This window comes from Nicotiana attenuata, unplaced genomic scaffold, assembly GCF_001879085.1.
Source record: "Nicotiana attenuata strain UT unplaced genomic scaffold, NIATTr2, whole genome shotgun sequence".
NCBI lineage: Eukaryota > Viridiplantae > Streptophyta > Magnoliopsida > Solanales > Solanaceae > Nicotiana > Nicotiana attenuata.
In genome coordinates, this window is record NW_017670764.1 from 64,700 (window position 1) to 136,788 (window position 72,089).

The window sequence follows — 72,089 nt, forward strand, 5'->3', positions numbered from 1 at the left end:
GGGAATGTAAATTCGTGTCCTAATTTGAGAGCCTCATTGTGCTCGAGGTAGGCTTAGCGACAAATATATTTGGAGAATTTCAATGCCAATAATTGCCTCATTTCATTAATGTAAAAATAGACGACCCAAAACGACACTAAATAAGATAAGTCATTAATGGCACTTGGCCTTATTAAATTTGAAAAACAAGTAACCTAATCTACTTGGTCCCAGAAAAACCTTCTCCAGGCTGGATGCTCTTGTCGATCAGATCCCCCAGTTCGTGCAGGTTCAGCAGTAAGAATGCCTTTGCTAAATGTCCTCCTTCGGCATACTGGCAATCGGTGACTCTCTTCCTCATTTTCCCTTCCATTCCATCAGACTGTACTCCAGATATTCCAACCTTTTGCTGGAATATTTAACAGCCCTCTCTTTCCACTTACTGGTCATTTCCATATCGGCCTTGTGTTGCTCCATATGCTCGGCTTCAGACTCGCGAACTCTTTTGCGCATTTTTTTATATTTCACTTGTGCTTCGGCAACTTCGTCTATGACCCTGTTTCCCGGACCAACTCTTGGCTCGAATATTCCCCCTATGTTATCATCCAACCATGAGGGGTAGAAGTATGCATGACCAGCATGATATCGATTTGGCTCGATGGTATCCTTTTCCACGATAATCTTCAAGTGCCACATGTGTTGTGCTTCACTTTTGTATGGAATGGCGTCACCCTGAAAATCGGCTATGAAATGACTCATTTTAGCAACTCGCGGTATGGCCTGCTTCCTACCTGTCTGTCTCACAACCCTGAGGGGAGCATAAGGGTATATGCCCCTTAACCCAATCAGTACCAAGCGTGAAACATCCCTGGGTCTGATGATGAACTCGTCGGTAGGGAACCACTCAAACATCCATTGAACCTGGTCCTCGGTCAAATTGTTGAAAAACTGCACCCATCCTATAGCATACTCTGGTTGAGCAAACCTGTCTAGGATATAGGTCATTTTCTTGGGATGATGGAAGGCTATATAATCATTCCACGGCCTTCGTGGAAACTCTTGACGGTATTGACCTTTTTGGAGATGCTCTAACAACCAAACTTGTAACAGCAAATTGCAACCCTCGAAGTATTTGTACCCCTTATGACAACGCTCCAAGGCCCGGTACATATCTGCAATGATCATAGGGACAATGGTATATGTCTGCCCTTCGATCCCTTCCATCAAGGTTTTGGTTACCATAGCTAGTCTGGTGTGGATTTTATCCCCTTGGATCGGGAATACTAACATTCCCANGGACTGTCCCAAGGCAACCCAGCGAATCCCCCTATTTCTTCCAAGAGAGGGGTCATTTCTATGTCTCCAAAGTGGAACACAGCCCTTTCTTTGTCCCAGAACATTGTAGCAGCTTCGATTAACATGTTGTTTGGCTGAAGGTTCAATAAAGAAGGCAAATTTCCCAAGACCCTTTTCACGTGATTCTTATCACTTGACGGAAGATCCTCCCACTAATCTAACAACAATGGTGGTATGTTACGAACCATGCCGAACCTGGGGACCTCGTGCCTCATTTTCTGCAAAACAAATATGGTTAGGCCCTTTCCCCCTCCAGATTTGACTATTTATACAGCAATGATTAGCATATTGGCACTTATTTCTCCAAAATTAATGCACACAATCATGGTTGCGTCCGTTGGGACTATGGAAAACCCGATGGACTTTTGGACGAGGCTTGTCTTAAAGGGTTATTATGTGGACAACATATTAACCCGGCTAGGTTTGACCATGATACATGTACAATTAACCAGAGTAAGGTTTCTATAGAGGTCTAGACTGGTACCCTCAAGTGGACAACTTGAGAGGGAAAGGCACGGAACTGTCGACTGCACCACTAATCGACTAGTTTTACCACAAATACGCCTTTCCGAATTTAAAGGGTGATATATAGGAAGAGCGCAAACACTCATCAAGTGTTGCTATAGGATTGATTATGCACTAGTGGAATATGATGTTGAGCATGATTTATGGAACAATAAATAGCATGTTGTCACGTATTTGCACGTTAAAAATGATAAATGCGGTATTTAAATAATTGAAGACGTTAAGAAAGAAAACAAGGAGACAAGTCAGTTTTAGGAAATAAAGGAAATCATGAATGCTTGAGAAATAGGCAACTAAATCCAAATAAGGGGGAAGGGCAAAGGGTGCACATGTATTAACAGAATAAAGCATGCTTAAGACTAATTCACAAAAACAAGTTCGTTATGGTAAGAGCCTAAAATATCCCCAGCAGAGTCGCCATGCTGTCGTGCCCCCTTATTGCTCGCGGAGTCCGGGTTTCGACGTTCTTTGGGACAACTCATTTCCTTTCGGGAATTGGGTGTGGAATTTGAAGAGTCACCACCTAACGAATTTAAGGTGCGTTAGGGCACCTAGAGCAAGTAACTCATAAACCGGTTTGAATAACCAGAGATTGGGTAAGGGCTCGAAATAACCTTGAGGGAAAGGTGTTAGGCACCCCTCGAGGTCCACAACGGTGGGTCCCGGCCAAACTCGAATTAGGTGAATTAGTCTTATAAGCAAACAAAGCAATTTAGACAAATAGATATTACGTTTAAAACAAGGAGTAAAAGGGGTCCTAGGTTTTTAGCCTATAGGATCACTTCTGTGCAATACTTGGTAATCGTCCCCAAGTTGGGGTGCTAGACATAGCATTAGTACACAGGTCATCATATCCTTTACTACCGGATTACCCTCCCCTTAATTATTGTTACCAAAGCACTCTAATAGTATCCAGTACGTGGCTTATGCGTGCATTACCCGTCCCTTGCCTGTGGCCCTGGAGGTGTTTAGGACCTCTATTTAAGGAAGTTCTAGACTCGCCTATGTTGTTTAAAAAGGAGAAAACTAAGCGATAAACAAAAGTCAGATAGGACTATCACATAAAGATGAAATTAAAGGCTCATATTTACCTCCACAAATAGACAAACAATTGCACGCCTCAAACAAACAGTTTTTAAACGATTTAAAAGTCCTATAGCAGGATATCTAGATGAGCACAACATATGCAGCAGCTTTATTAAAGCGGGGCAGTAAATACCTAATCAGTTTGCCTACTGATTTTGTTACATCCTGAATCTGGGCAGTTTCAAGCAGCAGGAAAATAGCAGTTTTAAAACCCAGAACTCAATCAACCTACAAGATTGCCTAAATGATAGCCAGACAGGATTTTTATAAATCGGGTGTCTAAGCTGTAAACTGATTACTGATTTTAGCGGCTGATTTTATCTTAAGCCCTGTAGGCATAATTTCTAAGTGCAGAAGCTGATTCAAAAACCTTATAGGCATGGCATCTAAATGCATAAATGATTTCAATCTTATTGCCATGGTTTCTAGAATGCAGAAATGATTTTACAACCTTTAGACACGGTATCAAAATGCAGAAACTGATTTAAAACCTTATAGGCATGGTATCTAAATGCAGGAACTGATTTAAAACCTTATATGCATGGTATCTAAATGCAGGGACTAACACTTATTTGCTTGAATGACTAAGTGTCAAGACTGATTTCTATATGTGTTTCCTATAGGAATGATTTCTAGTAAAGCATCAATCAATTGCCAAGCGGACTTAACAAGGAAAATTCCTAGAAACATGATTTCTAATGCACACACAAAGGTTTTGAAGACATGATTATTGATGCAAAATTGAGAAATGACTTAGAAGCAGGTTTTCTAATGATGTGAAGGATGAAAATTCTGGATTTAAAGAATTAGATGAGTCCTATAGGCATGGTTTCTGATGCACATAAGTAAACAAACATCGCAGCAACCTATAGGCATGATTTCTACCTGTTCCCAACAAAATATATATATATAAGAATCCCTCCCAGTTTTACTAATAACCCCAATATCTATTTTACAAGGAATTATTATTACAAACCAAATATAAATAAATTACAGAATGAAATCACTATACTATAGGGAGCCTGGATAAGACCAAAAGTAAACCTGGAAGCCAGGCCTTCAACCAAGTCTGAAACATGCCAATATTGTCATAGTACACCCAATGGTCTTCTGGTGTGTCAAAGTTCCCAAGGGCCTCAAGGATCCCAGGCAATGCTCACACTAGAAAAACTTTTAAAGAAACATTTTGTAAGCAAGTTTTGGAAAGCCAGCCCCAGTGTGTCGGAGTTTAGAGGAGTCTCATGGACTCCTAGGCAGTGCTCACACTGGAGGGGCAGGACCCTATATTTTCTAAGAGTAGGAGTTGAAAATAGGAGGTAGTTTTAAGAGAACAGTTTGGATTTTCTGGGGTAAATAGGAATCAAACAGAGTCATTTCAACACTTAGGATTCAAACAAAGATTCCAGCAATCAAACAATAGACAGAAACAGGATCACAATCACTTGAATCAAAGTTTCAAATTGCCTAGATTCAACTTAGTTCATTAATTACTACTACATGGGCATGTAGACATGTATTAAACAAAGAACACAAGGCTGAGATCAGATTATCATTCAGACAGACATGCAGAAAGGTAGCAGAAGTTGGAGGCAGAGAAATCATGAACAAATCAGGAGCCTGCTAGGGGGTGAACACTTAAAACTGAATAGAAAAGCATGCTAGTTGAGAAACAAGTAGACATACGTCTAATTTACATGGGAGTAAACATGTAGACATGCTGAAAACAAGAAACACATAGGTCTAATTGAACAGAAATAGACATGCTGATTAGAATCAATAAACATGAAGCATATGGATCTAATTAGATAGAAGTAGGCATGTTGATAACAGGGAGCACACAGATTTAATCACATAGAAGTAGACATGCTGAAAACAGGGAGCATACAGAGTTAATTACATAGGAGTAGTCATGCTGAAAACAGAAAACACACAGGTTTAATCACATAAGAGTGGACATACTGGAAAAAAAACAAGAAGCACACAGGTTTAACTACATAGAAGTTTGAATGATAGCAGAAGTGGAGACATACCAGTTAAGAGATAGCAAACAGGAAGTTGAAAAGTATACAGGATCCAATGGTCTAGCATTGGCTTTCAGTCGGCTAGACAATGTAGCAAACACAAGTAACAGAAATGTTTGAATGAAAGCAAGAGATTGTGTATGTGTGTGTGTTTTTTTCCGAGTGTTCGTGTAAGTGTTTGTCTGTTGAAAATCAGAACAAGAAGGTTTTTATAGCATGCAATAGGGTAGGTCACACAAGGTAATGAATCAATCACATATACATAGGGTATGCAAATCAATTAGCAATTAGTCAGGGATCAATTAAGATGACAGAATCAAATAAGTACCACTTAATTTAAGGGAAAATCTCATCCAGAATCAATCCGTAATTAAGAGCAAGGTTAATAAGGTAAGAAACAATTTCCGGAATCAATTAAGAATCAGGACACACAATCAAGCCAATTATACGGATACATAAGTAGGGTAAGGACAAGTAAAGCTTAAATAAGGAAATATGGGTACTAAATTCAAACCCTAATTTAGCTAAGTAAATCAATTAACAACTTAATTGCCAGAGTTAAAGGCAACGGGCAAAAGGCAAAAGGATAAATAGTCAGAGAATCAGAACCCTAGAATATGTCAAAGGCATAGAGATGAAACTCAAAAGAATCGGTCGAAATAGTAAAGAGGAAAACCATTGTTGAAAGCATTTAAATGTCTAAGCATTTTTACAGAAAACCCGTTAGAGATCAAAACCCTAGGGTGACGAACATAGTCATGAGAATCAGTCGAACAAACAAAGAAATTAGGGTTAAACACTTGAAAAAATTAGTATTTTTCAGAAACTTAAAGGGGTGAAACCCTAGTTTTAGAGAAGACAAAAAAATTGGTTAATAATAAGAAACACAGAAAGTTTTTACGAGAAATAACAAAATAAGCTTAAAACTATCTCGGATCTACAAGGATCTGAACGGATTCGAGCAGCAAGAGACTAGGGTTTTAAGAGAATGATCGAGATGAAAGAAAATTTGGTTTGGAACCAGAGATTTGAGCCATAAGCACGAAGATAATAGTTCTCACAAACGGAGATGACCGTAGGTAGATTCACAAACGATTTCAAACAAATCTGAGTTGAATCTCTTCGAGATTCTTTCATAAATCAACGTAATCGAACAACCAGAAGAGGTGAGAGGCTAGATAAGGCAGTGAATCAATAGATGACCCCATATTTGGTCAAGAATCGAAGGGGTTTGGGGAAGTTTGGAGTGACAGCGCCCTTAGGGTTTGAGAGTGCCTCAGAGAGAAGAGAGGAAGAGTAGGGTTGTTCAAAACCGAACCGTAACCGTTAACCGAACCGAAAAAATGGCTTATTGGCTTATTGGTATCGGGGTATCGGGGTAACAGTTGGTGAAAGGATTGAGATTTTATAATTAACGGCCTAACGGTTTGGGGGCGGATTACTCAATTTCCTTATCGGATAAACCGTTAACCCGTTAAGAATTTTTATATTTATACTTTTACACATATTTATATAAAGTAATTTAACCCTAAGCCTAAAATAGTAAAATCTAAATCCTTAATTTATCAAATCTAAATCCCTCCTTCACTTACAGTGAGTCATCTCTCTGTTTAGTAATGCACTTTATGTGTATAATTCTTTTGTGGTGAAGAACAAAAGAATGTGTACTAAACTTGGCATTCTCAGAGAGTGGCCGTGGACATGGATTGGGAATTCAAGAAAGAGGCTAAGCAACCAGAAGAACTAGGGTTCAAAAAATTTCTATTTTATTTAGCCGATAAACCGTCCGATAACCGTCTGATAATCGTTAATCCGATACCAATCCGCCCGTTATCTTATTAGATGGCTAGCGGATTACTACATTTATAATCCGATAACCGATAAGCCAAATCGTTAAGCGTAATAATCCGCCAAATTCGCCCGATAAGCACCCCTAAGGAAGAGGGATTCAAGGGCGGTGGGGTCGGAGAAATGACTAGGGTTTCGGGGGGTTAGGGGTAATTAAAAAAGGTAATAACATCCTGGACTGTTGATCTCTGAGATCAACGGTGAGGATTTGATTTGGGTCGGGCGGGTTTAAAGAAACGGGTTATAGGTTAGTTTAATTGGGCTGGGGCGGATTGTTTAATTTGAATTGGGCTGGGGGGATTGTTTAATTTGAATTAGGCTGGGGATCCGAATTTAGGCATAATTAAAGGGGCTATTTGTTAAATACCCAATTTATTAATAAAATAATTTGTAAAAATAGCTAATTAAATGATAAAAATGATTTTTATGCATGAAGGTGATTTAAAATAATTACTTAACATTATGAAAACATAAAAAGTAATTTTCTGTATAGATAATGTAGTTATGCATATGTATGGGCTATTATTGCAAAATATACAATTATAGTCTTAAAAATACAAATGTAATTGTAAAAATGCAATTAAAATATTTGAACACTTATACGAACATAAAATGATGAATTTATTGTAAAGTAATATGAGGGATAATTATTTAATATTTATACAATTAAAAATGCAGAAATAAATTGATATGGTCTTTAAAAATTATAGAAAAATTGTAAAAATACTTGTGCATGTTTGACAATGCATGTACAATATTTTAAAAGTATGTATGCACATTTTAAAATATATGAGGAAAAAATTGGGTATCAACAGGTGTGTCACAAGATGCAGTTTAATTAAGGGCATTCCCCTTCACTCTCAAAGATGATGCAAAACACTGGCTTCGAAGCTTGCCCTAGGGATCAATTAGAATATGGGAGGAGATGAACAGATTTCTTGCTAAATATTTCTCCTCAACTAAAATGGGCAAGTTTAGAAGAGAAATCCATAACTTCTGCCAGAACGAGACTGAAACTGTGTTTGAAGCTTGGGAGAGGTTTAAGGAGATTGTCAGAAAGTGTCAGCACAGCGGAATTGAACTCTGGATGCAACTCCAGGACTTTTGGGATGGATTGACACGGCCTCACACAGAACATTGAGCAATGCAGCTAGAGGTCTATTGATGAAAAAGACTCCAGAGGAGATAGTCACAATTCTAGATGAGTTATATGAAGATGCAAATCAGTGGCCCTCGGAGATTGCTGAAAGAAGAAGATCAACCAGTGTTCACCAAGTTGATACTAACACATTTGTGCAGGTACAGCTTGATGCAATGGCCAAAGAAATAAGGATGCTAACCTTAGCCTCGATACATAATGAGCCTCATGCAGCATGTGATATATGTGGTAGAGGACACCCTACTCATGAGTGTCAAGCTACCATTGAGGAAGTGAATCATGTGGGTAATTATAACTTCAATGCAATGGGTCAAAATCACCCTATTTTTCATGGAGTTCACCTGGGGGTACAGCAAATGCATGGAAACAAAATAACTCTAGATTTCAAGGAGCTCCTGGTTTTGTGAATCAGCCGAGGCTGCAGTTTCAGCCTCAACAATCAAATCAGTCTGGGTTAGAAGATCTTATGGAGTCCTTTATTGTCAAGATAGATGAGAGGCTAGATGCTCATGGTGCAGCTATCAAAGAACTTAGGACAGGTTTGCGTAACTTGGGAGACAAGTGGGACAAATTGCAAATATATTATCTGAGAGAATCCCAAGTACTCTGCCAGCTGATACTGACAAGAATCCCAAAGAAACGGTAAATGTTGTGACCTTGAGAAGCGAACAAGTGATGAAAGATTCCATTCCAATTCATAAAGAAGTTGCGCTTGGAAAAGAAAGTGGGAAGGAGCTGAAAATTGAATATGACAAAAAGACTGAGAAGAAGAAAGGTAAGAAGGGAGTAGAGAAAAAGAGAAGGAGGAAACTTCAAGAGGTGAGGAATTTTATGATGTGAGCAAGCACATGACTGCTCTATCTTTTCCCAAAATCTCTATAGAGAAAAGGTGGACAAGCAATTTGAGAGATTTCTAAATATGTTGAGATAGGTTAATGTAAACCTGCCATTCACTGAACTTCTCTCACAAATGCCAGCTTATGCAAAGTTCTTGAAGGAGATCCTTACAAAGAAGAGGAAGATAGAAGATACCAAGGTGTTCAAGCTCACAGAGCATTGGAGCGCGATCTTACAAAATAAACTCCCACAAAAATATGGAGATCCAGGGAGTTTTACTATACCTTTCTCTTTAGGCATTCTAAATTTTGATAAGTCTTTATGTGATTGTGGTGCCTCAGTTAATCTAATGCCATTGTCTATTTACAGGAAACGGGAGAAGGAGATTGGAGAGATAAGGTCGGTGCCAATATCTTTACAATTGGTAGACCAAGCAGCTATAACACCCGAGGAGATAGTAGAAGATGTTTTGTTGCGGGTGGATAAGTTTGTATTTCCTGTAGATTTCATAGTGGTGAATATGGAGGAGAACAAGGAGGTCCCCCTCATCCTAGGAAGACCATTTGTAGCAATGGGTAGAGATATACTGGATATACATGATAGAAAACTCATGCTTAGAGTGGGTGAGGAGATGGTGACTTTTGAGATGAATGTAGCACATGGAGTGAAAAAGGAGAAGCCAGCTGCAAATGTTGAGTGGACGGTGAAGGGTGTGAAGGAAGAGTCCCTAGTGATAGAAAAAGACAAGTGAAAGACTGAGAAGAAGCTGTCTGCATGGATGTGTGCACTAGTTCGGGCGCGTGGAATGGATCCCGACTTCGATTCAGACCCTGACTAGATATTCAAGGAAGTTTCCTTTACCTTATACTTTTTAATTGTGTGTCATGGGGACATTCCACAACATAAAGTGTGGGATGGGGGATATTTGTATGTTGTATATACTGTAGTCTTAGTTTTTGTTTTAGTTAGTTTGATTGATTTTGCTTTTGTTAGTTTGAGTAGTAGAAAAAAAATTGAAAAAGCATAAAAGTTTTAAAATTTTTGACTTTTCCCAACGATGGATATCATTCAACGGGTTTCTTGAGGTATTAAAGTTGGAAAAAAAAGAATTTTTTTTGTAGGTAGTGTAATAATTTCCTCTTGGTTTTTCTTTGTGTTGCAGTTCTTTTCCAAGGGTTTTATTTGAACCGGGTGTTGTTAGTTTTATTTTGTAGGAGTAGGAGTAGAGAACCTTGTGCTATGATTTGAATTGAAGCGATATCTTTTGACTTTATTATGCCTTGAGAATAGTGAGTGTTCTAGTTGTGACGCTTAGGCTCATTTTTTGACTCTTGCATAATTACCTTAAATTGTATGATCTTAACTTTGCTTAACTGCTTTGATTATAGTATCTTGATGATTCCAATCCTGAGTGAGTCATGTGCCATGTGTGTGCGAGATTTTTGTTGTATTCTGTGCATTGCATTTGATGTCTAGAACTTGCCCCATGTGTTTGCAAAGCGAAATAGTAGTCTTATTCAGTCTTGGAAGTGATATAGGCATTTCTTTGTCGAGCCACATATGTGCTATTAACCACCTAATTGTGATGTATCTTAGTTAACCCTTTTGAGCCTGTAATCTTGTTTCTTTGGCAACCACATTAGAAGTCTTACCCATTTGTTTGAACTGACCATTTATTTGAACCTTTTTCACCTCTCTTGTGAGCACTTGAATTTATTATGAACTTAGTAAAATTTAAAGTATGGGGTGGTTGGTTTGGCTTTTGAGTGGAACTAATAAAATAAGGAGAAAGGTGCACTGTTTTGAAAAAGTAAGAGACACTTGAATTGAAAAAGAAAGAAAAAATAGTGGTATTGTTGTGAAAAATATTCATTGATAAGTGGTAACTCTTGATGTAATTGTGCTTAAATAATTTGGGAGTTGATGTATATTGATGTGAAGGTAGAGTTTTGGTTTGATATATGTGTGGGGTTTTAAATGTTAAAGTGTATGTATTAAAGTGCTTAAGGAGGTGTAGTCACTCATATATCTAAATATATTCTACCCGTTCTGCAGCCTACATTACAACCAGTTAAAGTCCTACTTGATCCTTGACTGAATGAACTCGATTAGTAGAGTAGTACACTACGAGAAAACCTATGGTTCATCTTTTGTTGCATATGAATGTTGTTTCTGAGAGTGACTGAATTCCTAATTGTTCTTAAATTTTATTATGTGTGGAACTACTCTCTTTTGTTGTGTGTGGCACTTAATTCATGAAGGAAAGGTAATGCTTGACCTCTATGTTAGAGCAAGTGAGTGAGTTATAAATAATGTGTGGTACTTGTGAGTCAAATCTTGAGGTGAGGATGTTACACCGTTGTGCTTAGCCTATTTTAAATATTCTTGGTGTGATGAGTTAGGAGAGTTGTTTAAAACGGTCGTGTCTATATAAAGTGTAGTTTGATTGCTCAAGGATGAGCAATGATTTAAGTGTGGGGTGTTGATGGTAGGCTATAATACCGTATTTTAGTCGCTTATTACACTCCAATTTACTGCACTTTTATAAAGCTTGAGCTTTAATCGCTAGTGTTTTTCACTTATTGGTATTTTATGCCTTGTAGGAGTGATTCCGGGCTATGTAGATGTTATGGAATGAATCCGAGTGATTTGGAGCTTTGAAGTCTGAGTAAAATCCCAAGGGATTAAGCCAGAATCGTGTTCGGGGTTCTAGAACCACGTCACTTCAAAAATCAAAGAAAAAAGCTGGCTTTGAGAAAAGTCCACAGCCACAGCGCGTGGTGCGTCGTGGCTGTAAAAAAAGGTTGCCTATTGATTTTGCTTGCTCTCTGAAGTCTCCCACTAATGCCCCTCATGGCGCGTCGCCCCATGCGGGGGCGCCCCATGCGTCCCCCTTAGTGGTTTTACATGCCATATTAAATCCGTTCAAAACTCGGACTGCAGGCACAATTTGATCTTGTAGACTAAGCTGTTCTACGACTCTCGACCGTATGATGTTGGCCGAGCTACCTGGATCAACTAATACGCACTTAACTTGAGATTTATTTATGATTACAGATATTACCAGTGCATCGTTGTGGGGCTGCACGATCCCTTCTACGTCCTCGTCTTTGAAAGACAAAGTTCCTTCTGGTATGTAATCTCGAGTTCGTTTTTTCCTTGTGATGGATACTTTGGTGCGTTTCAACATCGGCCCTTGAGGAACATCGAGCCCACCGATGATCATGTTAATGACGTGTTGAGTTTCTTATTGTTCGGTCTATTTATTAGAATCCCTGTTTCTGAAATGATTCTTGGCTCGGTCGCTCAAGAATTCTCGAAGGTGCCCGTTGTTGAATAACCGGGCTACCTCCTCCCTCAACTGTCGGCAATCCTCTATTCTGTGGTCGTGAGTGCCATGATATATGCACATCTGGTTAGGATCCCTTTGGGATGGGTCGGATTGTAGAGGTCGAGGCCATTTGGTGTCCTTGATGCGTCTGATAGCTGATACGATGGCAGCAACATGAACATTAAAGTTATATTCCAATAACCTTGGTGCTTCTTTAGGCCCGATAGGGTCAAAACCGTTCTTGCTCATGAGTTCCCGGCTGCTCTAGCCTCGATCATTTCTCCTTTCATTTCGCATAGAATTATGTCCGGACCCGCTGCTTCTTCGATCTCCATTGTACAGCTGGTATCGATCCCTGTTTGACCTCGATTCACGATCTTTATCTCCTTGACTCTATCGATGGGTCTAACAGGATAAGCGGACCCGGAAGGAGCTCCAAGTTGATCATTTTCGACTCTGATTTTCGATTGATATCAGTTATGCACATCAGCCCAAGTAATAGCCGGATACTCTATCAGGTTCTGCTTCAACTGCTGTGAAGCTAGCGAGCTTCGAATATTGAGTCCTTGGGTGAAAGCTTGAACGGCCCAATCATCGCCGACCGGCGGCATATCCATCCGTTCCATTTGAAACCGGGACACGAAATCCCTGAGCATCTCATTATCCTTCGGTCTTACTTTGAAAAGGTTTGACTTCCTAGTTTCGACCATGATAGCCCCGGCATGTGCTTTCACGAAAGAGTCTGAAAGCATAGCAAATGAGTCAATAGAATTAGGAGGTACGTTGTGATACCATATCATAGCTCCCTTTGACAGGGTCTCTCCGAATTTCTTCAGCAAGACAGACTCGATTTCATTATTCTCCAAGTTGTTCCCTTTGATGGCGCATGTGTAGGAGGTAACATGCTCGTTTTGGTCGGTCTTCACGTTGAACTTAGGAATCTCGGGCATGCGAAATTTTTTAGGGATCGGCTTTGGAGCCGCACTCCGATGGAAAGGTTTTTGTACGAACTTCTTGGAATCCAGGCCGTTCAGTATCGACGACGCTCCCGGGATCTGGTCGACCCAAGAATAGTAGGTTTTTACCTTTTTGTCATTTGCTTCGATTTTCTTCTCTCCTGATTCTATCCGTTTTGTCAGCTCCTCGAGCATTTTTATGATCTCGGGGTTAGTCCCCGACTTGTTTTCGTTCAACCTCTCTGCGACCGGTTCTTCCCTGCAGTTGATTTCCGGGACGGATCGGGTTTAATTCTGCTCGGTGCGCGGCTTTGGTTCTGTAACTGAGCTATCACCTCTTGTTGAGCCTGTAACATTTCGAAGATCATCCATAGATTGATCCTGTCTCCTCCATTGTTTTGAGTATTCTGCGCTGTCGATCGGGATCCACCATGGATGCTATACTCGGGGTCGGTAGGCAGGTTTGCGTCAATAGCCACATGTGAGTTAGCGTCCAACGGGTCTGCGACTGGAATTCTGATGGGATCAACGGGCGGTACCTCGTTACCGGGCGCTATGTTGTTATTTTCACCGTGGTGACCGGGCTCATTGTCAACATGTAGGGTTCCAATTGTGAGTTTGACATTTTGAGCTTTAACCTGAAATCAGAGGCACTTCAAAGAACAAGTGTAAAGTAGTATGTGTTATAGAAAATTTGTATCGAATAACCACTATTATCCTTCGCCCCACGGTGGGCGCCAAATTGTTTACCCTCAAAATCGAATACCAATTGACTTTGTAAGTAGTTTTAAGGATACGTGGATTAAATTGATACAAAGCGATAAATTAAATTACAATTGAAATAGAATACGATAAAGTAAATTCAAACCACACGAATTGAACAGTTATAGCCTTGGGGGTGAGGCACACTTGAATTGGATACAATTTGATCAGTGTCAAGATATAGAAGAACAAGAGCTTAAAAAAAGAAATTAACAATATACTGCTTTGGGATGTGTGTTACAATGTAATTGACAAGTAATTAGACCCCCTTTATATAGTAGGGTAGTCCTACTTTAGGTACAATTCTATAAAAGGTAAAAATCTCCTGGTTTGCCGGTTCCTTATTGATACGTGCCGAGATTCCCGCCATAATATCCGACCGGTCACGGATATTTCATCCTTCTGTTATTTCGGTCTTCTGTTGGTTACACTGACAATGTTTCCTCGAGCTCGTTCGGGGTCAGGGTCGATTCCGGGGTCACGGACTCAATGCTCTTGAGGGCGGACATTCTGATCTCGGGTTTTGGCTCGGTGGGACCGGAGGTCGATCTTTAGTCTCTCATGTTTCGAGCTCGATCTACCATGTCGTAGAAGATCCCGATATATATATATATATATATATATATATATATATATATATATATATATATATATATATATATATATATATATATTGCATTTTTTATTGTATAGTTCAACTATGCTATATTGCTAAGATTACTATTGCATGATTGATGCTTTAGTTGAGTAGTAGAACATGGTTTGCTTATCCACCCGATTTGATCATGATATTTACAATTCAAGTTCAATTACCATTAGCAACATTGTATTATTTGAAAAAAAAATTCTTTTTGGCGAAGTCGTTAGTTGTTCGTTAGCTAAAGTAATCCTCATTTTCAGGAAGAGCGCGTATTTTGGTCATACGGTCCGTTTTGAACTACTACGTAGTAATTAATAATAACCAACGTGTTAAAGAAATGTAGCCCAAAGTAACAATATAAAACAAGAAGATAAGTAGAATAAGAGAAGAAGATATAATTTTCTTATTTCATCAAGTATTCAAGTATCTTACAAAATGAGTTCTCATCCTCTATTTATAGTACAACATTGAGGTATACCAAAAGAATTCCGTAAATATGCTATTAAGCATCTGATCATGGAGGAAGATCATGGGTAGGTTATGGAGGTGTGGGAGTTACAACAATAATGGTGAGAAGTAATGGGGGTTATCTACATAATGGAGAAGAGTAGTGGGAGTTATATTTGATTAGTGGACATCCATATAAATATATATTTCATAACACTCCCCCTTGGATGTCCATAGATAATGTGCCTCGTTAAAACCTTACCAAGAAAAAAACCCCGTGGGAAAAAATCTTAGTCAAGGAAAAGAGTACACATATCTTGTAATACGCATTACTTGCTGCCTCGTTAAAAATCTTGCCAGGAAAACCCAGTGGGATAAAATCTGTGGAAGGGAAAAAGAGTGCAGCGCGTGCTATACTCCCCCTGACAAAAATATCACTTGATATCTCAAAGACGATAAATTCCAATCAAGTATAACAACTTCTCAATTGCTGAAGTTGGCAATGCCTTGTGAAGAAGTTTGCCAAATTATCACTTGAACAAATTTGTTGAACATAAATCATGTCTGAAATAGAACTTTAGTGAAATACGTTTTATTTTGTCTCCTTCGATAGTCCTTCTTTCAATTGAGCTATGCATGCAGAATCATCTTCAATGTAATTGAAATCTTGTTGAATATCATAATTTGGCATTACGCTCGCAGCCAAATAGATTATCTGAACAACGAACCATGCCCTGCATTTGTGTAACCAACATAACCTTGACAATATTTGTTAGAATAAACAAATCTATATCAAGGACTTCTTTTGCAATATAATCATAATTGTATTCCAGTATCTTTATATAGGAATTAAAGTATATCTCGCTAGCATATTGTTATACTCGTGGTTCTAGCAAGATACATAGTGCACCAATAGATCATGTACGCCATGATTGCTCTAATCCACATAAGGATTTGCTGAAGCTTTATTTAGTGAATTTCTTGGGAACGTTAATATGCTTTAGAACAGTTTAAATCCTTCAATGATTTTTATATACGCATATCAAATTTATCAGGTATTGCCAGACTCAAATCTGAAAGCAATTGTACCCACCACAAGGGAACATGTTTCCATATAATCAATGCTAGGATATTTACGTAAAATCTTGTGTCACCCTACTGACTTTATACTTTCAGGTGTTGGGACTATTAGTCCAAAACTTCACGTTTTCCAAGTAAAGTCAATCTTAATTGCGTATTTTTCATTGACCAATCATTTATCTGTCCAAATTTCATGACAGATTTGAGCTCAAGGTCCTCGTCAATATTAAAAATATTGAGCGCTACATTATATCAACAATATCATCGATGATTATTTTACATCGGTTCCATCATCGCACAATAAAGACATAACTTATCGAGATCTCATTATTTTCAGGTACCTGAGCCTCTCCCATGAGGTCTTATAAAGTGTTATGTCATGGTGCTCTTATAAAGCACTTGCCTCTTTATTATGACCATCTTGAACATTTGCTCCCTCCTTCTTCAAGGAGTTTTATCTTTGGAACCGATTTGTCTATTACGCTTCATGCGTGCCATAAACTCTGTCCATCATGGACGTTATTCTATTTGGAGCATTAGCAGCTGGAATATGATACTTAGCTTTGGGTCAGCAAGTGTGCATGGCATTATTTTGCAAATGACTTATCACTTGAACTTCAAGTTCACATTTTCTTGAACGAGGATCTAGGTGAACTCATAATAATTCATTCCATGTATTACTTTTTCAGCTGCCCATTTTCTCCCCCTAATGTTGGGATCACCAACATCTATCCCCAACCTTCTTTGAGGACCCATCTTTGTGCATTGTGGTGTCACAATTAAATCATATAGCACATCCATATTTCAAGATGGAAATTATTTGGTTCCTGACCCTGAACCAATTGTGACGGGGAGAATTTATCATAACTTGGCTAGATGCGTACAAGTGCTGCTCTATATTAAATAATACATCTCATACCAATTTTTTTTGTTGGTAATTTTGTTCTCATAACCAATGGTTTAGCTATAATTGGAGGCATACAATCTCTGCTAAACCAACTTGGATTTAAACCAGCATTATCGAGATAAATTTATATTTTGGACTCTGCTCTAATAATTTGAGCAATCAATCTTGCAAAATCCAAACTGCAAGTTGAAAACACACATGCGACCATACAATAGATGCATCTATTAAAAATCATATAATAGTAAATGGTCCACATGCCAGGTGACTGGGCCCATATATATATCACCTTCTATTCGTTCCAGAAATCAAGGGATTCAATCCCGACCTTAACTGGTATATCATGAGAATAAGCAGCACAAGAGAATTCTTGAAGAATCTTATATTTTTTCAACATATGCCAACGTGAATTCTCAATCAATTTTCACATCATAATTGAACCGGGATGGCCAACCGGTCATGCCAACTGTTGTTTATTTCAGTAAATATTTAATTTACTATGGCATGTGATTCCATCATCATGCTTATACATCTGTAGTACAGATAGAAGAAAAGTCGGGAAACCTTTCATATTTACCCGGTATGTTATAGTTATATGAAGATAATCAATCTTTCTTTCATTTATAGTCTCAATATGCCAACCATTTTGGCTAATACATTTGAAACTCAAAAAGTTTTGTCACGACCCAATTTCCAAACCCGGTCGTGTTGGCACGTCTCGTGAAGACAAGGCCAACCAACTAACCCAAATCGTCTCTTTAACATTTATTAAACATAAACGAATAGGTGAATATAGCTTAACAACAATAATAACCAGTATCAACACAACCCGACCGGGGTGTCACAAGTCACGAGCATCTAAAGAAACCTGAACACAACTACAGGGCCAATAATAATATATAAGGAAAAATCCTGGAAATCAAAGACAACATCCGGTGCCGCGAACGCTGGCGGTCACCTTACTCAGCTACAATAGCCATACCTTCAATCAGCTAATAACCCGCTACCGGGTGAACAATACCTGCAACTGCATGCGAGGTGCAGGGAGTAAAGTGAGTACTTCCAACTCAGTGAGTAATAAGAGTAAATAATAACTGAGAGGCAAGAAATCACGTAAGAGCACTCCATCATGCTATATAGGACAGTACCACTCTTTGAGAAAACAGTAAAACCGTGAAAATCCTTTAGAAAATATCTGGCTCAGTTTAAAACCTCTTTTGAAAACATCCTTTTCCAACAATCAAACAAATGAATGCGTAATCAGATGGTGCAAGTTCGCACATAAGTCAGCCCCTCGGGCACAGCACTCCACAAACAATTAACACCAGGGCGTCTGGTAAGCAGTACAAGAAGTAGCATGGATGCCAATGATATGAGAGTGCTGAATGTCATGACACGTAGTACAAACAGGAACCAATGCATGAATGCAATGCAATGCATATTACCGCACGGCGTGCAGCCCGATCCATCTGGGTACCCGCGCTCACTGTGGGGGTTCAGACTCCGGAGGGGCTCCTACAGCCCAAGCGCAATATCAATATCACACCGCTGCGGCACGCAACCCGATCCATCCTTAGTCCAGAAATGCACATAAGCCCCTTGGGCAATAGTAAAATAACAGTCTCAACTCAAAATGTCAGTAAAATATCATTTAGGTTTTCAAGTCTTAGAAAGATAGCTGAGTTTGCGAAACAGTATTTTAAACCTTGGACTGTGATAAAATAATATGCAAAGTAATGCAAAAACAGTGATATCAATCCCTGAGGGATTCAAACAATTGGCATGAAGCCCAAATATAGCAATCAAACCAAATAATGATGATAATAAGTAGTTTCAGTCAATTACGCAATAAAACCAACAACCGGGACGGACTAAGTCACAATCCTCAATGGTGCTCTACCCCACGCTCATACATGGCGTGCAGGTCACCACAATACAGCACTATGATGTGCAAATCCGGGGTTTCAAACCCTCAGGATATCATTTACAAGTATTACTCACCTTGGACCGGTGAAATCCCTAGCTCGGGACGCCTTTTCCCCTCAATCGGCCTCCACGCGCGTTGAATCTAACCAAAACCAGAGCGAATACATCACAATATGCTAAGGGAACAATACCCAATCGAAAACAATCAAAATATAGCAAAAATCTCGAAACTAGTAAAACCCGAGCCCCGGGCCCACTTCTCGAAAAATTACAAAACTCACATTACCGGATTCCTCGTCTCGCCACGAGTTCATACATACCAAGAACTCCCAAGTCCGAGCTCAAATGGCCTATCAAATTCCAATTTAAAATATCAAAAACTCAAGCCCTAGCTTTACCCCTTTTTGAAGAATTTCAACCAATTTCCATGTTAAATCTATCAAAGTTCCATGTATTTAGGCCAAGGGACTTACCTCCAGTCACACCTAGTCGAAATCCCCCTTCAATTCCGTCCAATAGCTCCCAAGCTCGCTTAAAAATGGTGGAAATAACATAACCCTCGCGGAACAAAATGAATATAAAACTCCTACTGGCTTCAGGGGTTTCCGCTTCTGCGGTCCCCACGCCCGCTTCCGCGCAACCGCTTCTGCGGTTTTTGTCCGCTTATGCGGAATTTCATTAAAACTCAAGGGCCGCTTCTGCGACACAAATTTTCCGCTTCTGCGGAAGCTCACCTCCTGGCCAAACCCGCTTCTGCGGACTCGCTTAAGCGAAAAGTGTTCCGCTTCTGCGGAACTGCCCAACTCCACTCCAGACCGCTTTTGCGACCAATATTACGCTTCTGCGGAACCGCTTATGCGGTCCATTTCCGCAGAAGCGAACATACCAGATACCAGCAAAATCTGCCATTTCCTCAACTTGAATTTCATCCCGATAGCCATCCGAAATCACCCCGAGGCCCCCGGGACCTCAACCAAAAGCACCAACATGTCTTAAAACATCATACGAACTTGCTCCAATCATCAAAACACACCTAACAACACTAAAATCATCAACTCACATCGGATTCAAGCCAAAGTTCTTCAAGAATTTCTGAAATGCACTTTCGATCAAAAACCCAACCAAGCGACGTCCGACTGACCTGAAAATGTGCAGACATATCCAAAATCACCTAACGAAGCTACTGCAACTCTCGGAATTCCATTCCGACCCTCGGATCAAAATCTCACATATCAACCGGATTTCGCCAAAATGCTAACTTCGCCAATTCAAGCCTAATTCTACACCGGACCTCCAAAACCAATTCAGATCACGCTCCCAAGTCACAAATCATCTCCCGAAGCTAACCGGATCATCGGAGATCACATCCGAACCTTCGAACTCATAATTCAACGTCCGGTTGACTTTTCCAATTTAAGCCTTCCTTAAAGAGACTAAGTATCTCATTTCCTATCCAAACCAATTCAATTCAACTCTAACTCACTCGTTGCTGATAATGAAACTTGAAGAAGCAATAAATGAGGAAAACAGGGCGGTAATACCTGATACGACGGGTCGGGTCGTTACAAGTTTCTTTCGAGACTTACTACAATATTAATGTCAAGAATAACTTCATTTATTCGGGTAGTAACAAATTCGCTCTTCTGGAGCTCTCAATAATTTTGCACTACAAGATCTTTTATTTTCCTCCACAGAGAAAATTATCTTATCATAATAATTGTCATGGTCAAAATCATCATAAGCAAAATCTTTTCTTGCTTTAATTTTGCCTTTAATAACTTTTTATAAGGCGTGACAAAATATTTTCAGCTTACCACATGTACACGACCAATGACATATTCGTGTAACCACATAGTAATGTTTATGATCTTTCTTTCTCTCAAACCTCCCGTTGAGGTGAGTTGTACTATTTATTCAATCATGCATTGCACGTCTTTATTCATTACTTTTATCACATATTGCCACATTCATCTTCATGAATGGGTCTGCATTCTCAATGCTTATCACAATTCACATTTTCAACGAATGGACTATAATCATGTGAACGTATCTCGTATTAACAGCCCACATTGATACATATTCCTTCACCTTTGAAGGACCATTTTGAGAACCCTTATTGTTCTCCTTTTTACAATTACCATAATGATGATGACTATTATTATTTTGATCTTTGGCACACCCACGTTCATTGGTCAACCACTTGTCTTCATTTAGACTTATTATGCACCGCTATCACATTCACTTTAAGAATGGAGCAAATCAAGTGGGACAAATTTTATGCTTTTTCATGAAAAATACAATATTTTTCTTTAGCCATCATTATATCATCAATATGGTGCATTGGGACTCAAACCCAATGCCTTACCCATATAAAAGCATGTGTTAAGCTACAATTAGTTGGGACTTGAACACAACTTTTATCATCATTGTACATCAGGACTCAAAACCTAATATCTTACCCTCATGGTGTATTGGGATTTGAATCCACCGTTTTATCCTCATTCACTTCAGGAAATGAAATATAATTTTACATAGCCACAAATTCAACTTTGGTAAATTCGACATAGTAAACACTATCATAGAAAATAAGTGAATTAAAAATGATAAGAAATATTATCCAAAGTTGTAATGAGATATATTCTATTCCAGTAGCAAGCAAGCTTAATCATTATTACCAACACATTCTGTATTTACACAAAAGAAGTCCCAATATACCAACTAGACATAAATCTCGATGATAATACTTTGCGTAAGTATTAGCTAATTCACACTGCACCTAGTAGTAGATTAAGTAAATAATTTTTAAATTATTGGCTCATACATACGAGAAACATTAAAGACTATTGTAATCTAACACGTAGCGTTTCGTGCAAATAAAATACGATAGGAACCAGATAACACAAGCATCTGACTAGTAATTTTGAACAGAACTAAAATAATTAATAATATCAAGCAAGTCATCTCATTATTCATGCAAAAGAGAACCCATTCATATCTAGATGAGAAAGACATTGACTTACTCTTTTAAGAAGGAGATAATACCCGTTTAAAATAGATATCTCAACTAGGTAGAGACTCGTGCTTATAACGTGTTAAGAAATTAAGCTAAAAGTAATAACATAAAACAAGAAAATAGATAAGAGATATAGAGAGAAAGAGAGGAGAGATTCTATTTCTTTCAAGTATTCAAGTGTGTACAATGTGGTGCTAAAACCCTCTATTTATAGGATTACATAGAGGCATACAAAAGAATGCCATAAACATAACATTAAACATTTGAGATCATGGAGTAAGATCATGGTGAGATTGTGGAGGTGTGGGAGTTACAACTATAATGGTGAGAAGTAGTGGGAGTTATCTACATGATGGAGAAGAGTAGTGGGAGTAACTTCTTTAGGAGTTATAGACATCCATTACAAAATATAATATTTCATAACACTCCCCCTTGGATGTCTATAGATAATGTGCCTCATTAAAACCTTACTAAGAAAAAACCCTGTGGAAAAAAATCTTAGTGAAGGAAAAAGAGTACACATATTTATAGACATCCAAAGGGGAGTGTTATGAAATATTATATTTTGTAATGGATGTCTATAACTCCTAAAGAAGTACTCCCACTACTCTTCTCATTAGTTAACAGTTCCATAATCTTGGCTTGCAAACTGTCGGAGCAGTACATATGGGAGATGATGTCAAGGCATCGTAATATGCTCTTGTTTGTCACTCTAAAGCAGGTACTCCATATGTATATATCTGCACAAATGAAACTAAATTGTTAAGTAACACAAATCAAACCAAGTCTTAAGTATTAACGTAAGTTACTTGCAGAATTCATGGCAACTGAAAAATGATACTCCCTGTATAACAGAAGCAAACACAACATTGATATGGCAACGAAATGCCCAGATTTTCACAGGCTCAACCAAATTGATTCAAGGTTGTAGCTCCCATGGAAGACTTTGACCATGACAATTATTATGATAAGATAATTTTCTCTGTGGAGGAAAATAAAAGATCTTGTAGTGCAAAATTATTGAGAGCTCCAGAAGAGCGAATTTGTTACTACCCGAATAAATGAAATTATTCTTGACATTAATATTGTAGTAAGTCTCGAAAGAAACTTTTTGAGTTTCAAATGTACTGGCCAAAATGGTTGGCATGTTGAGACTATAAATGAAAGAAAGATTGATTATCTTCATATAACTATAACATACCGGGTAAATATGAAAGGTTGGCCGACTTTTCTTCTATCTGTACTACAGATGTATAAGCATGATGATGGAATCACATGCCATAGTAAATTAAATATTTACTGAAATAAATATCAGTTGGCATGACCGGTTGGCCATCCCGGTTTATTGGTGCGAAAATTAATTGAGAATTCACATTGGCATATATTGAAGAAATAGAAGATTCTTCAAGAATTCTCTTGTGCTGCTTATTCTCATGATATACCAGTTAAGGTTGGGATTGAATCTCTTGATTTCTGGAACGAATAGAAGGTGACATATATATGGGCCCGGTCACCTGCCATGTGAATCGTTTACTATTATATGATTTTAATAGATGCACTTATTGTACGGTCACATGTGCGTAGGTTATCAACTTGCAATTTGGCTTTTGCAAGGTTGCTTGCTCAAATTATTAGAGCACAATTCCAGAATGTAAATCATGCTGATAACGTGTTAAGAAATGTAGCTCAAAGTAACAATATAAAACAAGAAGATAAGTAGAATAAGAGAAGAAGATATAACTTTCTTATTTCATCAAGTATTCAAGTGTCTTACAAAATGAGTTCTCATCCTCTATTTATAGTACAACATTGAGGTATACCAAAAGAATTCCATAAATATGCTATTAAGCATTTGAGATCATGGAGGAAGATCATTGGTAGGTTAGAGGTGTGGGAGTTAAACAATAATGGTGAGAAGTAGTGAGGGTTATCTACATAATAAAGAAAAGTAATGGGAATTATATTTGATTAGTGGACATCCATATAAATATATATTTCATAACACAACGTGAATATTTAAAAATGGACAATAGAAGACCCTTAACGCGACCGCCAATGTTGACTAGCCTCTCTTTAGTTTCCAAGGCAAAGAATGATCCATCAAATAAACTACTTCCTTCTTCTCATTTTATTAGATGGACTTTGAGTTAAGAAAGAAAAAAAAGATTTTGGAAGCTTATAATCTATAACAAGATATAGTTATTTTTGTGATTATAAATTATTTTATTAAGGATAAAGTAAAAGTTTAAAATTAAATTATTTTTAATTATAAAAAATATCATTTTTTTCTGGAGCAGATTAAAAAATTACATCATTTGAATTGATTCAGAGGGAGTAACAAATAGTGGAAGATACTTGTCCTTTTGCTAGTGGCCTTTTCATTTATATAGAAGTAAAATAAAATATACCCTCACCGTAGTAGGAATGTGTGCTTCACATGGGGTTGCATGTGGCAATTTAAAAAGCTAATTAACAGTTGTAAAGTATATTTGATCTAGACTTTTCTGTTTCGCATGACCTTTATTTTTATTTTCTGAAGAATCATATTAAATTTTATAAGGACAGATAAAAGGAGGTTTACTGATATATTTTAACCTGGAGGAAATCTGCAGGGAGTTTAATTTAAACATATGTGCTATGAAATACATTAGCACACTAATTTGTAGATTTAACCATCACGAACATTAAGTGAAACTGTGAATTAAATCTTAGAAATGACAGGTTTAAAGTGTTAAATTCCACCATTGATGAGTGGAAGAAGCTCGCACAAGAAATCGAAGAAGAAGAGGCAGTGGAGGGAAAGTCGGTTATAACAGATTTTCTGAAATACATTAGAAAATACATAAACCCCTATACACATATATATATAGGCTTCCTCATCTACAACTAACTTCTAACACTTCTAACAAACTAATACAGTTGTACAAATCTATTAATCACGTGTGTATTTCAACACTCCCCCCCCCCCCCCTTCAAGCTAGGTGTGATAAAAATGTTTAAAACGTCTAGCTTGGACATCTTATGATAGTGTTGAGCAGTCCCCAGTCCCTTAGTGAGTAAATTTGCTTCTTGTTCTTCTGTTGGTACATATGTAGGACATATCAGTCCTTGCTGCACCTTTCCCTTACGAAATGACAGTCTATTTCTATATGTTTGGTTCTTTCATGAAAACTAGATTGTTGGCTATCTGCATAGCTGCTTTGCTATCCGTGTGGAGCTGAATTGGAGTTGAAATCTCTATTCCCAGCTCTCTGAACATTCCTTCTAGCCAAATTAGCTCAGAAACAGTCAAGGCCATGCTTCTATACTCAGATTTTGCTGAACTTCTTGCCACTGTGGTCTGCTTCTTAGATTTCCAAGAAATCAATGATCCACCAAACTTCACAAGATATCCCGTAACTGACTTTCTTGAGTTAGGACAACTTGCCTAGTCTGCATCACAATACGTATTAAGAGTCATGTTCCCAACTGCATTCATAAGAATCCCAAGCCCGGGCTCATTCTTCACATATTTCACTACTCTGTATGCTGCTTCCAAGTGACATTGCTTGGGAGCTTGCATGAATTGACTCAGAGTTTGCACACTATAGGCAATTTTAGGTCTTGTTAAGGTCAAGTAAAAAGCTTCCCAATCAATCTCTGATAGTCCCTCACATCTGTCAGTGTTGGATCATCATCCAAATGACAATGTTCATCATACTCAACAGTTGTGAGCCTTTTATTATGCTCCATTGGCGTAATGGCAGGTTTATCACCAGATAATCCTAGTTTTGCTATAAGTTCTAGAGCATATTTTCTCTAACATAAGAGAATTCCCTTTACAGACTTGCATACCCCAATGCCTAGAAAATATATCAAATTTCCCAGGTCCTTGATCTTGAAAGCCTTGTGCAGTTCATGCTTTGCTTCTCTAATCATTGTGATGTCACTGCGGGTGATAAGAAGGTCATCAACATATACGAGTATGATGACCTGCTTTCCATTTTCTTCTTTGATGAACAAAGAATGATCATGTTTGGTCTGAGTGAAACCTGCTTGCAAGAGAGACTCTGTGAGCTTTAAGTTCCATTATCTTGATGCTTGCTTAAGGCCATAGAGTGATTTAAGTAATCTGCAGCCCTTATTATTCCCCTCTTGGCTGCTAAAACTAGGTGGTAACTGCATGTAAACCTCTTCTTCAAGGTCACCTTGAAGAAATGCATTATAGACATCCATTTGAAAAAGTGGCCATTGATGCATAGCAGCTAGTGCAATAATAGCTCTCACTGTAACCATTTTAACTACTGGAGAAAAAATCTCCTGATAGTCTATACCTTCTTGTTGACTGTACCCCTTGGCAACAAGCCTTGATTTGAATCTCTCAACTTCTCCATTGGATCTGTATTTGATCTTGTATACCCATCTGCATCCAATAGGTACTTTACCTTTAGGAATGTCCACTATCTTCCAAGTATTGTTCATAACCAAAGCATCCACTTTTGCCTTCATTGCTTCGACCCACCTTGGGTCCTTCATGGCTTCTGTGTATGATGCAGGTTCTGTTTCCTGTGAGGTGGCTGTCAGATAAGATTGGTAAGTAGCTGATAAAGCACTATAACTCAGATAATTGGATATTGGATATATGCAGGTGGATGAGGATGCCACATTAAGTGGGCAAACATAATCTTTCATCCAAATAGGTGGCTTGGAACCTCTATTGGATCTCCTGAGTTGTGCAACTTGAACATCTTCAGTGACCTCAGCAATTGGCATCTGCTCATGATGACCAGCTTCAGCAACTCTTACCTGCCCAACATGATCATGTACAAAGTCCTAGTTGACAATTTCATGTTCCTCTTCTGGCATATGAAGTCCTCCTTCTAGTACATGTGTTTGTTGCTGATGCAGGTAATGACCTTCTTCTCTTTGTTTCAGCTCTAAGAACATAGGAGTTTGTTGTGTATCATGCTTTCCCAGTTGAGGGAAAGATGTCTTCCTTGAAAGTGACACCTCTACTGACAAAAAACTTTCTTTGCCTTAGGTCATACAGCATGTATCCCTTTTGGGACACTGAATATCCCATATGAACTGCAGTAATAGCTCTAGGAGAGAATTTATCCACCTTTTCTGTTACTGTGGCAAAACACAAACACCCAATAGTCCTTAAGTGTGCCATACTAGGTGGTCTCTTGTGAAAGATCTCATATGGAGACTTCCCTGCTAGAATTGAAGAAGGCAGTCGATTGATTAGGTATGCTGCAGCCAACACACAATCTCCCTAGAACTGCAAAGGATGCTGCCTTGAAATCTCAAGGCTCTTGCCACTTCCAAGACATGCATGTGCCTTCTCTCCACTACTCCATTTTGTTGTGGGGTATGTGGACAACTACTTTGTGCAGAATGCCATTATCGGTCAAATAATCCCTGCATTCATGGCTAAAAAACTCTGCACCATTATCAGTTCTTAACACTTTCACAGTCTTGCCAAACTCTGTATGTACCATTTTAAGGAAAGATTTTAACACAACAATAATGTCACTTTTTAGCTTCATTAGGAAAATCCAAATAATCTTAGAATGGTCATCAAAAAGGGTCAGAAAATATCTATTTCCATTATACGTAGGCACTTTATATGGACCCCAAATATCCACATGAATCAAATGAAAAATGTCTTCAGCTCTGTTACTACTCAAAGGAAATGGCTTCCTTGTTTGCCTAGCTAAAGGACATATAGTACAATTATTGAGTTCACAATCAGAAAATTTCTTATACTTAAGGAAATCTAATTGCTTCATGACTCTAACTGGAATATGCCCAAGTCTCTTATGCCAAGTAGTGAAGTCTGCTTGCATTCCTTCTACCAGACAGTTGCTGATCCTTTGTGTCATTTTGTCTTTGTTAGACCCCTTTGGAATTAGGATATAAAGGCCACCCTTCTCCTTACCAATCCCCTTCACTCTCCCAGTGTATAGGTCCTGAAAGACACAAAATGTTGGGAAAAAATAAACTGAGCATTGGAGCTCTTTAGTTAATTTTGACACAGATAGGAAGTTGTACTTGAAATCAGGCACACATAATACATCATCTATTATATCATGATCTGTAAGGTTGTAACTTACTTTACAGATGACAGGCACAGTCTTACCGTTTGGTAGATTTACATTACCTCCCTTGGAGTCAGGCAAACCAGTCATTGTTTTCAACATTTCACTGTTTGATGCCATATGATCAGTAGCACCAGTATCTACAATCCAAAAATCAACTAGATTCTCTAGTGATTGTGAATTAGCATTACCTGCCATATTGGTTGCATGTTCTTCTGACTTATCCTTGTTTATCATCTTCATGATCTGATTATATTGCTCATCAGTAAAGAAGTTCAGCATCCCTTGGTTCATCCCTACATTGTCCTCATTTACAGCAGCACTTTTACCAGAATTGTTATCACTCACAACCATGTTAGCTTGCCTATATTGCTGTTGTCTCTTTCCTTTAAAGCCAAGTGGATATCCAACCAACTTGTAGCAGGTTTCCCTTGTGTGTCCTTTGTTTCGACAATACTCACAATGCATATTATTGAACCTCCTAAACTTTGGCTGATTATCTTTAGAACTCATGAGAGTTGTTGAATCATTCACTTCATGTGCTACATTAATATGTGAATTGGTCTCAAACACTCTTCTTTGATTTTCCTCATTTATTAACATTGCATAGGCACGAATAACAGAAGGTGATGGAGATTGAAGTAGAATCTGACTTCTAATTGCATTATAGGACTCATTTTGAGCCATTATGAACTGAAAAAGTTTCTGCTGCTCCAAGTGTTCGATGAAATCCTTAGTACAAGCCGTAACAGAGAGTGAAGGTATCATAGAATTATTTTCATCCCAAAGTGATTTCAACCTAGAATGATATACTGAGACACTAGATGTACCTTGAGAAATGGTAGTTATTTCACGTTGAAGGTTGTAGATCCTAGATCCATTGACTTTGTCGAATCGATCCGGCAGATCTACCCAGACCTCATGAACATCACTAGCGTATACAATTCCATTCACCAAATCTGGTGAAATTGTGTTGATGATCCATGTCAGTACAGTAGCATTCACCCGTTCCCATTCTTCTTCCAGATCAGCTGTAAATTAAACTTTTGGACAGCTCCCATCGATGAACCCTAGCTTGCGTTTTGCTCACAACGCAATCACCATTGCCTTGCTACAAACTGAGTAGTTTTCATTTCCTTTGAGCTGTATCGATACAATGAATTGCCAGGATTATCAAAAGGTTGCAAATACAGAGGATGACAAGGATTATCAATGTTCAAATTCGCCATGGCTGATTTTCAGAAAATAGCTTCGAATTTTCTACTGATGTTTTCAGAGGTTGAATTAACCAGTTAATCCCTAGCTTCGATCGATCTACTCGAGCTCCGATACCATGTTAAATTCCACCATTGATGAGTGGAAGAAGCTCGCATAAGAAATCGAAGAAGAAGAGGCAGTGGAGGGAAAGTCAGTTATAACAGATTTTCTGAAAAATATTAGAAAATACATAAACCCCTATACACATATATATAGGCTTCCACATCTACAACTAACTTCTAACACTTCTAACAGACTAATACAGTTGTACAAATCTATTAATCACGTGTGTATTTCAACATAAAGATTACAAAATCTTGTCATCACCCACTCTTTCGTAAAAGTGGTTGAGGGGGTTTTTTTTGGTAATTAAAGAATTTCAATTACCAAAATAATATGTACAGCTCAAACATAAACAAAATCAGAATCTAAAGTTGAAAAGCAGTCCCAACTTTCCCTACTTCAGAAAGCATCAACCAGTCAACTAAGTCAACTTTTCCTAAGTTCACCTAAGTTATCGTAGATGTTTACAAAGGATAAATATTTAGCTGCTCTAATCTTTTTGCTGGTCTTGACTTCAAACTCCCTCTGTACATTACTTCTTGTATTAACTGTTTAATTTAGGGCCCCACTATTTTTAGAGGCGACTCAATAAAATCGGTGGCCTAAAGCCAAACCTTGATGAGTGGCCTTAAGTTGTTTTTTCTAAAAATAAAAAATTTAGTCCATTTTACCTCTTTATAGTTAACATTATTATATAAATAATATAGGCATTTAGAAAAGATGCAAGTCTTTTTATATGATTGAGTATATTGATTAGAGCATTATCTTTTACTTATTTTTATTTTTCTTTATAGTTTTAATTCAAAAAATAAGTATAAACCATCAATATCTTTCGTCGTTAAGGCAATTGTTTACCCTGGAATCCGGATAACAATTGAATTTATATGGGGTTTTAAGGATCCGTGAACTAAAAGATACAAAAGGTTTGGATTGAGGAAAATAAAAGATAAAGACTCAACAATTGCTGTTAAAGTAAATAATCGCAGAATATAATATTGCTTAGAACAATTGTGCTTGATAGCGTACAAGAATTGAGAGAGATGGTACTGTAGTGTAATGGTTTCCGATCCCCTCTTTATGGGGTCTTCTCCCCTTTTATACATTCTGATTAAGGGTAAAAATAAGGTAGGTAAATTAATTACATCGTGGATCCCTGTAATTACGCCTTAATGGCCTGAAGTGGTTGAGAAAATCACGTTTGGGCGAGATATCCGGCGACGCTTGGTTATCCGTTACGAGTCCGGCTTCCGACCTTGTGTGTTTCTCCATCCGGTGGTGACTCATATCGAGCTCTGCAACGGTCTCGAAATGACTCGACCTCGGTTGTAGACGTGGCCGTCGTTCTACCTTGCATCCAGGTCGGGTTCGATGGCCCCGACTTGCCCCGGACCGGACCCAACCCGGTCGGGCTCAAGCAAAAAAGGGTATCACCCAATACAGCAATGTATTTCCAAAATCTCGTCACCTAGTTATTTCAAATTCTTATACCTCTAAATATGAACCCAAATATATTTTCATACTCTTCTAATTGTTCAAAATTTTGAAGGTTTATTTTCTTAGTTTATTAAAAAAATTGCACTTTTTTTTACTTCAAAATATTCAATTTTTAAAAAATTAATTCATACACCTACTAGTGAAAAATGGGGCTCCTAAAATTTTGGGGCCTAAAGCACTTGCTTTACTTGCCTTATGCTTCAGCCGGCACTGTTTCTAGGTTAAAATCTTGTCGCTAATTTTCATTTTCATTTTTAATCTCTTATTTCTCCTATAATATACATTGCTTGCTTAATGACTTTTATTGCTATAAATTGTATCCTTTCATGTTGGTGAACAATTTTTCTGTTAATACTTTCCTAAGAAGTCGTTAATATAAACACTGTTTAACTAGTTTACTAATTTTATCTTACAAAATATGAGTTTAGAATTGCCCTTCTAAAGTTTTAGGCTTCCTTACTTTTTTACGTGTTTCACATATTTTTGAAAATTTAATACATGTTGGACAACTGTATGATAATTTATGTTATCCATCAATCTATTCTTTCCATATTGTATTTTTTCCAAAAAGTATGTAGTTGTTATAAAACAATAAAAGAAGAAGAATAGTATTGCAGAGAAAAATAGGGAGAGAGAATTCTTATTGATTTAGGATGAATTATAATAGAATAGAACCCTCTATTTATAGGGAGAGGGTTACTTAGCCACCTAGCAATGAACCCTAGAATCTCTCTAAATATAGACATTCACCATAAATACAATTCTATTTATGACACTCCCTCTTGAATGTCTATTCAACAGATAATGTGTCTTATTAAAACCTTAACTAAAATAAAACCCAGTGGGAAAAAAATTCTAGAGAAGGAAAAAGAGTACACATATCTAACAATACGCCTTTTGGTTGCCTCGTTAAAAACCTTGCAAGGAAAACCCAGTGGACAAAACCTTGTAAGGAAAAAAGAGTACAACGCATATTAACTCCCCCTGATGAGAGCATCAATTCACATCCTTAAGCATTTGCATTCCAATCTTGTGCACCATCTTCAAAAGATATTTGGTAGAGATTTGATAAATAAATCAACCATATTAACTTGAATGAATATGTTGCACCTTGAAATCATCATTCTTGATAGATGTATTGTCTTCATATGATCTTGTTGGAATCATCATTTCAATATCTTCACATAGGGGTGAAAACTCTTGCTATCATATTATCATGCTTATAGTTATATCAAGATACATATGTGCACAAATTGCATATAGGATATAGTACTTCATGACCATGAATTCTATATGCTTTAAGCAATTTAAATCCTTCAAGGATTTTTATATAAGTTAAGTCATATAAGCAATATAATAGACTTTAATTAGATGCATATCAAGTTTTCATGTCATGCTAGACATATAAGATATCGAAAACTGATTGCACATACCATTGACTTTATACTTTCAAGTGTTTGAACTACATGTTTAAAACTACATATCTTTCATATGAAACCAATTCTATTCGAAATTGTTTCTCCAGATTTAAGATCCTCCTATATATATTTAGCGCTATCATAGATGTCGTCGACAAATATTTTATATCAGTTTCAATGTTTTTTCATAAAGACATAACATAGAGATCTCTTCATTCATATTTTCAGGTACCTGAATCTCTCTTGAGATTTTATAAAGTGTTATGTCATGTGATCTTCTAGATCACTTGCCTCCTTTATTATGATCATTTTGATCATTTGCTCATCTTCTTTATCAAGAAGTTTATTTGAAACCGATTTGTCTATATGCTTTAAGTGTACTATAGACTTTGTCCTTCTAGGACTTATTCTAATAGGAGCATTTGCAATGAGAATATAGTTACTTTCTTTGGGTCAACAAATGCATCTGGCATGCTTTGCAATTAATTGCACATGAATTACCCTTTTATGAACTTCAAGTTCATATTATTTTATTCGAGGATCTAGATGTACAAATGATAATTCATTCCGTGTAACTTTTTCTCAACTGTTTATCTTGTCTCCCCCTCATGTTAGAAAAACTAACTTGTTACCTCAACTTTGAGAATCCACCTTTGTGCGTTATGGTGTTAATCAAAATATACATCGCACATTAATAATAATGAGATGGAATTGTTTGTTTCCTGACCCTGAAATCACTTGTGAGGGGAGAATGTAATATACTTTCGTATATAACCTATATCAAACTGATATAGATAACTTTGTTCTCATAAGCAATAATTTAGGTATTAAGTGGAGGCACTCAATAAATCATTTTGCTAAACCAACTGTGATGTAAACCAACTTATCAAGATAAACTATCTTGAATAGGAAATCTGGAAATTATGCTCGAAATTAAATTATTGAGCAAGTTACCTCGCACACACCGGCCAGGTTGCGGGTTAATAATAATTGAACATGTAACCATCTCATAGATGCATCTTATGTGGTATACATGGCAGGTGAATGGGCCCATATTCACCTTTGATATTTTCAGCATTCATGGGATTTAATCCCAATTTTAGTTGGTCAATTAATTAATGAGAACAAGCATTATAAGAGAATTCGTAAAGAACTTTCTAGTTCTTTAATATTTACCCATGTGAATTCTCGTTTATTTTTGCACATCATGCTTAAATTAATATGGCTAAACCAATTATGCCAACTGAATAAATTATCAATATTGATAAACTTCGGATTTACACCATGACGTGTGCAATTATCAATAAACTCCAAGTTTATTATGATATGGGTTTTTATATCAATAAATATCCACTTCATTGTGGTATTCTTTTGTTTATGTAGTACAAATTGGAGATTAAAGCGGGTAACTTTTCACATACATATTATCCCGCTACAAGTTGTAGTAATAGAAGATATTAAATCTTTTCTTTATTTATAGTCTCAATATAATCAACCGCTTTTGCGTATACTTTGGAAACTGAATAAGTTTCTTTGAGACTTACTACAACACAATACCTTATTGATAATCAATTTTATTCCTCCAAAATAATAATAATTGGCTCTTCCAGAGCTCTCAATTAATTTTGTACTACCACATATTCATCAACATCATATGGTGAATATCTCTTTTAAAGAGAAAGTTATACCATTATAGTCATGGTCAAAATTATATGCAAGATATGTTTCTTGCATTATTATTATTCTTTAATAATCACATTACCAAAATATTTTGGCGTACAATAGGTACGTGACCAATGATTATTCATGCCATAATAATGACATTGTTTTCTTATATCATCTCAAACCTCCTTTTAGAGGTGAGTGTGGTATATTCACTACCAGTAGCATATTCAAATTCTTCCAAGAATGAATATGTATTCATAAATCAGATGATTTCACATTCACATCATGAATGGACCATAGTCATCTGTATGTGCTTTACGAAATCTTATGTCAAATCGATGACAAACATTAACTTCATAGAGTGAAGGCTTATTTTGAGAATCCTTATTATTCTTATTACCACGATAATGACGATTATAATTTCGTTTATTACCACGTCCACATCCATTGATACCTTTACGGTAATAATTTTGTCTTCTTTCAGACTTATCACATACTGCTATCACATTCTCTTAAGGGAATGAGAATGAAGCAAATTCAATGGGACGGGTATGCACTTCTTGTGCCCGTAATCATACATAAATTTGATCATGGCAAGACATAGAAATTTTACCACTTCGAGTGGTTATAATTCTTACTAACTCCATTAGAGTTATAATCAAATTTTATTGTCTTTGCTTGTATTTAAAATTAAATTATAGAATAAAAGAGAAAAATACGGTAAAACACTTACCTTAAATCCAGAATTTAATCATGAAGGAAGTTCATGGAACAATTGACAATCATTATGCTCAATCCCAAAGTTTCTACTCAATTGGTTAGAGTCTCGTGCTGATAACGTGTTATAAAATAATAAAAGAAGAATAATAGTATTGTAGAGAAAAATAGGGAGAGAGAATTCTTATTGATTTAGGATGAATTACAATAGAATAGAACCCTCTATTTATAGGGAGAGGGTGACTTAGCCACCAAGCAATGAACCCTAGAATCTCTCTAAATATATACATTCACCATAAATACAATTCTATTTATAACAGTAGTAAATAATTAGAATAATAACAATAATTTCTCCCCATAACGTATGGAGTAAGTGCTAACATCCCTACTTTTATTTCAACTAATGTCATTTTTGGCGTATATGTATTTTTACCTCTTCTAAAACATTTTAACTGGAAAATTAGTTGCAGAATTAGTACATTCGGATAATAATGTTGTTTACCCTCAAAATCGGATAACAATTGAATTTATAAGTGATTTAAGGATACGTGGGCTAATTTGACACAAAGCAATAAATTGAATTATAAATAAAGCGAACAATAATAAAGTAAATTCAAACCGTATGACTTGCACAGTTATAGCCTTGAAAAGTAAGTCTCACTCGTACGGGATGTAATTCAAATGATATCAAATGGAGAAGAACAGTAACTTGCAGGAAGAAAATTATATTATAATGCTTTGGGATGCATGATACAATATGTTTTACAAATAATCAGACCCCATTTATGTAGTAGGGGAATCTTACTTTAGGTACAATTCTATAAAAGATAAAAAAATCTCATGATTTGCTAATGAACCGGTTTTTCGTTGATACATGCCGAGATTCCCGTCGTGATATCCGACCGGTTATGGATATTTCGGCCTTCCGCTATCTGGTCCGACAATGTTTCCTCGAGCTCATACGGAGTCGGGGTCGAATCCGGGGTCTTGGACTCAGTAATCTAGAAGACGGGTGTTCTAACCTCGTACCCTGGTTCGATAGAACACGGGGTCGATCTTCAATTCATTATGTTTTAAGCCCGATCTGTCATGCAATAGATGAGCCCGATTTTAACCGTATACAGATAGTCCCTTTATTTTTCGGAGTGTAAACGACGAGAAACGATATGAGTCCCCGATCGTCATCTCGATACTTCGCGGCAGAAACGACAAAAATGGACGAAACGTCTCGTCAGTCATGTCTTAATTGTCTGTTTACTCCCCCAACAAGTGCCCACAAACCTCTTCAAGTGTTTGTATGCATTTTGACTCGGAGCCCCGATGAAGAATCCCTGTTGCTCTAGCCATACGAGCATTACATTCATGATTTGAAAGTTGCCTGCCCTAATGCAGGACAGGACTATGGAACTTGCATACCCTTTATTCGGCAACACCCGGTGTGGAGCCGCTCATGGTGGAGGTGGGGGTGGAACTGGGACGTTGTCCTGAGTCGGTCGGCCTCTTCTATTTGCTTGAGGTTCAAGAGGAACCTCTTCAACTTGGTTATCTTCATCGTCCACATCCCCCAAAGGCATGTTTCCGAGTTGATCATTGTTGAGGGCCATTGTTGCACCTATAATTGATTCACAAAAATCAGTAACACGGAAGAAAAAGAAGACAATTCACACACAAAATCAAATATATAGCTAAATCCGTTTTTAGCACACCGGCAATGGCGCCAAAAATTGATCTCGTCCAAGTTCACACCTCAATTCAAGGTTATGAAACAGTCGATTGCAATAGTAATACCCAACAAGGAGTCGGGGTCGAATTTCAGAGGGAGCTATACGTGGGATTTAGGAGTATAGATTGCAGTGTATGAGTATGAACTATCTCAATTTACACTTCCACAAATTGGTGTTTGTTCTATGTCTATTCTATTCTAAGATTGCAAGATTAAGAAATGAAACTAAGAAATTATTTTTGTTGTTGTTTTTCAAATGATATAAAAGGCCTAGGGCTATGACCTTCACCTAGGTGTTTGCCTTACGGGTTGAAAATTCTAAAGCTTGTTTTATTGGTCGGGGTGTATTATAGCTATCAACACTTGAGTACCCACTCAATACCTCTCGGTCAGAGAGTGATTTTGCCCAATTTGGCTTTATCAAGTCCAAATGGGTATTGAAAACAGTTGATACAAAGCTCGAGTCGGGTTTTACTATCTCTAGGTTCAACCCTTTAATTGGGACTATCAATCTCTTGATTTACCCAATTTCTTGTTAGCCAAGTTTTTCTAGACTAAGTCTCTCTTTCTCAAGTGGAGACCAAGTCAAATAGACATGAACTAATGTTTGCAACCATTAATTCTACAGTTAAAATTGCAAGAACAAGGCTAAATAATAAACACCCAACCATGAACAAGCAATAAATCAAACACCCATTATGATTACACTCTAGGGTTGGTCACAACCCTAGTGAAAATCTAGCTACTCGTGCTTAAGATAGAAGATATAAAAGAAGAATAAATTATAATTAAACCCATATTGATAATTAAAATGATGAAATCTATATTCAAAAAGCTCAAAATAGCAAAAACTACTAAAGAGAGTAAATAAAAATGGCTACTGTAGCCGCTGATGTCAAAACTTCACCTAAAAAAGTGAAACTCTGCTATTTATACAGGGCCAGAATTTTAGACAAAAATGCCTTTTCGGAGGTTTTGCTTCAGCCTGACAGGATTGGAAACTTGCTGCCGCATAATTCTAAACTGCAGCCGCACTCTTTATGCGGTCCGCACATTTCTGAGTGCGGCCGCACATTGCTCTTTTGCGGACCGCACAAATGTGACTGCGGCCGCGTAGCTGATCTTCTGCGGCCGCACAATTATTGTGCGGTCCGCACTTCTGTTGAACTTGAGAGGCAGGTTCCCTGAACTTTTGCACTTGCCCAGTTTCTGCGGCCACACATATCATGTGCGGACTGCACTTTACACAGGTCTCTGATATAAGTTTCTTCACTATCTGCGGCCGCAGATGATAATCTGCGGTCCGCACTTTGAGCTTCTGTGCCTGTTTTTGTCCTTTAGTTCACATCACTCCTTCTTGAGTTGATTTCCTCTTGGGGGCTCATTTTCCAATGTTCCTGCAATTAAGCATATTTCATAAGTTTTCGGGAACACAATTAAACGCTTTTGGACTAAAACGAAAGCTAAAAAGCGCTAATAAGTAGTCCAAATCCCCACTTATCAGTGACCAGACTCATTGTCAGCAGGTAGAGGTGCTAATTGTGAGTTTGACATTTTGATCTTAAGTCCGAAATCAGAGACACTTCAAATAATAAGTGTAAAATAGTGTGTGTTATGGAAATCTGTATCAAATAACCACTATTATCCTTAGCTCCACAATGGGCGCCAAACTGTTTACCCTCAAAATCGGATAACAATTGAATTTATAAGTGGTTTTTAGGATATGTGGGTTAACTTGACACAAAGTGATAAATTGAATTATAAATAATGCGAATAATAATAAAGTAAATTCAAATCGTATGCCTTGAACAATTATAACCTTGAAAAGTAAGTCTCGCTCGAACTGGATGTAATTCAAATGATATCAGATACAGAAGAACAATAGCTTGCAGGAAGAAAATTATATCATAATGCTTTGGGATGCGTGATACAATGTGTTTTACAAATAATCAGATCCCCTTTATATAGTAGGAAAATCCTACGTTAGGTACAATTCTATAAAAAGTAAAAAATCTCATGATTTGCTAATCAACCGGTATCTCATTGATACATGCCGAGATTCCAGCCGTGATATCCGACCGGTTACGGATATTTCGGCATTCTGCTATCTTGTCCGACAATGTTTCCTCGAGCTCAAACGGAGTCGGGGTCGATTCCAGGGTCATAGACTCGGTAATCTCAAAGACTGGTCTTCTAACCTCGCACCCTAGTTCGATAGAACCCCGGGGTCGATCTTCAATTCATTACATTTTAAGCCCGATCTGTCATGCAGTAGATGGGCCCGATTTCAACATACAAATGCAAAAGCAAAAGAGGCTAATTGAATCAAATAGTGATAAATAATTAAGTACTTAATTAAAAATCGACTATTTTTAACATGAAATAAATTCTTGTACTTAGCAAAAGAAAACTACCAATCAAACTAGAATGTAAATGCAAAGAATTAGATTATTATAATAGCAAAGAACTGAACTAAAAATACAAACGACTAATATGTACCATAAAATCTTAGAAACTTTATATAAAAATATATATATATATATAGGTGTAATAATAAATTAAAATAGCTACTTTTATAGTCGGTTTGGTCCGAATTTTTCGGTTATTTTTTTATTAAAACCAAAACCAAATCGATTTTTAAAATTCAAAACTAAAGCCAAACCAAACTTAAAAAGTATCCCATTTTTGGTCGATTTGGTTTGATTTACGGTTTGGTTCGATTATTCCGTTTTTATGAACAACCCTAATTTTATTGATGAATCTTTTACTAGTATTAAATAAAACAATATCCCTGCCTTTTCTTTGCCCCAATTTCCTTGCCAAAAGCACCACGCACACTTTTTTCCACCAACTCTCTCCTCTCCTCCAATTTCTCGCTGCTTGAAGTTTGCTTGCTGAAGAGACACCAAAGATGGCTGACTTTGGGAACAATCTCATCAAAAATATAATACGAACTCGTAAGTTTTATTTATTAGTATATATGATAAATATCCGTGGTTGATCTGATTATTTTCTAAATCATGAGTGACTTGCATTTATCGTCTTTGATGGTGTAATGGCAGTTATTATGGCTCCAGTCTATACTACAGCAGGTTACATTGCATACAGAACTGGACGCTGGTACACTTCCTCTTATCTCTCCGATTTACTTTGCTTTATAAAGAAACCACAGTTTTTTTGCAGAATGACAAGTTGGGTTTTCTTGGTCCTTAATTATTCATATTTTTTGTTATGATTTTTATGGTATCTGGTTAAATACAGTAATTTGACTCTGTATGCAGTTATTATATGCTATATTGTTCCATTCATTTAATTTGCGAAGTACTCTCACAACTTTAGTAAGGAATTGCTTACTGTTAAATCATGATGCGATCACTACCAAAGGATGTGGTGCTCTCCCCTTAACCAGAGGTCTCGAGTTCGAGCTTTGGGTATGAAAAATTCTTGGTAGGCAGCGCTTCCCCCGAATGGGGCCCTACGCGACACGAATCTGAATATAGTCAGGCTCTAATGCGGGTACCGGACATCGGACGGAAAACACAAAATAAATTCATGATAACTCTATCTGTGTCACAATTTTATGTGATATTAATTGTTTGATGACACGATAAAATAAAGACTTTTGAAATTTGTAATTTAAAAGTTAAAACTGATCGTAACCATAAATCATAATATTAATTAAAGGTAGGCTTGAAATTATTTCAAAAAGAAAATAAGTCATGCATTTGATAAATTAAAAAGAAAGGTGTGAGGGGAGCAATTACTTGTGTTCTAAGTTGGTATTTTGATTTGTTTCGTACTTTAAGGGGAAATGTTTCTACAACTACTGTTGGTATAACAGATGGGGTAAAGAGGGGTCAAAACTACACACTTTAAGCAATAAAAACTTCCAGTATTTTGAAATTCGAGAAAGAAAATATTAGACCACCGGCGCACCATTAAAGGTTGTGATGGAGTGGTAAGTACTTATCTATTCTTAACTAAAGATTTCACATTCGAGCACCGAGTATGAAATTGTCTTTGATTGAAAACGGAATATAAAAATTTTCGGTACAAATTCAGATTAATCGTGCCTCAAAGCAGATACTGAATACTTGGATGGGAAACCTCAAAAAAAAAAAATGTTAGACCTAGTTGGTAGTATGAGTTAAATCAGTCCGTTCAACGTGCCAGCTCCTTTAGATCTTGACTTGAGGTAGAGTTGAGCCACATGGTTTATTATACTGACTAACTTTTCCTATTCTCTCTTTTCCTATAGTATTTATTTTATAATAAACTTGCACCCTAATATCTGTAATATATATATATATATAGATGAAAAATGAACTAAGAATTTGCGACAACCACAAAAAGGCAGGGAGAATTACTTATGCAATAAATAAGAGTATGTCTAATAGTAGTAATAAAATAAAATAAAAATTCAACAAAGTAGCGTAACATCGCTTTGCTCAACGTGCATCCGCCCCTTTTTAAATAGTGAACAGTCTCTCATTAATTTACGACTCTTAGTGCAATGTCATATTTGTTTATAGTCCCTTATTTGATTGGTGCAATTCGTCTCGTGGCAGGTTTTATAATCATGAAATGAGGAGGCTCGCTATAGTGAGGTATGATCCATCTGAATTTATAATCATTTAATTTAAACTATGTTTGAAAATTGGAATCTCCCTCACTAAAAATTTAAGTAAACCACAAAAAAAAAAAAAAAAACAGGGAGAATTATATTCATCATCTTATATTTTTGTTCTTACATGAATTGACCACATATTAAGTAGGTCAATTTGTTTTATGAAAAATTTATGATATTGTCTTGTTACTTTTATTCTGTTACTATTTTGATAGTGCTAACGAGACGGGATGGATGGAAGGTCAAAGAACAACGATCAACCATCCAAATGGAGCCCTTTCTGGATGCGGAGGTGATTGCTTGTTTTTGGCAATATAATGCAAACGTATCCCCACCCCAAAAAAAACACCCTTTAATTACCTATTGTTCCAAATGTGATATTTTTCTTCAACAATGAATTTGGAATTACCAAATCCTTCATCCAAGTTTTCGTTATTCAATTATATACCTTACAAAGTGTGTATTTTCCCCCCTCATCAATTATAGTATTGGTGTTCGCTGAAATTATAATAAATTATGTTGGATGGACCTTTTTTAAAAACTACCATTTATATTTTGACCACATTAAAAATAATGAAAAAATAGGCCTCCACTAGAATTTTAAAGTATGTTACCAGAAATTTCAGCCACAATGCTATCAATTCTGACAGCGTGCTTCAAAATTTTGATAGTGTGCTTTACTCTTGGGCGAGGCTATTTTTCCAAAAAAAAATTAACGGGGTCAAAATTTAAAAGGTAGCACTAAATATTCTTATTTGTGCAAATCGCCCATAGATTGGACCTAAAGGTGGCCCAATTTAAGATTCCCAAATGTGATCGGAGAAGAATTAGGACCCGTTTGGCCATAGATTTTGCCAACATAAATTTGGGTTTTATTTAGCAAACACATGTTTGTCCATAGATTTTGGCTATATTTTGGCAAAATCCTAAATCCCAAAACCAGCTGGCCAAAATATCACTATTACATTCTTTAAAAATTATCCCAAACTTTTGTATTCTATAAAAGAGCCCACCATTTATTATTTTGTAACAATGTTGTTTCGTCTTCTCGGTTATCTGATAGTGTATCATGTAGTTCATTATAAAAATGATAATTTTGTACCAAATTTATTTATATTCAGGACTATAGTTTGCGATAAAATAATGAATGTTATTGATAATGGTACTGTTGGGCATTTGTGATAGTTTTTAGAAATTGTGGGTTTAAGTCATGTTTCATGTTTTTCCAAAATAAATTTGGGAAATATGTTTTGAAAACTGATGTCCAAACACATTTTCATCTTCAAATCAAACTTCACCCAAATCAGATTTTTCAAAATAAATTTGAGAATCTATGGCCAAACGCTAGCTTAATGTAGAGGAGGGGACTTTGCTCATCAACTATGTGTTTCCAGTACTACTTTTTGAGATGCTAGGACACGAGACTTAAAACTGAGGTATTTCAAAGTGATCTAAAGCATGGTGTTCATAAAAATTCGAAAAACCGAACCAAACCGACCAAAAAAACTGATACTTTTTGGTTTGGTTTGGTTTTGGTTTTGAATTTTAAAAACCGATCAAATTTGGTTTGGTTTTGGTTTTAATCAGAAAAAAACCGAACCAAGCCGACTATATGAGTAGCTATTCAAATTTATTATTACACCTATATATATGTATATTGTTATACAAAGTTTCAAAAAATTTATGGTAAATGTTAATAGTTTGCACTTTTAATATAGTTCTTTACCTTTACATTCTAGTTTGATTGATAGTTTTCTTTTGTTTAGTGTAAGAATCCATTTCGTGTTAAAAATAATATATTTTAATTGAGTCCTTAAATTATTCATCACTATTTGATTCAATTATCATCAATATATCTTGGTAAATAATAGATTTCTCAAAGGGCAATTGATTTGATAGTGTTACATTGAAAATGTNATCTTACGAAAAGAAAGAAAATTCCATAAATCCAACACTGAATTTCACTAATTAATGTAATTACAACAACATTAATCCTAAAATACAACATAATTGCCCTGACAATATACTAATTAACATAGAAATCATCTCATAGGATGTGACAATTATTGTCTTGCTTACCACCTACTTCCTTGGTTTCTTTATTGCTAGTTGTATCTTCTTGCTTTGCAGCTGCCTCTATTTCCATATTAGCAATTTTAACCTCAGGTTCAGCTTGAGTAGTTGGCTCAACCACAACTGGTTCAACCCAAACCAAACTCTCCATATAAGAAGTCACATAAGGAACTCCTATTCCATTTGCCCAAATACCAAAATCCTCAAACTCTTCATTTTTCGGATCATATAAAAACACATTCTTATTTATATACACTATTGCCTCTGCACCACCTTCCAACACTCGCAATGGAATTATAGGACCAGACAATTCTTCGTCCAACCTTGTCACGTACAACTTGGTCCATGTCTCTTCGACCGCGTACTCTTTCATTAACCATACCTCGATATCGAGACAGTTATCAACAGACGAACTCGATTTTGCACAAACAGAGAGCGATCCGTGCAACGGACTAATACAATTGGCTTCTCGTTCGTGAGGATTTGGCAACCAAAATTCCTGAAACACCTCTTTTGCCACATTGAATGAAAGTATTGGCAATCTCCTAGGCCTAATTTTGCCGAATTCGCGTTGCGTTAGCCAATGTATACATCCGTTGAAAAACACCGTGTCACCACGGGCATAATAATATTGTGAAGGAAAACAGTCACCGATTTTTTTCCACGAATCTTGTTTTAAGCTGTAGACCTCAACTTCAGACCATTGTTTCTTTTCGTTTTTTAATCGATCGTCAATGTAAGTAATTTTTACCAATTTGTGATCGGTCGTACCGTCAAAACCGAATCCGAAATTAGGAGAGTGCCTTTGACGTTCTGGAGAGAAGGTAGAATCAGGCAACGTCCTGCATTTTCTCATTGAAGGATTCCACAAATTGATTTCTTTTTTACCGTGCAAGAAATTTGTAAGGTAACAAATTAAACCGTTACAATAGCCAACCAAGACGTACGTGCATGGCTTAGTGTTAGTTATAGGGAAACCAGGATGAATAAGCTCCTCACTTGGACTACCAGCGTAACACCAAGATCTAAGACCTTCGTTAGGATATAATTGATACACAATTTGGAAAAGTCTCAACTTTCTGCTAACAATTTCCATGTTAATTCTATGCGCGTTCATGAAAATTGGATCGTCTATTAGAGAACACCAGGATTTACAGACGGATCTAAATCGAGCAAGAGCTTCCACTGATAAGTGCACTAGAATCTTGTTGATGATTTTTTGATCTGTGAATAATGATTTCTCCATTTAATTTGTCACATTCATAAAACACTGTTGATGGCTACATATGGTAGGAATTCTTATGGTAAAATCAAAGGGCTGTAACCCAATATGGGATCATGCAGAAAGAAGCTTGGTTGACAAATCCTAAGAAAGCTGTGAGAATACTGGTTTTGCTGAATTTTGGCTTTCTTCGTTGAGTTATTATTAAGATAAGTTTGGGCAAATGTTTCTTGAAATCCATTATGTAGGGCTATCATTTTTATTTCTTGTCGTATGACAAATGTAAGGGGGACGATAATTATAATTTGCTAATATATTTTGTTACCATGTTTCACTCCCTTATTGCTGTTTTTTTTTATCCTTTACTTAAGTATCTTAATTAGGAAAAATGTGTACTTTAAAATTTCCAATACATGAAAAAGGGATGGAAAAGGTAGCTGCACCACTTGTTTGAAGACAACAGCTCACCACGAAAGGAAATGAAGTAAAAGTAAAAATTTGGTTGGCCAACCAAATAAAATGGGATCCTCGTCGCCACTTTGACTAAATCCTCCCACAAAATTAAAGCTTTCCTTTTCAACTAAAAAAAGAAAAAAGAAAAAAACCAAATTCCTTTCTCCTATCGACAATGCATTGATCCTTTGTTATGTAAAAATTTCTTTTAAGGGAAAAGGAAGAAAGTTTAAGGTTAGGAATGAGAAATGGATACAATTAATCCATCCAAAGACCAACCTCATCATTTTCCCTTGAGGAAGTTATTACTTTTGGCTTTGTATGCTCTTCTCCCTATAATACTTTTATTTCACTTAATTGGACCTCTCTCTCTTTCTCAAACTAAACATTCACTAATCATCACCACCTCTTCTTCAATTCCATCAAAAGGTACATTATGAACATGCCATTTTTTTCTTATATATAGACATATTTGTGATGAAATATTTACAACAACAACATAGTCAGTATTATCACACATCGTGGGGTCTGGGGAGGATAGTGTGTATGCAGACCTTACCCCTACCTCTGTGGAGGTAAATAGGTTGTCTCCAATAGACCCTCGGCTCAAGAAAGCATAAGCACCATATTATTTGTGACGGAATATTTATGACGGATACATCCAATTATATAGTGATATTCATTAATATGGATGAAATACGCGAAGATTTATTCCTACATCAAATTTTTGTGAAGGATTGATCCCTCCTTTACAAATATTTGTTCTTTCTTGTAATATATGTTTCTAAGATTCGCATACACATTTGTTGATAATGTTTTTACATCAGAACTTATATTTATTTATTTTTTGCAGAAGTGAGAAATGATAATGTGGAAAATTCATGTGACTATAGTGATGGCAAGTGGGTTCATGACAAATTAGGTCCTTTGTATACAAAATGTGGTACAGTAAAAGAAGGACAAAATTGCATACCTCATGGAAGACCTGATAAAGGCTATCTTTATTGGAAATGGAAGCCAAAAAATTGTCAACTTCCCAGGTTTGACCCAAAATCTTTTCTTCAAATTCTCAACAACAAGAATTTAGCCTTTGTTGGTGATTCCTTAGCGAGAAATCAATTGGAGTCATTACTTTGTATGTTAGCCACAGTTAGTCCTCCTAATTTAGTCTTCAGTCATGGTGAGGATAATAAGTTTAGGAAATGGCATTTTCCTTCACATAATGTGAATGTATCAATATATTGGTCACCTTTTCTTGTTAAAGGTATTGAAAAATCAGACAAGAAAAACTATAATACTTTGTTCTTGGACTCTGTAGATGAGAAATGGGCTTCTGATTTAGGGCAACTGGATATGATTGTTTTGTCTGTGGGACATTGGTTCTTGCATTCAGCAGTGTATTACTATGGAGATTCAGTACTAGGTTGTCATTACTGTTCTGGTCAGAATTACACTGAAATTGGATTTTATGATGTTTATGGCAAGGCATATCGGACTACTCTTAACACAATAATTGAGAGGAGAGGCAATAATAATAAGGGTAATAGAGGAGTACTTGATGTGATTGTGACAACATTTTCACCAGCACATTTTGAAGGAGAATGGGACAAGTTAGGAGCATGTCCTAAAACAAAGCCTTATAATCCAGAGGAGAAAAAGCTCGAATGGATGGACGCGCAGATGAGAGAAACAGCGATAAATCAAGTGAATGCTGCGAAAAAGGAAGCGGAGAATCTGTCTAATGTAAGAATTGAGGCAGTTGATGTGACAAAATTAGCATTACTAAGGCCAGATGGTCATCCTGGACCTTATATGCATCCTTTTCCATTTGCTAATGGAGTCGAGGAACGCGTACAGAATGACTGTGTTCATTGGTGTTTGCCAGGTCCTATTGATACATGGAATGAGATTTTACTGCAAGTGATCAAGAAATGGACAGGTTAATTTAGTAAACAATGTTTACTATATATCATCTCTGTGGTATTTTTTTAAAAGATTTCTGCCCATTGGGTGTTTTTTTATTCCCAAGAAAGAGGCTATCAATGACCATTAGAGTTTATTAAAATGTATTTCTTTCTATTTGCTAGGACAGAAAAATGTGAATGCATAGATGATTTGATTTTGAAGAATATGTAGAATCTAGATCTTTGGTCTGTCTATTATGACTTATTTGCAATTAAGCCTCATATTTGTAATCTATTCATCTTGAGCAGAGGGTCTATTGGAAACAGCCTCTCTGCCTCTCCAAGTAGGGGTAAGGTCTGCGTACACACTACTGTCCCCAGACTTCACCTGTGAGATTATTGTTGTTATTTGTAATCGATTCGGTTCAGCATAACTATAAGTTGGTAACATTTTAATACCATGACACATTGTTGTTTTCCTTAATATTCTAAACTGCATGCTGTCAAACAAGTGAGTTACAAAATAAACTGCAGCTCAATTACTTTAATCTGATCAAACCTTTGTGTTACCGTACATGAGAATTTAACCTTCTCGAACCCCTCATATAAGGAAATATAAGAAGAAAGAAATAGGCAAACATCGGACACTCTACTTTGGCGGATGCAGTTCTTCAGTAATGGGTTCATCCGAATCTAATATTTTCAATGCAGATGCCAGAGGCGGACCCCTGTGTATGGATGAGAGGTCACCGGATCCCGTGAACTTCGGTCGAAATCTGGTATATATACACGTATATACCTTGAAAATGGTTAATTTAAAGCAGTTGACACCCTGAACACCAAGCTCTTAGGGCCACTGGTTGAGCAGAATAATGTGCCCGTCGCTTAAAAAGTCTGAATCGGCCCTGGCGGATGCAGTTAAACTTTTTTTTCAATTGTGGTGTGTTCTATAGAATCCAAATAATAATCCGACCTCTCAAATTCTCTGACGAAACGTTAACCTGTTGGTTGTTTGGCAGAACTTTGATGTAGTTGTCACTAACTTGACCTGTGCTTAAGGGCTCACTACACTAAGCTAACCTACTTAACACATTTAACTCGTTCTTAGTTGCGTCATATCTCAATATTCTATGACTACATTAAGGTAAAGTAAATACACTCAAACTTAATGTTTCAACAAGCATAAGGGAAAGTAAAGGCTGTGCGGAAGTAGGGGTGTACATAGGCCGGGTTGTTTTGGATTTTTCAATTACTAAACCAAATCAATTGTCTCGGATTTTTAAATTTATAAACCAAATCAAACCAACAAAAGTCGGGTTTTTCAATCACGGTTTTTCTCGAATTTTTCGGTTTTCTCGGGTTTTTCGGGTTTTTTCCGACAAAATCTTCATAGCATAAAATTTATAATTTGTGCTCTAATATTTCTTAGGTCCTAATAGGATAAAACTATATAAGATGTTACCCAATAAAATAATACAAAATAATGTGAGATGAGTCATGATTATTCTAAAATACTCAACAAATTGCATAAGATAAATATTACTAATTAATAAGCCATAATAAAAGTAAACATAATCTAAAAGTCCTAAGTCATGTTAAAATAAGTATGACTAATAAGTACTACGTATTAATTACATACTAAATAATATAAAAAGTGAGTTATGCATTTTCACTATCTAAATCAATGCAAAACTAAAAAACAAATCCAATACTATTGTCATTTCTAGTATTGAATTGAATTTTTTTTGTTAGCATTAGTATTAATTTGATTTTGCTTTGGGCTTTATTTGAGTTATTAATTTTTATGGGCTATAAAACATATTTGACCACTGAAAGTTCAAAGTCCAAGCTTGAATACATTAAAAGAGAGGATTAGTAAAGAGTTTAAATTATATTTATAAATTATTACAATAATTATGTAAGCATTTAAATTTTATCGGATTTAAATCCATAAAGTTATTTGAACTATATTTTACATTCAAGATAATGTTGGTCCAAATAAATAATATGGGTTAATATAATTGAATTAATTATATAAGTCTAATATATATGGATTAAACAAATAAGTTAATCCATTGGGCTAGCCCATTTAATTGAGCTAAAGTGATGAGCCCATTTCATTAAGCCCAAGTTGTCATCTTCCTAGAGGCCAGTTTGGTGCCACGTGTCAAATGGCATGGCGCGCCAAGTCAAGCGGAAGAGCCAATAGGACCATGCCACGTGTCAAAATGACAAGGCATGCCCAGTCACACTGAAAGGCCAAAGAAATCGAGCCACGTGTGCAAGTGACATGTTCTGGCCAATCAAATGCGGCCATGTCACACTTCAATTTGATTGTTCGGAAAGAGTTTGCTCTTATCATGACTCCTCCCTCCCACAACTATAAATAGGGGTCTTCATAACCCAGAAAAAAAAAACCAGAAGTTATAACAAGAAGCAAGAGAAAGCTCGTGGATCAAACACCGCAAATTCCTCCATAAGTTTCAAGCTTCAAGCAATCAAGTTCAAGTTCAACAAATCAAGTTCAAGCTCAAGAACGAAGAACAAATCAAGTTCAAGCTCAAGAACGAAGAACAAATCAAGGTTCAAAGAGTGCGAGTTCAAATCAAAGTTCGTGCCTGTTGAATTCAAGATCATCGTTCGTGGCAACAAACATAGATTCAAGATCAAGCTCAAGCTCAAAGACCCTTGAATTTATTTATAATTGGAAAGAAGAGGATCCACAGAGATTGTAACACTCAAATATTCGAAATAAAATACTACGATTGATGCGGTATTTTCGGTCTTGATTTTATTTTCTCGACGCAAATTTATTGTCTACAAATTCTGACACGCCCAATGGAACAATCTCTACCTCTCATCTCAACTTTTCAATCACCAAAGTCCAAGAACATTGAAATGGCTTCAAAGAAAATCAACTCCGGTTCAACTTCCACCAAGGCTGCTAACTCCAGGTTCTATGCTGATGTAGAAAGCATCCTCGATGTTACCTTTGGAAGCTTCGGACCAGTTACGAGGAGAAAAGCGAGCTCTTTAGGACAACAAGCACTCCAAGTGTCATCCGCATCAACCCCTGTTTTCAGATCTTCATCCTCAAAAAGGAGCAAGATCTTCCACAAACGCACCCGAAGGAGGAAGCGATGTTGCTGAAAAGATCAAGAAAACTCTTGCTCTGCTTGACCTCTCCGGATCCAAGCGCTCTGTTATGAAGGAAGATGATGATGCTTCAAGTGATGGATCCTCCCCACTTACACCTTATAGCGTGAACCAATCAAGGATCAATCTGTGTGAAAATCCATGCTACTCTCCATCATCCACAACAATCATGCAAGCCATGGTGACAAACACCTCATTTGTGGATGAGCAGTTGGCAAACTTGACGGAAGCAATCGCTGGCTTGACCAAATGCATGCAAAATCAAGATGCTAGAATTGACAAGCTAACAGACAGGGTGGGAATCTTGATGGAAGAAGAATCTACCCACGCACCTGGCAAGCCCCCAGAAGTTCCAGAGAGTGAGTCTCCCCAAAGACAAGTAGCATCTGCTAAGGCTATCCCTGTCTCATCTGAAGGGATGATTCCAATCGATCAACTGAAGGAGTTCATTGAAGGAACCATTAAGAACAAGTATGAAGTCTCTGCCAAGTCCTCCCTTACATATGCAAAACCGTACACTGCAAGGGTCGATATGTTGAAGATGCCTGATGGTTATCAACCTCCAAAGTTTCAACAGTTTGATGGTAAAGGTAACCCAAAGCAACATGTGCCGCACTTCGTGGAGACGTGCAACAATGCTGGGACTTATGGAGATTACCTCGTCAAGCAGTTTGTCCGCTCGCTAAAAGGAAATGCTTTTGACTGGTACACAGACCTCGAGGCTGGATCTATTGATAGCTGGGATCAACTAGAGCAAGAGTTCCTCAATCGCTTTTATAGCACGAGACGTACTGTGAGTATGATAGAACTTACAAATACCCGTCAATGAAAGGGTGAACCAGTTATCGACTTTATCGATCATTGGAGGAATGCAAGCCTCAACTGGAAAGATAGGCTTAGTGAAGCTTCAGGCATAGAGATGTGCATCCAAGGCATGCATTGGGGATTGCTCTACTGTCACGACCCCAATTCGCCCTCCGTGAACTGTCATGATAGCACCTAGTCTCTACGACTAGGTAAGCCTAACAATGCGGAAAATAAACAAAACTTGCAGAAGAAATAATTAGAACCCAAACTAACAGAATAAAACAGTATTTAAAATGCCACCTGGCATATACAATACAACTTCTCGAACTAACAACACTTCCCAAAACCCGAAAACCCATGAATTACAAGCTAAGAAATACTACATAGCTCTAACTCCGGAATGTCTGACAAGAATAGAAAATACAGAAGGGCTAAATACTAATGCAGGAATAGAAAGAGACTCCTCGGTCTACGGACGCGGCAGATATACCTCGAAGTCACTAGAGCAGTTGCCTCACCTCAGGGGTGATACGACTGGATAGAAGTACCTGGATCTGCACATGAAAAACATGCGTAGAAAGGGCATGAGTACACCACAGCGGTACTCAGTAAGTGCCAAGCCTAACCTCGGTTGAGTAGTGATGAGGAAGGTCAGGGCCCTACTGAGATAAAATAAGATATAAGGTATGACAGGATAAGATAAGCAATTCAGTTGCAAGCTAACAATAAGAATTTAATACGAGAAAGTAAGGAATGCAATAACCGAAACAGAGGCTAAAACGATCACAAAGATAATAACCGGGGATCTCTCAGTATCCCGAGGATCTCTTGGTATCCTCAATCTGTACCAGGGATCTCTTGGTATCCCGAGGATCTCTTGGTATCCTCATTATATACTAGGGAACTCTTGGTATCGCGAGGATCTCTTGGTATCCTCATTATATTCTAGGGATCTCTTAGTATCCCGATGATCTCTTGGTATCCTCATTATATACTAGGGATCTCTTGGTATCCTCATTATATACTAGGGATCTCTTGGTATCCCGAGGATCTCTTGGTATCCTCATTTTATTCTAGGGATCTCTTGGTATCCCGAGGATCTCTTGGTATCCTCATTATATACTAGGGATCTCTTGGTATCCCGAGGATCTCTTGGTATCCTCATTATATACTAGGGATCTCTTGGTATCCCGAGGATCTCTTGGTATCCTCATTATATACTATATAGGCCAAATCAATATATGTGCGGGGGATCTCCCGGAATATAATCCGTAGTTCCAAAGTAAACATACAGGGGGATCTCCCGGAATACCACATCCGTAGTCCCAAATAAACAAACAAGGGGGATCTCCCGGTGTTACTACCCGGATTTTCCACCATCGGGAGTCGTGATGGCGCCTACTATCGGAGCTAGGCAAGCCAAACATTTAAAACATTTTTACTGATTTCATTCAAACAATACAATAAACGAGAACAATAAATAAGCGGAAGATTTTAGATTAATACAACTGAAAACCAAAAATGCGGAAGTTTGAAACATAGTTCTACCCAGAGTCTGGTGTCACTAGCTCACGGACTACTATAGAATGCTAAAAACAAGTCTGAAAGGAAATACATAGTGTTTGTTCGATACAAGGTAAACAAACTAAAACATAGAAGGGACTTCGGCCTGCGAACGCCCGCTAGGCTACCTCGTGAGTCCTTGGACTAAAGATAGCTCCCGGAAATCCTACTGCTGCGGTCCAAAAGCTGCTCCCTGATCTGTGCACAAAAATGCACAGAGTGTAGCATCAGCACAACCGACCCCATGTGCTGGTAAGTGCCTGGCCTAACCTCGACGAAGTAGTGACGAGGCTAGACAGGACCTACCAAAAACAACCTGTACAGATATATATACATATACAAGAGCGACGGAAATAATAACAGAAGATATCAAGTAAAGCTGGGAAGGGGGCATGCTCGGGGATAGCAAATGAAGACGAATTATTAGAAATAACAGCAGGTTTCCATGATATATATAGTGGACGGCGTGCCACACGATCCCATATTATAATACATAAGTGGTCGGCGCGCCACACGATCCCATTTCATAACATATATAGTGGTCCGCGTGCCACACGATCCCATTTCATAATATATAAGTGGACGGCGTGCCACACGATCCCATATTATAGTATATAAATGGACGGCGTGCCACACGATCCCATACTATAGTTCAAAATATCTGACTTTGTAAAGAAGGCCCCATTAGGGAAATTCGACAACATAACACTTTAACCCGGCAAGGGTACAGCTAACAGCCCAAATATCCCGGCTAGGGAGAGTACATAATAATAGTCTACACGTCCCGGCAAGGGAATAATCACAACACATCCTCTTTTAAATCACTTCTTTCTCCACTATCACATTCTTGTTCGAGCCAACGCTCCAAAATATACCAATCACAATTCTTCCTCAACCGTTCACATTATATGAAATTTATCGAGTAAACAGGGAAATTGTGTCACATCATTCGAATTACAAGCAATTAAGACTCACGGTCATGCTAGACTCCGGTGCATAGACAACCGTCACCATGCCTATACACCATACTCCACATTTAGCAAGTAGCAAATAACATCCTAATCCTATTCCCTCAAGCCAAAGTTAGAACAAACACTTACCTCGGTCCAAAGAATAGCAATCAACCCTCAAATACCGCCTTTCCTCTACAATCCGATTCCGAAACAATGGTATCTAGTCATAATTAGTTCAATAATATCAATAAGGGCTCAAAAACATAATCTCATAGCCTAGAAATGAAATTTCCATCATTCTTCCAAAAACACCAAAATTCGACACCGGTCCCACATGGTCCAAACACGAGGCTCGGACCAAAACCCAATCACCATAACCCTACGAGTTCAAATATACAATTTATTTGAAGATTCGACCCCAAATTGAGGTTGAATCACCCAAAATCCCCAAAACCCTAGCTCTACCCAAAACCCTTAATTTCTACTTTGATTTCATAATTTAGGTCTAGGAATTCAGTAATTAATGAAGAAGAGTGAAGGAATTAGGTGGGAAATTACTTACCCAAGGAATTGGTGAAGAAGAGCTTCAAAAATCGCCCCTAGAGCTTGGAGAAGACAAGTTTTATGAAGAAATGGGAAAAATCCCGTAATGGGTATGTTTTGAGCTTTTAAAATTAACTGGGCAAAAAATGCCCTTCGCGTTCGCTGGAAAGGAGCCGCGTTCGCAAAGGGTTAATTCAACAGACCATCGCGTTCGCGATGAGGAGGCTGCGAACGTGAAGAGAAAGACTGGGGGGGGGGGGGGTCCAGGGAAATTAACTACGCGAACGCGTGAATTAGTCCGCGAACGCGAAGAAGGTGGAACTAAAGCTACGCGAACGCGGGAATAGGTTCCCGAACGCGAAGAAGGGGACCCGGCCAGCATCGTGATCGCGTAAGGGCGACCGCGAACGCGGAGAACAAACCTGGCCTGCANGAAGAGGGTTATAAAGCTATGCGAACGCGGTGGAGGGACGCGAACGCGGAAGGAGAAATGTCAGAGCTATGCGAACGAGAAGGGGGGTGGGGGGCTGCGTTCGCGAAGAACAAAATCTGGTCTGCAACAACATGAAAAATCTGATGTGTTTTCTAAGTGTAAAACTACCCCGAACTACCTCCGAATCACTCCCGAGCCCTCGGGGCTCCCAACCAAACACACACACTAACTCAATAACATCCTACGAACTTAGTCGAGCGATCAAATCGCCAAAATAACATCAAAATCAATGAATCAAACCTCTAAATCATCATTTTTCATTTCAAGTTCATAACTTCAAATTTTAGATATTTAGGTCCGAAACACGTCAAATGACGTCCGATTTCGACCAAACTTTACAGAAAGCGCTTAACTCATATTTAAGACTTGTACCGGGCGTCGAAACGAAAATACGAGCCCAATACCATAGTCTTTTAATCAATTTTCATTTCCATTTTCCTTAATAATTTCAGAAAAACAATTTCACAGAAAAATTCATTTCTTGGGCTCTCGACCTCGAAATTCGACTCCGGGCATATACCCGAGTCTCATATTTTTCTACGGACCCTCCGGGACCGTCAAATTATGGGTCCGGGTCCGTTTACCAAAAAAGTTGACCAAAGTTAGCTTTAATCATTTTAAAGCCACATTTTGAAAATTTTCACAGAATTTAACATATAAGCTTTCCGGCTACGCGCTCGGACTGCGCACGCAAATCGAGGCAAGCAAAAATGAGGTTTTCAAGGCCTCGGAAGCCCGGAAAAGAGAGAAATCAGGTGATGACCCTTTGGGTCGTCACATTCTCCACCTCTAAATCAACCGTTCGTCCTCGAACGGACAAAAGAAAGAAAGAAGTACCTGAGTCGGGAAATAGGTGAGGATAACGGCTCCGCATATCAGACTCGGACTCCCAGGTCGATGCCTCGGGAGGCTGACCTCTCCACTGGACACGCACTGATGGAAAACTCTTCGACCTCAATTGTCGAACCTGCCGGTCCAGAATAGCTACCGGCTCCTCCTCGTAAGACAGATCCTTGTTCAACTGGACAGTGCTGAAATCTAACACGTGGGCTGGATTGCCGTGATACCTCCGAAGCATGGACACATGAAACACTGGATGCACGGCTGACAAGCTGGGCGGCAAGGCAAGTCTGTAAGCCACCTCTCCCACACGATCGAGAATCTCAAATGGGCCAATGAACCTAGGGCTAAGCTTGCCCTTCTTCCCAAATCTCATCACGCTCTTCATAGGCGACACTCGGAGCAAGACCCGCTCACCAACCATGAAAGCTACATCTCGAACCTTACGATCCGCATAACTCTTTTAACGCGACTGAGCCGAACGAAGCCTGTCCTGAATGATCTTGACCTTATCCAAGGCCTCCTGAACTAAATCTATACCCAATAACCGAGCCTCCCCCGGCTCAAACCATCCGACTGGAGACCGACATCTCCTACCATACAACGCCTCATATGGAGCCATCTGAATGCTGGACTGGTAGCTGTTGTTGTAGGTGAACTCTGCTAAAGGCAAAAACTGGTCCCACGAGCCTCCAAAATCAATGACACAAGCTCGGAGAATATCCTCCAATATCTGAATAGTCCTCTCGGACTGGCCGTCCGTCTGAGGATGGAACGCTGTGCTCAACTGAACCTGGGTGCCCAACTCTTGCTGAACTGCTCTCCAGAAGCGCGAGGTAAACTGCATACCCCGATCCGAAATAATAGATACCGGCACCCCATGAAGGCGAACAATATCTCGGATGTAGATCTCAGCTAACCTCTCAGATGAATAAGTGGCTGCAACAGGAATAAAATGCGCTGACTTGGTCAGCCTATCAACAATGACCCAAATAGCATCAAGCTTCTTCCAAGTCATAGGAAGTCTAGTAACGAAGTCCATGGTAATCCTCTCCCACTTCCACTTGGGAAGCTCAATCCTCTGAAACAAACCACTAGGCCTCTGATGCTCATACTACCTGCTGACAGTTCAAACATCGAGCCACATATGCAACAATATCTTTCTTCATCCTGCGCCACCAATAAAGCTGTCGCAAGTCCTGATACATCTTCGCGGCGCCCGGGTGAATAGAATACCGAGAACTATGGGCCTCCGCTACGATCAACTCTCGAATCCCATCGACATTGGGCACACAAACTCGCCCCTGCAACCTCAAAACACCATCATCATCTAAGGTCACCTTCGTGGCACCTCCCCGCTGTATCGTGTCTCTCATGACACACAAATGGGGATCATCAAACTCCCAATCACGGATACGCTCCAATAATGAAGAACGAGCGACCGTACAAGCTAACACTCTGCTAGGCTCAGAAATGTCCAACCTCACAAATCGATTGGCCAGGGCCTGAATATCCAAAGCAAGCGGTCTCTGGCTGACCGGAACATAAGCAAGACTACCCATGCTGGCGGACTTCCTACTCAATGCATCGACCACCACATTGGCTCTCCCCGGGTGGTACAAAATAGTAACATCATAATCCTTCAATAGCTCCAACCACCTCCTCTGCCTCAAGTTCAACTCCTTCTGCTTGAACAAGTATTGCAGACTCTTGTGATCCGTGTTCACCTCACACGTCACACCATATAGGTAATGCCTCCAAATCTTCAAAGCATGAACAATGGCTGCCAACTCGAGATCATGAACCGGATAATTCTTCTCGTGGATCTTCAACTGCCTCGAAGCATAAGCAATGACTCTGCCATCCTGCATCAATACAGCACCAAGCTCGGGCTCTCGACCTCGAAATTCGACTCCGGGCATATGCTCGAGTCTCATATTTTTCTACGGACCCTCCGGGACCGCCAAATCACGGGTCTGGGTCCGTTTACCAAAAATGTTGACCAATGTCAACTTTAGCAATATTAATATCAAAATTCTTCAAATTTTTCACAAAGTTCACATATTTCAACATAAAAGCTTTCCGACTTCGCGCCCGGACTGCGCACGCAAATCGAGGCAACTAAAAGCGAGGTTTTCAAGGCCTCGGAAGCACGGAAATAGGAAGAAGTCCGGTGATGACCCTTTGGGTCGTCACACCCGGGATACCGTCCCGTAGTCCCAAAGTAAACACACGGCAACAACACGAAGAATACACAATTAAATTCAAATCCCATATCAAGGTAAAGCAGGTATTGCTAGCCTAGCATGTTGCACATAATCAAAATAAGGCATTTTGAGCAAGTAAATCAATTAAGTCAATTAAACATACTTCCCTAGACTAACAGCATGCTTAAATTCCAAGTAGTGTAAACAAGAAAGGAAAATACAATTTAAGGCTATTTTAATGAAAAAAAATAGGATTTTCAACAATTAGCACAAGTACACGCTCGTCACCTCACGTACAAGGCATTTCAATTACCACAATACCAATCCTAAGGGGAGAGTCCCCCACGCAAGGTTAGACAAGCCACTTACCTCGAACCGGCTCAATAATCAACCCAATACCACGTTCTTGCCACGAGTATTCGACTCCAAATGGCCCAAATCTATTCAATTCAATTTCACAATGTAAATAACACTTCAAGTAACTGATTCTACAATTAAATTCTAAGCTAATACACGAAATTAGGTAAAATGACCAAAATGCCCCTAGGGTCCACATCTCAGAATCGGGTAAAATTTACATTTTCAGAATCCTCATACCCTCACGAGTCTAACCATACCAAAATTATCCAATTCCGATACCATTTGGTCCTTCAAATCATCATTTTACATTTTTGAAAGATTTCACAAATTTTCTTCCCAAATTCCATCCCAAATCACGAATTAAATGATGAATTCAATGATAGATTCGTGTACTCTAGCCAAATCCGAGTTAGAATCACTTACCCCGATGAATTTCTTGAAAAATCTTCAAAAAATCGCCAAAATCCGAGCTCTCTAGGTCAAAATATCAAATAAAACCCAAAACCTCGTATTTATAGAGCACCCCCCGGATTTCCACCTCTGCGGACCGCACAAAAACGACCGCGGTCCACACAAAACCAGTGCGGTCCGCACAAAACGACTGCGGCCGCACAAGTTTTGACTGCAGTGACAGGCTTTAGTATTTTGGCCATAACTTTCGCTACAGATGTCCAAATTGTTATATCTTTACCTTTCTGGAAACTAGACACGAAGGGCTACAACTTTTGTTTTTGTATCATCTCAAAATTTCTTTGTAAATCAAAAGATATGAGCTTCTGAAGTAAGACCAGTGAAATTTTCCTCACCGCGGACGCACTGGATTTTGTGCGGCCGCAAAGCTCCCACCGCGGTCCGCACGGGATTTTGTGCGGTCCGCACAGCCCCCACCGCGGATGCACTGGATTTTGTGCGGTCCGCACTGGTGGGTTCCGAGGCCTGCAACTCTTCTGGACCTGCAACAGCTATGGTTTTCGGCCTAAAACATCCCGGAACCTACCCGGAACTCACCCGAGTCCCCGGGAATTCAAACCAATTGTACCAACACATCCCATGACATCGTTCAAACTTGTTCAAAACCTCAGAACGCTCACAACAACATCAAATCACCAATTTAACATAGGATTCAAGCCTAAGAACTCCAAGAACTCTTGAATTATGCTTTCGATCAAAAAGTCTATCAATTCTCGTCCGAATGACCTGAAATTTTGCAAGCACGTCACATTCAACACTATGGAGCTACTCCAACTTTTGGAATTCCATTCCGACCCTTAGATAAAAATCTCACTATCGGACCGGAAATTTTAAAAATTCGACTTTCGGCATTTCAAGCCTAAATTAGCTACGGACCTCCAAAACACAATCCGATCACGCCCCTAAGCCCGAAATCACCCAACGGAGCTAACAGAACCATCGAATTTCTATTCCGAAGCCGTCTTCACACTATTACGACTACGGTAAACTTTCTAACACTTAAGCTCTCATTCTGGGACTAAGTGTCCCAAAAATCTCTGAAACTCAAAACCGAACATCCCGGCAAATAAAAATAGCAGAACTAAACTCTGGGAAATCAATTAATAGGTGATCGGGGCATTAATTCTTAAGATGACCGGCTGGGTCGTCACATCTACATCTTGCAAGGTATCAAGCCTAGCACATTTGAAGAACTTGCAACTCGTGCCCATGACATGGAATTGAGCATGGCCTCTGCTGGAAATGAAAGGCTGCCCATCTATGAACCTCGCAAAGGGAACGACAAGCAAGAAGTCAGGAAGTGGGGCAAGTTCGTACCCAAGTCTGAAAGCAAAGAAGCTATGAATGTCAACACGCCACCTATGAAGTTCACGATGAAGGTGAGCAAGAAGCAGAGTATGAAATCCACTTCTTTTCAAGATAAGCCAAGTGGAAAGTTGACTCTAAAAGAAATGCAAGAGAAAGAGTACCCATTTCTGGATTCTGATGTGCCAGCCATTTTCGAAGAACTCCTCGAGTTAAATCTCATTGAGCTTCCGGAGATGAAGCGACCAAATGAAGCTGGGAAAACAAATAACCCAAATTACTGCAAATACCATCGACTTGTGAGCCACCCTCTGGAGAAGTGCTTTGTCTTCAAAGACAAAGTCATGGACTTGGCTCGCGAAAAGAAGATCGTGCTTGAAGATGAGAAAGCAAGCACAAACCAAGTCTCTATCACCTTTGGCTCATTCAGTCCGGATGAATTATGTGGTTCTAAAGAAAGTAAAGATGAAGAATTACTGGAGAACGACAAAGTTGAAGATGATCAACCTGATGATGATGAAGGTTGGACGTTGGTGACTCGTCATAGGCGCCACAAAAGGAGCCCATGAAAAGAATCAATTGAACAACCAACAAGGATGATGATGGTAATATGACCAACGAAAAAGAATCCAGTTAGGCGTTTGAAGAAAGGAAGAGTGGAGATGTACCACCCTCAAAAGCCACGACATACAATGACCTTGGAGGATTTCTTGCCATCTTGGTTCCGCATGAAGATTTCCCGTGATGGTATTGAGGCCTGTTGTTGCAATGCTGATAAAGGGGAAGAAAAGAGTGATGACCTACGGTTGGCACCGTCTCCGGAAAAGCTCATCGAGTCCACTCCTCGAGAAGCTAATGTGTGTGAGGAAAAAGTCACGTTCACAAATGACGATCTTCTGCTAGGTGACACTCTTCATAACCGCCCATTGTACCTGGTTGGCTATATGCGTGATGAAAGGGTAAATCGAATTTTGGTTGATGAAGGATCCGCAGTAAACATCTTGCCAATTCACACTGTGAAAGAACTTGGTATTCCTATGAACGAACTCTCGGAAGTCGTGTAATGATTCAAGGATTCAACCAAGGGGGGCAAAGAGCCATAGGCGCGATTAGGCTGGAAATCACCATTGAAGATATGCAATCAAGTGCATGGCTACATGTGATCGATGCAAAGACTTCATACAACGTCTTGCTTGGAAGGCCTTGGATACATGAGAATAAAGTAGTTCCATCTACCTACCACAATGTTTAAAATACTACGAGGGTGAAGTCGAGAAGACGGTAATTGCTGATGATGAGCCATTCACCGAGGTTGAGTCACACTTTGCCGATGCAAAGTTCTACTTGAAGAACCGCATTGTGAAGGAGCTTAAAGCCGATGATGGCATGAAAAGAAAGAATAAAGAGCCCTCAACTAAAAGAGAAGAGGTGACTACTGGTGGAGCCAAAGCTATTACTAAGGAGGTACAACCCAACGCGAATAAATCTTATAGAGGGAATATTGCGTCTTATGGAAAGAAAGTAAGTCCTGCGCTCCAATATGTCCCTAAAAGGAAGAAAGATGAAGGTGAATCATCTAATCTCCAAGCTAACATGCTAAAGGAGTTAACTCTTCCGGTCAAACGAATTGAGGCAGTAAAGTCGTCCTCAATGCCGCTTGCAGGGTTTGTGGCCCAAAATCGTTTGCAGAATGTGGCACTCCCTACAAAGCGAACAGATGAAGGTTTTGATCCTAACGCTTACAGGCTATTTGCAAAAGCTGGATACAATCCTAATGAGCCATCAAAGTTAGGGAAGCTACCATCAAAAGCTGCGACGAGACAACCACGTGAAGGTTTGGGATACAAGCAACCGTCACCAGTGCGCATCTCAATAAGAAGGGTGAGTAGCAATTACATCACTGTAGAAGACGAATCTGCCGCTTCTAACAGGCCTTCTGTCTTTGACCGACTTGGAAAATCAACTGTGAGAACTTCTGTATTTGAGAGATTGGGTCCATTAAAGAAGGGGAACAAGTTCCAGAGAAATTTTCAAAGCATAAGAACACCCGCTCCGCCCAAAATCCAGAAGATCTCTAAGGATTTCCAAAGTTTGGTTCCTTCTAGAATGAGGCGACAAACAAAACTTGTGGTTTCATGTAAAGAAGTACTGAAGGTAAAGCCATATACTGTGGTCTACACTAAGGAACATGACGAAGAAGAAGAAAGTGTAGGTTCTTCGTATCATGTCACTGTACAAGGCGAGAATGGTGTTCCGTCTTCGATGGAGGATAATGCAGAATTGGAGGATGTTTCACCGTGTTATCACATATCCTTCAACGATGGGGACCCTAAAGAAGATGAAGATGCGAAAGATGCTCCACCTGAACTTGAAGAAGGAGTGAAGACGACAGTTGATGCCTTAAAAGAAGTTAACCTTGGCACCGATGAGGAACCAAGACCACCTACCTAAGTGATTTACTGGAAGTTGATGAAGAGAACACTTATATTGAGTTACTCAAGGAGTTCAGGGATGTCTTTGCTTGGAGTTACAAAGAGATGCCTGGCTTGGACCCGAAAGTAGCAGTCCATCACCTTGCAGTCAAAAATGGTGCTCGTCCTGTTAAACAAGCTCAAAGGCGTTTTAGGCCGGACTTGGTTCCCTTGATTGAAACAGAAGTTAACAAACTCATCAAAGATGGCTTTATTCGTGAAGTTAAATACCCAACATGGGTTTCAAGTATTGTCCCTGTAAGGAAGAAGAATGGCCAGATTCAAGTGTGCGTTGACATTAGGGATCTTAACAATGCGTGTCCGAAAGATGAGTTCCCGCTTCCCATTCCGGAACTAATGATCGATGCTACAACTGGGTACGAGGCAATGTCATTTATGGACGGTTCATCGGGTTATAACCAAATACGCATGGCACCAAATATGAAGAGCTTACTGCATTCCGTACCCAAGGGTATTTATTGCTACAAGGTAATGCCTTTTGGCTTGAAGAACGCTGGTGCTACTTACCAAAGGGCTATGCAGAATATTTTTGACGATCTTCTCCACAAGAATGTCGAATGCTATGTTGACGACTTGGTGGTAAAATCAAGAGAGAAGGGCGACCACTTGAAAGACTTGAGAATGGTGTTTGAGTTGCTCCAGAGGTACCAACTTAGGATGAATCCATTGAAATGCGCCTTTGGAGTTACTTCCGGGAAGTTCCTTGGTTTCATTGTTCGACATCGAGGGATTGAAATTGATCAAGCCAAAATAGATGCAATCTTGAAAATTCACGAGCCTCGGGATATTCACGAATTGAAAAGTCTGTAAGGAAAGTTAGCATACCTTAGGAGATTCATCTCAAACCTAGCTGGGAGGTGCCAACCATTCAGTCGCCTTATGAATAAAGGTGTCCCTTTCAAATGGGACCAAGCGTGTAGCAACTCCTTTGAGAGCATTAAATCCTACTTGATTAAGCCTCCACTGTTGGCAGCCCCTATACTTGGAAAGCCGCTGATACTATACATTTCAGCACAAGAGAGGTCTGTTGGAGCGCTGTTGGCCCAAGAAAATAATGAAGGGAAAGAAAACTCCCTTTACTACTTGAGTAGGATGATGACACCAAAAGAGCTGAATTATTCACCAATTGAAAAGTTGTGTTTGGCGCTAGTCTTCTCAATTCAAAAGTTGAAGCACTACTTTCAAGCTCATGTTGTCTGTCTTGTTTCTATGGCAAATCCCATCAAGTTCGTGATGTCAAAACCTGTTCTTAGCGATCGACTAGCGAGATGATACCTCCAATTTCAACAATTCGAGATTTTGTACATCCCTCAAAAGGCTGTAAAAGGACAAGCATTGGCAGACTTCTTGGCAGATTATCCGATACCTGATGACTGGGAGCTAACTGACGAACTACCTGATGAGGACGCAATGGTCGTTGAAGTTCAACCTCCATGGAAGATTTACTTTGATAGTGTTGTACATCGTGGAGGAGCTGGTGCTGGCGTAGTATTTGTCACTTCCCAAGGTCTAGTCTTGCCCTACTCCTTCACCTTGACACAACTCTGTTCCAACAACGTTGCTGAGTATCAAGCATTAATACTTGGTCTTGAAATGGCCGTTGATATGAAGCAACTGTAATGGCAAGTCTTTGGTGACTCCCAGTTAGTGGTCAATCAGCTCTTAGGTAGTTACGAGGTCAAGAAACTTGAACTACGCCCATATCATGATTACGCTAAAAAATTAATAGGGTGGCTCAGTAATGTGACTATTCAACATGTGCCAAGGAAAGAAAATAAGAAGGCTGATGCTTTAGCTGCCCTAGTTTCATCGTTAATCCTGCCTGATCAAGCGCAAGTTACTATCTGCCAAAAATGGGTAGTATCGCCTCCAAATGAGGCTGAAAGTGAAGAAAATGAACTCAAGCATCTCGTCGCTGTTTCTGAAGTTGAGAAAGAAGAATGGCGACAACCCATTATCGACTACTTGTGATATGGGATACTTCCAGAAAATCCGCGGAGAAGAACTGAAATCCGTCGTCGTGCACCTCGCTTCCTTTACTACAAAGATACCCTATACAGAAGATCATTCGAGGGAGTACTCTTGCGATGCTTAGGGGAAGATGAAGCACTCCAAGCTTTGCAAGAAGCGCATTTTGGGGTATGTGGGTCACACCAGTCTGGACCAAAGCTCCACTTCCATATAAAAAGGATGGGATACTATTGGCCAACGATGGTAAAAGATTTCTTGGACTATGCTCAAAGATGCAAGGCTTGTCAATTCCATGTGAATTTTACTCATCAACCTCTTGAAGTGTTGCACCCGACTGTTGCATCCTGGCCGTTTGACGCTTGGGGATTGGATGTTGTTGGACCATTACCAAAGTCCTCTGGTGGGCACCTATACATCTTGGCTGTAACTGACTACTTCTCAAAATGGGTTGAAGCTATTGCTCTTAAGGAAGTAAAGAAGGAAAATGTTGCAAGTTTCATCCGAGTAAACATTATCTATCGCTTTGGCATTCCTCGTTACATAATAACGGATAATGGAAAGCCATTCGATAATAGGCTGATGAACAATATTTGTGATCTCTTTGGCTTCAAGCAACGTGAATCTTCGATGTACAATGCTGTCGCCAATGGTCTAGCTGAGGCATTCAACAAGACTCTATGCAACTTGTTAAAGAAAGTCATCTCCAAATCGAAACGAGATTGGAATGACGGTATGGAAGAAGATCTATGGGCATATAGGATGACTCACCGCACGCCAACACAGGCGACTCCTTATTCACTCGTTTATGGAGTCGAAGCCGTCTTGCCACTTGAGCGTCAAATACCTTTGTTACGACTGGATATTCAAAAGGGATCACCGATGAAGAAAATGCTCGACTTCGATTAGCAGAGTTGGAGGCCCTTGATGAGAAGAGGTTGGAAGCTCAACAGAGTCTTGCATGTTATCAAGCTCGATTATCTCGCGCCTTCAATAAAAGAGTTCAGCCGAGATCCTTTCAAGTAGGAGATCAAGTCCTTGCCGTACGAAGACCCATAATTACTTCCCATAAACTTGTAGGGAAGTTCACTTCAAAATGGGATGGGCCATATGTCGTACAAGAAGCTTACTCAAGTGGGGCTTACAAGTTGGTTGATGCAGATGGCATGAGAATCGGCCCTATCAATGGCAAGTTTTTGAAGAAGTATTATCCTTGAAGTTGCAACGCTCCTTGACGCACGAGCCTAAACTGCATGTTGCTACACTCCTGGCCCGCATGAGTCTAAACTGTGTACGGCCCCAAAAAAAAAGTTCGCTAGGTTGAAAACCTCGAAAGGGGCGGCCTAGGCAAAAGTTAGGACATATAAAAAAAATTAAAAAACAAAATAACCCATTCTGAACTACGGTATGACTTGATCCTCTTCACCGAGGTACGTAGGCAGCTTAGAGTTTCATTCTATGTTCAGTCGCATAAGTTCAAAAGATACATATTGCCCCAATAGTTGTCCGAGTGAAGTATGAAGGAATGTAAAATTAAGCTGAAACACCATCCTCCTGTTGAACTTTGATCTCATTTGATTTAAAGGGGACAAGCTTCCATGGTAAATTGGTGTCTTCAATGGAATGATTAGTCTTTTAGGAGGCTACCAAGTATTTGCAATGAAGCCTGGAGATTTGTTATGCCTTCAAGTTCGCCAAACCTTCAAATTTTTGGTCTTCAAATTGAAGTCTGCAAATCCACCAGTCTTTAAGTTGAAGTATTCAAGCCCTCCAAGTCTATCAGTCTTCAAGGAGAAGTCCTTAAGTTCACTAGAATTCAAGTTGAGTTGTTTAAGCAATCCAAGTCTTTAAGCTGAAGTCTTCAAGTCTGTTAACTCTTCAAGTTGAAGTTTAAAGTCTACTGCTCTTCAAGTTGACGCATCAAAGTCTGCCAAATCTTCAAATCCATCAAATCATTAAGTTTGTCGGTCTTCAAGTTGAAGTCCACAAATCCACCGAGTTTTAAAGCCGAGGCTTTCTAATTTTCCAATTTTAAGGTGGACGTTTAAGTCCCTTTGCACCTAAGTTGGTCCCTTTACGGGTTTGTCCTTAAAAGGAACTTTAATTTTCCAATCTTAAGGTGGACACTTAAATCCCTTTGTACTTTAATTTGGTCTCTTCACGGATTTGTCTGTCTATATGGTGATGTGGATTTGTCCGTCAATATGGTGATGTGGATTTGTCCGTCTGTATGGTTATGTGGATTTGTCCGTCTGTATATTGAGGTGGATTTATCAGTCTATATGATGATGTGGATTTGCCCGTCTATATGTTGATGTGATGTGTCCGTCTATATGTTGATGTGGATTTGTCCGTCTATATATTGAGGTGGATGTGTCCGTCTACATGTTGATGTGGATTTGTCCGTCTATATATTGAGGGGGATTTGTCCGTCTATATGTTGATGTGGATTTGTCTGTCTATATATTAAGGTGGATGTGTCCATCTATATGTTGATGTTGATGTGTCCGTCTATATGGTGATGGAGATTTGTCCGTCTATAAGTTGTTATGGATTTATCCGTCTATAAGTTGTTGCAAATTGATCTGTCTATAAGTTATTGCATTATCCATCCGTCAATAAATTGTTATGGATTTAACCGTCTATAAGTTATTGTGAATTTATCCTTTGATGGGACGTCATGTAGTTGCTCGTCAACTTAGTACTCGACGACTTTTCTTCTTGGGCCTAAAAAGGGAAAAAATAGACAACAAAGAAAAAATCACAAGAAAAGAAGAAGAAATTACCTTCGCGTTAATGCTTCCGAGTCCACAAAAATAAACTCAAGGGACTTGCAAATACTGCGAATTAGATATTCTCCATTGGAGCAGGCAGCCATATATATAGATGTCAGAAACTTCTTGCAAGAGTATATTAACGATGTGGGAGTTAGATTATACAATTGGTCTCCTAGATGGATTCAGTTAATGGTGACGAGTCGGTTACTGATAGTGCAACGTCGATTGGCTATTTAGAGTTCAAGTAGGATTTGGAGGCTTTCAAGCATTCCTTATATATTCGGTGATTGAGGCGGCAGTGCTATATGGATAGATATCTTCTGATCATGAATAATCGCATGCCTTGGTGGTGCAAATTTCTATGTCAAATTAAAATGAAAACTTTTCTTTAATGTAAAGAATGACAAAAGTTCTTACAAATTTGTCCGACGTGATGGCTAATGTTTGGTCATCATATATCTCTATGCATGACATTACTAATATGGAAATTATTTTCTTGATTCAAGGAAATAGAAAGTTCAATTCCGGATAACTTTTAAGAGGACAAATGTCTTCTATGTGTACTTCAAGACCAATTTTTGAGTTTCGATTAGTCTACACTCCGATTAGTCTTGGAGTGGGAGCATTTGTGAGCATTTAAATTTTATCGGATTTAAATCCATAAAGTTACTTGAACTATATTTTACATTCAAGATAATGTTGGTCCCAATAAATAATAGGCTAATATAATTGAATTAATTATATAAGTCCAATATATTTGAATTAAATAAATAAGTCTTAATCCATTGGGCTAGCCCATTTAATTGGGCTAAAGTGATGAGCCCACTTCATTAAGCCCAAGATGTCATCTTCCTAGAGGCCCAGTTTGATGCCACGTGTCAAATGACGCGGCGCGCCAAGTCAAGCGGAAGAGCCAATAGGACCATGCCACGAGTCAAAATGACAAGGCATGCCCAGTCACACTGAAAGGCCAAAGAAATCGCGCCACGTGTGTAAGTGACATGTTCTGGCCAATCAAATGCGGCCATGTCACACTTCAATTTGATTGGTCGGAAAGAGTTTGCTCTTATCATGACTCCTCCCTCCCACAACTATAAATAGTGGTCTTCATAACCCAGAAAAAAAATACCAGAAGTTATAACAAGAAGCAAGAGAGAGCTCGTGGATCAAACACCGCAAATTCCTCCACAAGTTTCAAGCTTCAAGCAATCAAGTTTAAGTTCAACAAATCAAGTTCAAGCTCAAGAACGAAGAACAAATCAAGTTCAAGCTCAAGAACGAAGAACAAATCAAGTTCAAGCTCAAGAACGAAGAACAAATCAAGGTTCAAGGAGTGCGAGTTCAAATCAAAGTTCGTCCCAGTTGAATTCAAGATCATCGTTCGTGGCAACAAACATAGATTCAAGATCAAGCTCAAAGGCCCTTGAATTTATTTACAATTGGAAATAAGAATCAGGGGATCCATAGAGATTGTAACACTCAAATATTCGAAATAAAATACTACGATTGTTGCGGTATTTTCAGTCTTGATTTTATTTTCTCGACGCAAATTTATAGTCTACAAATTATTTTAAAATAATTTTTAGAACTTGTATACATTAAAAGAGAGAACTAGCAAAGAGTTTAATATTTTATGTATAAAATATTTTAAAAACTTGTATACATGTAATGTCCGGTTGGTTTGGTTTCGGTTTGACTTTTTTTAGTTAAAACTAAACCAAACCAATTATGGTCGGTTTTTTTTCTAACACCAAACCAAACCATAGTCGGATTTTTTTTCTCGGTTTGACTCGGATGATCGGTTTAGTGCAATTTGTCGATTTCTTTTGTACACCCCTATCCCTATGCGAAGGTATAGTGTTAACACCAAACTTTTCAGTCCTAAGTTGAGTTAGACATGTAATTCTCCTCCAAATTAACATACCCATTTCCATTAACTCTTTTTTTTCTTGGTTGAAAAAACTATATTATGTCCAAGTTCCTACGGAAAAGAAAAATCCTAAAACTTGAACAATGCACGTGAATTAAGATATGGACGGAACAAGAAATTATGTAAGCGAAAGATGAAATGTATATAGAAATATGAAGTCAATTGAACCGGGTCAATGCGAAATTTGTTAAACCCTAATGTTTCTATAAAGACTATTATTGCTACTTAAGGGGTCATGGTTGGTTTGATTTAATTTTCAACCAAACCAACTATTTTCGGCTTTTTGGTTAGTTTTTTCAGTTTTTCAATTTAATCGGGTTTTCTCTTGATAATTGTATTAATTACAAATTCGATCTATTCAATTATTTAAAATGATAATTGAACAATTGTACGAATTAATAATCTATTGAACTATGCTTATGTGAGAATTTTATTTTCGAAGTACATGGTAATTATTATTAAATTTTTTAAAAATTTAAAATCAAACAAAACTAAATGAACATGTCAATATTTCAGGTTAGTTTATTTGGCTTAAACACCCTACCTAAAAAGCTCGGGAGAAATTTAAAAATAGGCAGATTTACAACTGGTCGTTCAAAAATAGCCCAGTTTCAAAAGTAATCGAAATTTAGCCACTTTTCATGTAAAGATAAATCTGAGCAAAAACACTGTTCAAAACCCGGAAAATATGCCAGTATATTATAGTGGAGTTCCAGGATAAGTATGCTGGACCTCCAGCATAGTATGATGGACTTCCAGCATAAGTACACTAGAACTCCAGCATAATATATTGGAGTTCCAGCAAGTATAATTGTCCAGTGTAATATACTAGAGTTCCAGCAAGTATAATTATCCAGTATAATATACTGGAGTTTGGAGCACCGGTGCTCCAGTCTTCAGTATATTATACTGGAGTCAGCAAAGTATACCGGTCCAGCATAATATGCTGGAGTTCATACACAGGTGCACCGAACTACAGTATATTATGCTGGACCGGTCTCTATTGCAGCAAAATAGTAGTTATTTTTCATTGACTTCCTAAACGCTGCCTATTTTTGAATGACCAATCCGAAAACTGGCTATACGGTGCTATTTTTACAAAAAGCTCGACTCTCTAGAGACTCACACCCGCGCTCTAACCCCACCACCTCCCCTCCCTTACCGCACCTAACCCCCTTTCTTACACCTGCTCTCTATGCTCTTGTAGTTCATGCTGTCCAAGATTTGCGCAATTTCATCCACTAATTAAGCGTATGTTATGTCATTTATTTTCAGTGTGTTAGCTAAACACAACGATTTGACTAAATCCATTCTTTGATTTTCCAAAATTAGGGTTCTAATTTCGTGTAATCATTTTCAGCATTCTTTGAACTCCTATACTCTTTTCTCTTAGCTAGCGTTTTGATTGAAACCTGAAAAAAGGGTTTTGAAGTTGTGTTTAAAAATAATTTTTGGAAGTTAGAAGCTATGTTTGGATATGCATTTTATTTGAAGAAAAGTTGATGTTTTGTGAATTGGAAGAAAAAATTTCACCCAAAAACTGCCATAAATCAGTTTTTGGGGAACTTGAAAATTTTTGATTTTTTTTTTCCTCAAAACATGATCATATTTCATAAATAAATAATGTTTTCAATTTTTTTTTTTAAAAAGTGAAGCAAAAATCTATGGCCTTAATTTCCTCCATTTTAAAGTTATTGCAACTTCTAGTCCTGAAAAGTTCGTCTCTTTTTGCAGCGGAGTCGTTGGTTTGTCTAAGAATTCAGGCGAAAATAATTTAGCTTTTTTACTGCTGGGCGTTTACTCAAAGTTTGAATTTTTGAGGCAAAGGGAAGAAGAATCCAATTTAACATTCTTGACTATCTAAACTCTCGAGCTGGAACTGAGGTATATTTCTTTTTATTCCATAATAAGCGGCTCCAAAGTAAATAAAATATGGTTGCTTACCCTCCACAATGGGAAAAAAGGGGATACTGTCTGAAATAGAGCAGAACATGATCGGGTCAAATATGCATCATATTATCTATTTAGAAAATGGATAACCAATAGGTAACCAGTGGGTAACCAATGGGTTTAACTTTTACATTTGTAAAGCCTCAAATTGGGTTTCCTCAAGTTTGGGAGATTAGGAATTCTCCCAAAAGTGATCATATTCAAGAAGTCATGGATAATACGGTTACCCATATTATCCGTCGGTTAACCCGTTTTTTATCCGTATTAAATATGGGTCAAATAATTTATCCGTTTTTCATTACCCGTTTTTTGACCCGAAACATATCCGACCCGACCCGTCCGTTTGCCGCTCCTACACCACCGTCATTTTCTGTTGTTTGGTTGCCCGGAATTTTTTTCTTCAAAGGGAGAAAATGACTTCCCTCACTTATGGGTGGAAGTGTTTTCATTACTGCTGTCACTTTAACGGGAAAAACTCCCCCGAAAAAGGAGTGATTATTCTAAGAATTATTTAAAAATATCAAGGTGCGGGGATGCACACATGACATTTGTTAATTTTAATTGTATCAATTCAAGGTTCGGGTATGAATACACGGACTAACAACAACTATCTTAAAACTTTAACTTCATATTACTTGTTCCAATTAACACTTTTATTAATCCTTTCAAACTCAAGAAATTTAATCAAAACACTCTTCTAATATTATTATTAATCTTTAATATATATTTTTCCTAGAAAATATTATCCACTCACCCGTCACCAACTACATTTTCCTTGAAAAATGACTTTCGCTTACCAAACACACTCATAATCCATAAGGCTTTGAACTTGGTGGAGTTTATACGATAATTTAACTGCAAATTGATTTAGCATGCACTTTCAGTTCGTCATGTCGTGATTGTAGTAGTGGAACAAAGAGAATAGTGGATAAGATAATAGTTCCTTTCCTATATTCTCTCCCCTATGGTATTTAGGGAAGTTATGTACATACATGCACGGTTCAGTTGAGTAAAAACAAAAGACTTTTTTGTATTCCCTTTTTTTCGTTTTGCTTTTTCGTTTTGCAGGAATGCGTCCAGTCTGAGGGAAGTTCCATGTAATGAATAGCTTGTTTCATGCATGTTCAGTTACAATAGTAACAAGCACTACACGTCTTGCCTTGAAGAGTTCAATTTGTGGAATGCCGGTGCTTTCTTGGAAGATGAGCTTTTGCACATGCTTTAATTAGAAAGTTGATTTTGACTTTTTCTGAATAGAGTTAGCATCTAACAAGTGTAGTGGAGATAGTTCTCTTTCACGAAGTTTTATCCTACTCCAATAATGAAGGAAGAGACTGGTTTCTTTGTTGTTAAGAAAGGAGATCTTGTTGGAGTCTACAGAAACTTGAGTGACTGCCAAACTCAAGTCGGATCCTCGGTAACTATTTTGGAGGAATATTAATCTGCAGTCATGTGTATATATGTGTGTATGTGTGTGTATTTATTCCTTTTACCTATCAAAAAAACTATACATGTAAGTTAGTATATAGATATGGTGCCACTGTGACCCTTTCCCCTTTTTTGCCTTGATGGCTTGAATTTCCAATTTGTTGGTTGGAAGTGGAGTGCTCTTGCAACTGGATCAACTTCACTTATCAATTTGTAGTCGAGATGTATTGGCAAATGCTGCACCGAATTTACCTTATCTGTTCTTTTCCTCATGAAT

At 38.2% G+C, this 72,089-nt stretch overlaps 4 protein-coding genes across 10 annotated transcripts in view; 3 read left to right on the forward strand and 1 right to left on the reverse strand.

Moving 5' to 3' along the window:
• Nucleotides 1-4,952: 4,952 nt before the first annotated feature.
• On the forward strand, nucleotides 4,953-9,562 carry LOC109243102. Its single transcript, XM_019409994.1, has 5 exons — nucleotides 4,953-5,070; nucleotides 7,915-8,259; nucleotides 8,328-8,513; nucleotides 8,588-8,793; nucleotides 8,906-9,562. Exons 1-5 carry the CDS (start codon nucleotides 4,953-4,955, stop codon nucleotides 9,560-9,562), a joined length of 1,512 nt encoding a protein of 503 aa, XP_019265539.1.
• A 33,402-nt stretch (nucleotides 9,563-42,964) lies between these two features.
• On the reverse strand, nucleotides 42,965-44,236 carry LOC109243103 (F-box/kelch-repeat protein At3g23880-like). The gene has a single exon (XM_019409995.1). It carries the CDS (start codon nucleotides 44,234-44,236, stop codon nucleotides 42,965-42,967), a length of 1,272 nt encoding a protein of 423 aa, XP_019265540.1.
• A 553-nt stretch (nucleotides 44,237-44,789) lies between these two features.
• Nucleotides 44,790-47,033, forward strand: LOC109243107 (protein ALTERED XYLOGLUCAN 4). Of its 2 annotated transcripts, none has more exons than XM_019409998.1 (2): nucleotides 44,790-45,094; nucleotides 45,519-47,033. In XM_019409998.1, exons 1-2 carry the CDS (start codon nucleotides 44,914-44,916, stop codon nucleotides 46,607-46,609), a joined length of 1,272 nt encoding a protein of 423 aa, XP_019265543.1. In that variant the 5' UTR covers nucleotides 44,790-44,913; the 3' UTR covers nucleotides 46,610-47,033. The 2 variants fall into 2 exon arrangements, with proteins under 2 accessions (XP_019265543.1, XP_019265544.1); XM_019409999.1 differs by lacking the exon at nucleotides 44,790-45,094 and having other exon boundaries at nucleotides 45,625-45,705; nucleotides 45,984-47,033.
• Nucleotides 47,034-69,556: 22,523 nt separating this feature from the next.
• LOC109243108 overlaps nucleotides 69,557-72,089 on the forward strand; it is a 10,287-nt gene continuing 7,754 nt past the window's right edge. For 3 of the 6 annotated variants that reach the window (XM_019410001.1, XM_019410006.1, XM_019410005.1), the window contains exons 1-3: nucleotides 69,557-69,685; nucleotides 70,169-70,318; nucleotides 71,453-71,801. In XM_019410001.1, coding sequence (XP_019265546.1) covers nucleotides 71,706-71,801 — 96 coding nt within the window. In that variant the 5' untranslated portion in view covers nucleotides 69,557-69,685; nucleotides 70,169-70,318; nucleotides 71,453-71,705. Of the gene's footprint in view, nucleotides 69,686-70,168; nucleotides 70,319-70,647; nucleotides 71,802-72,089 lie in introns of those variants that run through there. The other 3 variants (XM_019410003.1, XM_019410004.1, XM_019410002.1) reach the window with 3 other exon arrangements.

Bases quoted from the DNA above. Each gene is read 5' to 3' on its own strand.
- LOC109243103 (XM_019409995.1), bottom strand. From the start codon at position 44,236: ATGGAGAAATCATTATTCACAGATCAAAAAATCATCAACAAGATTCTA.
- LOC109243102 (XM_019409994.1), top strand. From the start codon at position 4,953: ATGATAGCAGAAGTGGAGACATACCAGTTAAGAGATAGCAAACAGGAA. The intron at 8,514-8,587 runs GTTTGCGTAACT...GTACTCTGCCAG, and splicing joins TATCAAAGAACTTAGGACAG to CTGATACTGACAAGAATCCC. The intron at 8,794-8,905 runs GTGAGGAATTTT...ATGTTGAGATAG, and splicing joins GAAGGAGGAAACTTCAAGAG to GTTAATGTAAACCTGCCATT.
- LOC109243107 (XM_019409998.1), top strand. From the start codon at position 44,914: ATGGATACAATTAATCCATCCAAAGACCAACCTCATCATTTTCCCTTG. The intron at 45,095-45,518 runs GTACATTATGAA...TATTTTTTGCAG, and splicing joins TTCTTCAATTCCATCAAAAG to AAGTGAGAAATGATAATGTG.